This window comes from Asterias rubens, chromosome 12, assembly GCF_902459465.1.
Source record: "Asterias rubens chromosome 12, eAstRub1.3, whole genome shotgun sequence".
Taxonomy (NCBI): Eukaryota; Metazoa; Echinodermata; class Asteroidea; order Forcipulatida; family Asteriidae; genus Asterias; species Asterias rubens.
In genome coordinates, this window is record NC_047073.1 from 8804539 (window position 1) to 8855384 (window position 50846).

A 50846-nucleotide genomic window follows, 5' to 3' on the forward strand; every position below is an offset into this window, starting at 1 on the left:
ACTTTGGAAGCAGTGTTCAAGTTGTTGACGCTATTTGTCTTTGGCTAGTCTTACCTCATGTCTATAGATTGAGATTCGTAACCTTTGTGTAATCCCCACTCTCTGTGCTTGTTTTATTTCTCACAAAATTAGTTTTACTTCCTTAGTCAGATAAGTCTTATTGAGTTGGTTGGATTTTGTAACAGTCTTTGATGCAATGTGTAGACCATCGTTATAATGAACTTAGCAAATCACCAAACAATGTATAAGCTTTTCTGTTTATATCTCCACATGCATTCACAACTGCATCTCATGTAACCTCACAACTAAATGTAACATTTATTGAAGATTTAATTATGCCCTGGGCCAATTGTAGCTACATGTAAGAACAACAAAATAATGCTTCTGAGAATAAGGTTACCAGCTTAAAGGCAGTGGACACTATTGGTAATTGTCAAAGACTAGCCTTCACAGTTGGTGTATCTCAACATGTGCATTAAATAACAAACCTGTGAAAATTTGAGCTCAATCGAACTCGTCACCAAGAAAGGTTTTATGCTAATATTTATGTTGAGTAATTACCAATAGTGTCCACTGCCTTTAAGTACCATCTCGCATGTAAAATCTGTGACTGGTGTACTGCTTATTTTTGTTGGCAGAAAGTTGCAAATCACAATTCTCTGCAGCTCTACATAAAGCTGCTTTTAGAAATACTGCTTAAACAGGTTTTCTTTTAAAAATTAAATAGGAAACCAGCCTTATATAAAGTACGTGTGAGATTGTTTTTTGGCTAGTAATCTTATTCTGGTAAGCATAATTTTGTTGTGCTTAGGTACGTTTTGTGCTTAGGCAGCTCCATGAAGTTGAACCCTTGTCTTAGAGACACGTCCGTAGTAAAAATCAAGCAACTTTTATGTCTAAATTCAACTTGCCATCACAGCACAACAATTTAACCAATCAAATTCATAGAGCTGCATAGGCACGCTCAGCACAAAACCAATTATGCTAACTAGAATAAGGGTACATTATTAATCATGGTTTATTCAATTTTAAACTTCAAACTTGTTGCCAGAAATTGCATCGAATTGTACAAAAGTTACATGATTTCAAAATGTACGTGTGTACCATTTACAACTGGTTTTGTTGTTATTTTTGCTTAGCAGAAAATAATAAAGCACCTCATTTACTGCTTAAGCAGCTCTATGACATTAGACTCTAGTAATTTTTGATGATTGGTATCAATTTGAGGTTGATTAACACAATTAAAACTTTTTAATAGTTTGAAAAAGAAAATGGTTACAATCCTATGGTAACAATATCTGAAGACAGTTTTGTAGGATTTCTTATTTGTTTTATTACTAATATTTACTTTGCATTGTATTCAACAATTCCCCTCTCCCCCATGTCTAGTTGCGATAACGTAACCCTCCTGCCGATGGCGTAGCCGGAGGCTCGGGGATCTGGTAAGTTTTTGTCCTTTTTCTTCAAATGATTTCCTCAATGGTGTTTTGAGTGATATTGTAGGATTCATTAGACATTGAGGATCAAGTAAGTGTTCCTAGAATTTGTGTCATGATTTTCAAAAGTGGTAAAAAATGGAGCAAATCTGCTGACTAGCTGTCGAAATTGTACGTTTTTAACCATTTCGCCCTGCACACATTGCTGAAGCTTCGTAACCTTTCGGCTTTGCCGTCGACAGGAGGGTTATGTTATCGCAACTACCCCATGTCTTAATTTACTGTTGCCTACGGTAGTCCTTGATTACCCCTGGTTTACATACAGGGGTGAGAGTCATTGCTGACAAAAAAGTGTGAAACTAGGATAAAATTTTTGCATTTCCACCGGGGATCTTTCCAAGTTTATTGGAGTTTGTCTTTACTTCCACAGGTTCCTCATGTTTCAGGAGGAAAACTTCTCGTTGTAACCTTCGGGTAGTATCTAGTATTCTACCTTTATTACAGTCAACAGTTTCTATGTTGTATATGTAGCGTCATTTTCCCAACCATTAAGGATGTCAAAGAAGCCTTGGGAGGAAACTTTGGAGCAGAGTTTGATTTTCTTTCTTGGCGGTGGTTTTGCTTGTTTCACCGGTTGCTCTGAGATCTGCTCCATCTGATTCTCTTTTGTGTCCTCTGTCTCGACCTCTAACGTTCTGAAACCTAGCCACTTTCTGTCCTGCCGAGTTGAATGTTTCATATCAGGACATGAATATTGCATGGTTAGTTCTTTGTCGAGGGTGGACAGCTCATCATTCCTGGTGTTAACCTTTCCAGCTTCCGGACGATGTCTACTTTGTTGCCTGGCAACCTTTGACCTTTCAACCTTTGACCTTTTCATGTTCTCCTTGGTTACCAGGTCAGCTTGATGGTTGTCCTGGTTACTGCTGCTTGATGCAGCAAGTTGTATAATGGGCAAGTCGTGGACTTTTTTTATTGGTTTAGTAGACTTAAATATGTTTGCCAGTCTCTCCTGTGTTCTTCCATCTGAAACAAAAAAGTTATTGGATTAGAAGGGTTTATCAGTAAAAACCATGAGCATTACACTATAACCTTAAAAGTACTTGTAGCATTTGTGAAACCCAATGAAATTTTCATTGTGGAATTTCTTGTGATTGGGGCCAAATTACGTGTATGGCTCTGTTTACCGTTGAATTATGCACTTGTGATCAGCATTCTTCTCATAAAGAATGGCAAGTTACGTGGTTTAGGCACGTGCACAAGCAAAAATACCCTGCCATAAACCTGTGAAACACAATTGATATTATGCATGGAATTCCCTACTTTGTAAGCGGCAATTCTTTTAATGAAATTGGGCCTGATAAGATGATCTTCACTTTAAGGGAACTGAGCACACTCCCACAGGGTGATATAAAACACCAAGCTGGCCACAGCTAATCTCTATCATACAAACATTGGTTTAACGTCAACGATAATGAATTGCAGAAACCAAGAAATTGTGATTCAGTAACTAGACAACAATATGTATTCTAGTCATTGTGAAATCAGTGGTTAGCTGAGGTATTAGAACCTACAACCTTTTGATTGCAATTCCTGCAGTCAACCACGGTGACTGTAAAAGCAATACTTTTCTGTTCTTGCCAATGATGGCATAAACTGTCCTATTTCAGCTTTCTGAAGCATGAAAAAAGATGTATGAACACATCCGAATAGGTAGCTTGGCTGCGACTTAGGCCAAATCACTGCAAATTCCAATTCTTCACTGAATCTGCAGCCAATAGCCAAAGCTGTAGCTGTCGCTTCCTTCGGACACGACCTAACAGCAATGTTTTCTTACAGAAGCTTGCTGCTTTCGCAGATCCAAAGCTCGCCTTGCTCTTTCCTCTCAGCATACAGTTAGTGCTTGACTCTTTCCACTGCTCAACCAATGGCAAGGCCCATCCAAAGTTCTTGACAGGTTTAAGAAAGGGCTTGGTTGTCGCCGTCGTAGAAATTACATGATTTTCCAGTTTCAACCTTTTCTTTAACTTGTTAATGCCCTCCGACTGGATACAAAAATCAAAACAAGTTTGAGAATTAGTTAATACTCTTAAAGGAAGCTTTATTTATAAAGGTTCAAGAAGAAAACAACCTTACTTAATAATAAAGGCTCGTGTATACCGCAATTCCAAAGAACTATCATTGCACTTCGAAAAATGAAAACGGGTGTGAGAATTAGTTAATATTCTTTAAGGGAAGTTTTATTTATAAAGGTTCAAGAAGAAAACAACCTTACTTATTATTTAAGTGATATACACCCCAGGACACCGTGGCTTACGGTCTACAAAACACAAACTCCTCCAGGAAAAAAGACTAAACATGTATGGGGGGAGAGAAGTTTTCAGAGCGCAGCACCAAAGCTTTGGACACTGTAAAACTCTCCAAATCACTCAACACATTCAAGAACAGTTTAAAAACTCATTTTCATAGAGAAGCTTTTTGTTAAGTTTATTTTCTTATTTTGTTGTTTGCTACTTTCATTGCTTATAGTTGTTCTTTTGTAGAGTAGCGCCATAAGCGCCGCTTGCGGCAGATACCGGCGCTTTATTAAGTGTCCATTATTATTATTAATATACTTAATACTTACTGAAATGTTGCAGCCTGACAAATCAAGTGATGTTAGCGAAGTGAACACAGTGAGGTATTGACCCGCAGACTTGTCACTTATAGATTCATTACCTGAGGGGAAAAAAGTTCTGAATTAGTTATAACAGCTACAGATACTGTCTGCCACGTCCCAATCATAAATTGAACAGTGCAATCATTTGATAGAAATGATAGAAATAGAAGCGTACTCAGATGTCAGACAAATGTGACAAGTTTCTCTAATATAAGGGCACATACAAGTTTTATTAGGGTACCCACTAGTGCCAATTGGCGCAACAGTGAAGCGGTGATCACCGTAAAGTGGTGGAATGTTTGCCCCATGTGGCATGGCCCTAAAGTCCTTTGAAACGACTGCAAGGGTTGAAACACAAGACCATTACTATTTTGCAACAGCTTTTTCAAATTGATTTCTTTTTTTAGTTATAACAAAAAAAATATCAAAACCCAGAATTTCTTGTGGCAGATCTGCCTCCCTTTTACCTGCCAAGTCGAGGCTAAGCAATTTGCGTGGTCCTCTGTCCATCACTCTAAGAGGCGTTGTCAGTCGCCGTATGCCGGCATCGGTCAGGTCATTGCTGGCTAATCCAAGCCGTCTCAAACTGTAAAAAGACGAGAGAACAAAAAGAAGCATTAATTTTTATGTTGATGAGACACCCAGGGAGTGCATACCTTTGGTAATTACTCCAAAAATTAATGACAATAAAAACTTACTTAGTAAGAAGCACAGCAGCTGTTGGTAATGTAAAACATTTTTGAGAACTGATTCCATTCAATGGAATGTGGTTCTATTTAGAGAAAAGGATTCAAAAATAATTGAATCTTAGAAATGTTTCTGCATGAACTGTTTCTCAGACTGTGTAGAAATGAAATTGTCACAGGTTGGTTTTATTGTGTATGGATTAAAGCAACTGAATGATTCCAACATCCAAATGTTCTTCTTGCTCTATTGAAAATGTACAGACGACTATTACCTTAACAACTTCTTGTACAAAATACACAGCATACATGTATACAAGACTACTATTAATGAAGCATGCATGCAAAGGATCAACACTTCAACCGATGACTCACCAGATCAAATTGGCAACAATTGGAAGAATCTCACTGTCATCACCAATGTTACATCCTCCGACGTCCAGCTCGGACAACCCCGAGAAGAGTGCATTACAATTAAGCAGCTCGCCAACAGCCAAGCGATGCTCTGTTAGGTTGACGCTATGTAGGATGTTGTCCCCATAAGCATCGCAGAAAAGCTCCAGTGCCCGTGGGCAGAGTTTGTGGAGGAGATGAGCAGCATCAAACAGCTGGCGACCCACGACCTCTGGAAACCCAGCAAGTGAATCTACAAGAGTGATGTTGGCCGCCACAAAGTCTAATGATATGTCAAAGAGTTTACGTGGGGTTCTTGTGGTGGAATTGTCGACTGTGGTGTTTTTTAGACTGAAGGCGGGTTGGTGTAGCTGGAGAATCCCTTGGGGTGGACCGGCTCTGATCAGACCTAAACCAGGTGGGGAGCGGAGTCTGCCACTCTCTCGGACGTAGAATGGGCCGGGGTCATTGAACTGAAGAACAGCATCAGCGGGAAATGCTTCAAAGGTCATGATTTGTTGACTGATCATGTGTTTCCTCAAGTTTAAGTCTGAGTGGTCATGGTCTTGGTTGCGTTGATGTCTCAACAACTGTCATGGATTCTCAATCAATCAATCTGGCCAGTGTTTGTGCCAGTGACAGGTGTCAGCAGGTGCTGTTTGCAAATATTATGCAAAGCAATACAAATTAATATTTATATTTAACTCATTAATTTTACCAAAAAGGAATCATGATCATGATGGATTCACAAATTAGTTACACTAAAATTAAAACAGGATAAATAATTCACATGTCACCTGTCAGTGACTATAGACCCAGAACTGGGGCTCCAGACTTAGCCCACCTTGTTGAGCTGTTAATGGCTCCGCTTTTAACATCGGTCTCATCACTGTCACATTGATGAGACCGATGTTAAAAGCGGAGCCATTAACAGCTCAACAAGGTGGGCTACTCCAGACTGTACTCGTCTCAAGTTCAAAACAATTGGGCATTTGCATCTTCGTTAAACTTAAGCCCTAAATTTAAACAAAGTATTTTTTAGTACGTAGCTGATTAGGCCAACACATTGAAGGGAAAAGTTTCCGTATGGCGCCACCACTTTTTCATTCTAATTTACCTCAATGAGATATCCCTTTTTGTAAAAATGAGTGAAAAAGTGGTGGCGCCATACGGAAAGTTATCCCATTGAAGCCCAATAAATACAAAGGTCCATGTGTACAAGGAGACGTATTTACAAACAGTTGGCCCAAATAGTACTCCTCGATGACACGAAAGTCACACTCATATTAAGTCAGTCACACTCACAGTGTCTGTCTGTCTAGTCAAGTCTGCCGCTGCACAGTGACAGTAATTCATTGAAAAAGTAAAGTAGTCTCACTCACAACATTCACCATTAAGACCCAGTCTTAACCGGTCAGTTCAACATTCGTCAAGTACATAAAATATGAAAGTTGCTGTGAACAAAATATGAAAGAAACCTGACAAAATACTTACGAATTTCAACATTCGCGCGAAAGTTCTACCAACCGAGCCTCTACTACTATACTACTGTTGATTTGTTATAGCGCCCTCTCTAGTTCTGTGTCCCCCTTCTTGCCCGAATTATTTTTGTTAAACTACCCCCTCTACCATTTGCAAAAAGTGGGCGAAAAGAAGGGCGTGTTTTTTGTCTAATAAACTTCAAAGAAAGTTTTATGAAGAATTGAAATACTTAATAACTTTATTTTCGAGTTTGGGTCTTGGTACTTGTGCGTTCGTATAACCAAAACAGTGAGTGTTGGCATTTCACGGTGAACTGCTGCCTGGCTGACAGTTTGTTGTAAGCAACCCTGTTTGCACAGTTCAGAAAAATAATTTAATTCACTCCCCCCCCCCCTTATTTGAGACTGTGCCAAGTAGATGTAGGGTTTTATATTAAACAGAGAAGTCTTGCTCATCAGATGCGAGTTCGAAGAAATCAAAAGAAATTTAACGGAATGATCGTAAGGAAAGGGGATGAATAAACATAGAACAGAGAGTCTGAACAAATTATTCAACTTCCTATATACTGTCTGGAGATGCACGCAAAGTGGTTATTTTCATCCCATGGGTTTCGTCCAAAAGTTGATGTCTTCATGCATTAATTGAGAAACTGTGTGAATTTGTGAATCAATTAATCCCAACCTTGACCGGCCACGGTCGCTAGCTAGCCCGAAGCTTCATTATGCCGGGTGACAAAAACGGTTCCAGACCTCAGGCTTTGCACCGGACAACGGTCCGCTGAACTCGGAAATTAAAATAATAGGCCGTTTCAAGAAATCAAAACAACTTGGTATAATATACAGGGGTAAAGGGTCAACTCCGCTAAATTGCTATTGACTATGGGAGCATTGTACTAACTGTTTCCGCTCGGTACCACAACAATAATTGATTTAAATAATAGAGTTTTTATGCACCCCTAGACTTGATTCAAGTCCCTTGATCGTGTGAGGTCCGAAACACAACGCGCCAGCAGGCAGTCAAGTCAAGTGCGCCCCCATCGCAAGCAGAACAGGTTGGGGCCCGGAAAACAATTAGTTTCTGTGACGCTGGCACGGGATTGGGACTTGAGTCAAGTCTACCCCACCCCCACCCCTTGACCCTCAAACGACCATTGAACTTGACGAAACAAGTCATTTCTCATTGTTATGGTTTTCATTACTTTGGCTTGAATAATTAAACCCGGATATTTACTTAAGTTAATAATTTTTTTATCTATAAATTAATCGTTCACTGATCCTATTATTCCACGGAGGATACAACAAAAAAATGCTGGGAAAGACCAGTCAGTATCCTCACTTTGTGTAGGTCTACCCCCTATTTTTATAAAATTAAAAAAAATTATTTAAAACAAAAGTCCACTTTAGGCTCAGGGAAGGCCTAATCGACTCGTTGCTAGAAAATAATGAAGGGGAAAACCCCGTTTTTGTTGCCTGTGTTTTCAGATGCCTTGAAAGGCTGGTAAACCTGAAGCCAATATCGACATCTTTCTTCTAAAACTTTAGATGTGGCATAAATACTTCAAAGGGTGCACTTCGTTATTCTAGCAATGTTTTATATCAACAGCTCTGCTTGTTCAACGAGTATCCGTTCGTTAGTTTGTGCATGTGGAGTATGCCCCTATCAATGGGAGGTATTTACAAGTAATGTAAATATAGGGACAAAACTCCATTTTGAGTTTTTAAAAATATATCCTAAGCATAAAATTCAAATCTAAAAGATTTAATTTTAAATAAAAAATGGATTGGTCCCTTTAATTAAAATCCTTTGGATTAACTTTAAATCCCTTCCATACGTGTACATTGCACTGTATCACTGTATAAGCCGCTAGCTGTGGTTAAAAAAATAACAAATAAAAAAAGCTTTATTTATTAAATTGATTTTTGAGTGGGCAACATTTTAAAATAATAACCTACGTCATTTTGATGAATATATTAAATTTAGACGTGTTCGGAATACACGCGTCAGGTGCCAGCAAATTGCCATCTGTCGATTTTGCATCAATAATCATCAACAGAAAATCCCGGTTATTGATACAAAACTTAAACAACCTTTCATTATTTTGTTTTTGGAGTTTAAATTATGAGAAGCTAACTCATGGAGTTATTAAGCGGGGGTTTCTTAAAAAATTAAGTGCTATAGACACCAGAGGGATTTGGTATCTCCTAAAATGTAATCAACCATTTTAAAATCTTTTTTACTCATGTCGAGATCAAGCATTGAAAGAAGGCATAATGATGAAAGAAGTCAGTGGGGGTTGTGGCAAAAAAACTTCTCGAAACAAAGTTTCGACCAGACTTCCTGCTTCTCACCCACTTGGTGGTTTTCCAGTTTAACTTACTGTATAACCACCAAATGTTCTTAACTGTAGGGCAGTGAATGACACCATTGGTAATTACTCAAAATGATTAGTTGCAAAAACACCTACTTGGCAACGAGCAATGGAAAGCTGTTGGTATTATAAAAGAAACGGCTCTCTCTAAAATAATTTCTCACTGAAAATATTAAATAAAAAACTCGAGGCCTGCCTTTCATAACGGGCGTCTGAAGGCACACACACACACCGTAATTTTTTTTTGTGATTCAATGTTTGTTTCTTCGAGTCATTATTATCTTGTGACTTCGGATGACCAATAATTGAGCCAAAAGTGTCACAGATTTTTTTAATTTTATGCATGTGTTTTTATTACATGCTGGGATGCACCAAGTGAGAATGATTGGTCTTTGACGAAATTACCAAAGGTGTCCATGCCTTTTAGCCAATAATTAAATTATAGTCATAACCCCACCTAGTTTTAGATGACCCTGTTAGGCCCCTACACCCAACTCCGCCCAATCTGTCCTCTAACCCCCCCCCCCACCCCACCACCCTATAACGTAGTCAATGTGCATGAAAGTGGAACGGAGAATGGAAAGTTCAAGGTTTTGCATGTTATTGCAATCCATAAGCCCCACGGTGTGTGTGTAAAGACAGACTCGCCTATACAAAACTGAACATGACACAGAAATCTTCCGAGATCACCATAATTTTTTTGATACTGGAAATTAAATTACCTCGTCGTACCCGAGAACTGGTTTAACAGGTGTTGTTAGTGAGTTTCGGACAGATAGGCCTATACAGGCAGCAAAAAATAAGTAAGCACTACAGTCTTGTTTTTTGCGAAATTATGCCTATTTTGTCTAGAAGTATAAAGGCGTGAAGATTCAATAGTTAATATCCTGAAACTGCTCTTTTGTTCGCAAGACAATGTTTAAATACTGGCAAATCACGATAATTTGAAATTAAACAATGACAAACAAATCAAAGTGGACGCGTGACGAGGAGCCTCCAAATTATATTTTTGCAGCATCTGACATCGCTGAAATTATTTTTCATAGCTGAAAGTCAATGTTTGTTCGTTTATCATTATAATCATCTTTAAAATAATGATTTAAACCAAACCCCATCATTTGCCCTTATTGTAACCTCAGCCCCCCCCCCCCAAAAAAAAAATTCCAAGTACATCGAATCCAATTAGGAGTAATTCAGTATCACTCACAGAAAGTGATGCCCGCCTCTATTCGATTCACCGTCAACGTCATCTAAAGTGGCCTGATTTAAAGTTTGATTTTTTTTAAATAGTTTTTTTTTTACGAACTGGTGTATTTTATATTATTGTTTGTCTTATAAAAGCCGATTTTTGGGTACAATGAACTACGGTTGAACGTGCATTGCCCAAGGTCGCCGGCAGGGTGCTTTAATATGAGGACCTCGGCCTTGTGAGCAAAATTCTATACGGGCCCGGTCGCCGCGCCCCGTTCCCCCACTCCAGGGTTCCCACAAGGACGTCCACTAAACACAATGAATTAGTTTCGATTCACGAACTCACCTCACGAATTCACTCAACAATTTCTACTCACAGCTTGATGAAAATTAGGCATTGTAAAAATTAGGCTTATGTCTGGCAGAAATTGCCGCTATGGTTGTTTCTGCGGATGCCATTTTGGGGGACGGCCCTCCCCCACCCTCCTCAAAGTTTCAGAATTACCCTGTATCGGTGAACACTTCTGTTTGTTTTTGTCGTGTAGCCAAAAATCGTTTTCTGGTTTAGAAAAACCAGCATTGTTGTAACATTTTGAAATTAAACTGTTTGCTATTTTGGGTGATTTTACCCCACCGTTTTTATAAACCCACATTCAGTGGTCACAATGTTTGGGTTTACTTTGTTAATGTTTACATGGTTTTGTATTCAATAGCTCATGTTGTTTGACCTCACATACCAGACTGTCACTGGTATACTATTATCCTCTTAATGTTATGCGATTAATAATTTAACTGATACACAGAGAGAAAATTACATGCCTAATAGCTATACCAACACTTTGATTAACCCTTAAAAATAACCACATGTGCGGGGATTATTTAAGATGCTGGTCAGACAACAAGCACAAGTTGTCTTTGATTATCATGTTTGCGACCCTCACGTTCTCGGCCAATAAACTTTTACAACGGAAGTCCGGAAGTGCCAAACTTACCACCAGCATTCAGCTTTGAATAAAGACTACGAGCACATTGGCGGGAAATAAAGTGATTCATTGAGCCCGTCTGTTGTCATGGGAGCGAGAACAAAAGTCTTGGGGGTGTGTCGGAGGTAAGGTTGTCTGCTCGCTCTTGTATGGGTGCGATTATTGTGCAGCCGTATTCTTATTCAAATTAGTGTAGCCAAACCGAGGTGGCTGATGGGAAATACAGTATGTTTTTTAAAATAATTTTTATAATAAAATGTTTCGAAAACTTTTGGGTGTTTTTGTAACACATTTGGGCCGGAAAATCGCTATTTGCACTGGTTGAGATCGTGTGTACACGTGACTCAACAACAGTTGTTAATTTCGTGTGTTACAGTTGAATAAACACTTGAACAAAATTAGTTTTAAAACAATGTTTTCTGCAAATAAAACGTGGTGATGGGGGTAGGTTGGGGAGCCGCGTGTGCCTAATTGTGTTTGGGGTGGTGTGGGGGGGGGGGGGGGGGTCGGGTGTCTATTATACGATCTATTTGACAGGTTTGAGTTTACCTGAGTGTAGTGTCTGCACTTTTTATAGCTCTTTCTAGGTCTGCACCACCTGAGTTCCATTATTGTTGGAAGACACCGGTGTGTTGACCAAGTGTGATAACTAATTATTAGGAAGTGGTTGGGAGATAAAATTGTCTGGGCGTTGTTTATTTTCTATGATGTTTATCTGAAAATACAATTAAATTAAGCCCTTAGGCCTTTATACACAACTTGAGTAAACATTTACCAGATAACAAACGGTAGCAAGCCCCAATGGGCTTACTGATGTCAAATAAAACATCGCACATCCAGTGCCTTCTCTATTGATATAAACATGATGTGGAGTGAAAATGGGTTAATTTGTATGTCTCAAAAGTTATTGGACGAATATCGATCGAGTCTGAAATCAAAGATGGCTGCCAGATGGCTGCCAAGCAAAGGCCCTGATGAGACATTAACTTTTGAAACCAAATTTCGTTTATAACTAGACCATAAGGTTTACAACAAAGCAAGTGGAGGAGAAAAAAAGAAGGTATTATTGGGGCAGCGTAGAAACCATCCAACCGGTTGCTTGCACATTCGTCGTCCATTCTCAACCAAACAAGTCACTTGCAAAAGGAATTTTTTCCGGCCTCCACACTCATTAATTACCACCCCGGCCCCACAACCTCATTTCGGTCATTTATTTACTTCAGATTAACTCTTGTTAATTTTTCACATACCAAAAGGTATTTTTTTGGGTCTCCCCATTATTTTTGTTGTTTTCCTCAACCATAATCCGGCGTGTTATGTACTTCAGAGTGAACTTTGTAGTATTTGTCTAAGTAAAAAGTAGGCCTCATTTACATTGCTTGTAGCTAGGCCTATTTGTAAAATAAGTTATAAGCTCGTGACTTTGAAAAGTTTCGAAAGAAAAATGCTGCTGACGGAGTCTTTTAATGATTTGTGGACGGGAGGCCCTTGTGGTTGGAGATGAAGAGGCAGAAGGTAATTCTATGTTCAAAGTTTGACTGACTCACTTATGTTGACATTGCCGATGGGGGCGCTGTCGATGTAAACAAAGTGACGTCACAAATCCATAAGCACCACAACCTCGGTGTAGCACGCAAACCTCGAGACTGGCTTCCCTGTGGTGCATGCTAACGAGATAACTGTCCCTCAATATATTAAATTTAAATTTAAAACAGTAATAATAACGACCATTAATAAAATGTCATTGACATAAATTAAAAGGTGAACAGAGTAATTTTTGAGAACGCTATGCAGCGAAGCCCGCACACATGCGCGCAGTGTAAGCTGGCAGCTGCCGAACGCGCACGCGCAAGTTAATGTGCCAGTTATTTTCCATCATGTGAAGGTGGGAGCATCGATACTAGTTTAGGTAATTTGGTAAAACAAAACTTACTTTTTATTACCCTTTTTTAACAAGGATACATTATTTTTTAGCTTTAAAATGATTTCCCAATACTACAAATACATTGTCTAGTAAAATTTGTAACAATAACGGCTATACAAATACATATTTGAAACGTCTACTGGATTATGAGTACCCACTGTACAATGGTATCGTCCACAATTTTGTTGGAAAGAGGCCAACAAATAATTTTCGCCGGGTCCTACGTCACCGGTTTGCTCATGAATATGAAATCGTTGTATACAACTCACGGCTCGGCCGCATGGTTTGTGTAGATTCGGATAACACAGGCAAACCATAAATTTTGATCGACCACACACAAAATCTAAACCAAGGCACATTCACAGAATTCCTTGATAACGGAGCAGGTTTTTACCTCAAAATGTCACCATCAGAAAAAGAGAAGTCGCTGCAGACTGTAAGTATCAAATCCACTATTTTCCAGTGAAAAATCAAGACTAGATTATGTTTGTTTATTTGACGATCGTTTTCGTCAATGAGCCTTGGCTACAACTCGCGCCATTTATTTCGCGCGGGTAGTATCATCACATCAGCAACTTAACAAATTCATGAATGAATTTTAGGGTGTGTGAAGTATGGATGTTGATTGCACTGCAGGAAAACGATAGGGAGGCTTGGTTTAAGGTCGAATAAAAACCCTTTAAAATCGTGTATTGTGAACAATGAAATATTGTTATCATCCTTCAAGTCATGCAAATTGTTAATTGTGTTGTTAAGTAACCAAAATTAGATGCAAAAGATCTGTAATCTGAGCAAAAAACACATGCTACGCACACAACGTGCATTCTTTTGTGCTTCGCCACGTGGCAACTGAAATTCTCTCACTATTTTGACCAACAATGATTTTGCAGAAACTGTTAAACCTTGTTACGTTTGCTTGTATCTATTGTGGATAAGTTGTTCTTTTTTCATGTTTGTTCATGAATCAATCTGGTCATTGTAGTGTCTTTTAAACCTTCCTTGGTTTTAGAAAAGAATAAAAAGATGTCGCCATTTTCCAGCTGGATAGTTTAGGTTGGGCACGCCCGGCATCTTACGCTCAGCTACGTACGGTCGGTTTCCGGCCACAGTTTGCGGTGAACCCTGGGCAGTCTGGCACACAAAGAAACCCAAATAATTGTTTTTAAGCTACATGGTTAATAATGGAAAGATCGATTGTTCATCATGTTTATTAGTATATTGGAAACAAGTAGAGAAATTTCAATTAGATAAACTTCAAAGGCAGTCTAATAAATTGTTGATGGATAAACCATGGAGGTAGAATTAAACAGAGTCTGGCAAGAATTCTTATTTTAAACCAGTTTGTTGTGAAAAGCGAACGTTATCCGTAAAGCCTTAACTTTGATTTGTAATAATAATCTTTTTGTGTATATAAAAACATTGCTGAGTCTGACAGTGACAGTTGGCATTCATGCTGGTGAAATTTGCTATCAAAGTTTATTAAAAATGATGTTACAATTGTTTCAATTTTTATTGGAAGATAAGATTAAGAATTAGATTATAATTCCTTAGTCTAAAAGGCAGTGGACACTATTGGTATTTACTCAAAATATTTATTAGCATAAAACCTTTTTTGGGTGACGAGAAATGGGGAGAGGTTGATGGTATAAAACATTGTGAGAAACGGCTCCCTCTGAAGTGCCATAGTTTTCGAGAAAGAAGTAATTTTCCACGAATTTAATTTCGAGACCTCAGATTTAGAACTTGAGGTCTCGAAATCAACCATCTAAATGCACACAACTTCGTGTGACACAGGTTATTTTTCTTTCACTATTGTCTCGGAACTTCGATCACCGATTGAGCTCAAAATTTTCACAGGTTTGTTATTTTATGCATATGTTGAGATACACCAACTGTGAAGGCTAGTCTTTGACAATATTACCAATAGTGTCCACTGGCTTTAAAGGGGGTTGGTTGTAAAATGGGTTAGCCAGAGCCTAAATAAACTCTATCAAAAGAAAACAATGATTGTACTTTTGATTTTTCCCTTCAACGTTTGTGATGATAAGGAACTAGCAAAAAACATCAATTTCCTTGTTGATACTGAGAAAAAGAAACGCTAAACAAGTCAAATATAATTGATAATCCAATGAGCAAGGAATGAATGGCATGGTTGAAGTATGCTTAACCATAGAGGAACTTTGTGAATGGGAATGAATGAGCATAAAATATGTGCTATAGAAATCTCTCTAGTGTTCAAATAGCATTTAGAAGGTAATGGCCTGTTGGAGGTCAACTTGTACTACAAAAGCTATGCACTGCACTGGCCATAAAGGTGTTATATGCCAAACCTTGAGGCTTGAAGCATGGTCTACCATTGGTGGTCAACTCAGTTCAAGGCTATTTACCCATGCCAAACCTCCCCCAACCCCAATTTAAGTGACAAGACATCTGTTGGAAACGTGATTTGTTTTAAATTATTTTAAACACCAGAAATTCTTAACTAAGACTAAGAGCAGGCATTAAAGTGTCACCATTGCTTTAAAAAACACCATCAAAGTTTTTTTTTCATCGACTGGTGTGTACTGGGTTTGGAGATCCAGCTCTGCAAAACCAAAACAGTCATGCTTTGACTTGACCACAGAAGAAACGTTACTTGGTGACAGAAATTGGGCTGTAAACTTCTACAACAGAAAATTTAACAACTAAAGCAACAGAGACACAAAGACTTTCTGCCAGTCATAGTTTTGAAACTGAGTAGAAAGACAAACATTGGAGACAGTTGGAACATGACATACATAATTTCTTTTTCAAAAAAAAGAATGTCATTTTATTCTTTGGGATGGAAATGGAACTTCTTCAAGGCTGTTGTGTTCTTTGTGCTGAGAGTGAGAGGCACTTGTTTAAACACATCGAGTACAATAGATTAACTGTTTGCTTTTGGGTGGTGGCACTTTTACTGAAAGATGACGTACACAGCCTCAGGTCAATGCATGGATTACAGCAACATTAACCAAACAACCAGTGAAAACTTTTTTCTCTACTTGTACTGAATTTCATTCTAATTTCATCCTATAAAATGGTCACATTTTGAATGTAGCTTTTTATAATAAGTACACATTTCTTCTCAGTGGTGTGCCATCATTGAGGTTGAACCTACAGACTTTTTAAGTGGTAAACGTTAATTTAATTTTGTTTCCCCAGGTGTGACGAACTTATATAACAAAAGCATCAAAGCAGTTAGTTCTTTTCATAGTCGAGCATGACTGATCATTTTGAGAAATTTGGAAAAAAGCGTTTGCGGTTTGAAACTTTGAAAAGGAAAGATTTTAATGGTTAACTTGATTCGCATCACAAAATATGAAATGATCCATATTTTAGTTGAAACCCTGATGACCTATTTATTCATACACTTTTCCTCCCCCACTTTCCTTTGTTGTAAATTTTTCTCGCTTTAACAAGATGAACAAATCTTTTCAACTGTTCCCAGGTTTTGCCAAAAGGTGCTGCAGAGCCAAGCCAAAACATACAGCGCTTGAATTTCAAAAAGATTTCCGCTTAACTGCGTCTTGTAACAAAGTAGACTTCCACTAGACCAAAACTTTTTTTTCCCCCATCATAAAAAAAAGTGCATGTTTTTGTTGTAACTTTTAGTCACTTGTTAAGCTTTCAGAATATCTAAATCGTCAAAGCCCAACAAAAACTGAAACACGTCATGTTTTGTTTTCTATTTAACCAGTCTAATTTTTTTCCTTCCCATGCGTAAAGGGTGGCACTCTAACACCATTTGAGATGACATTTTGTCGACTTGCCACAAAATATGATCCCCTACCAAGCATAGACATGAATGCAAAGGCTTGGATTGTTCGTAGGTTACATACCTAACATGCCTTCCCGGCCTACATTAAAGTTGATCAGTTATGGTAGCACATGTAACCACACTCACTCTGCCCATCAAGAAGGTTTTTTATTTATGAGTATTCCGATTTTCCAAGTGATCAAATCGCAGGGGGTTAACCAGTGCACTGGTGACTCTACCCACTAAATCAAGATGTTGTCAGCTTGCTGTTGAAATTATTTGCCCCCCCCCCTGCCAAGACGCTTATAAATACTGTATTTTCATACAAAGACGTTTTGTCACCATGGGTGTTCAAATCAAAGTATTATAATTCCCTGTTCAAACTATTTGTTTGGATCGGATCCAACTAAAATCCTAAAGTGTGACGTCACTGAAAGTGTTTGAAATTAAAACTTACCGTCATAGGTCGATAGAGGTTCACATGATGCATGACTAAATGGTTCACACGGAGACACATTTTGGTGTTAATTTATGGAGAATAAAAGTGTAGGGTGAACATTGAAGCGTGTAAGTGCAAGTGGACGACATTTAAAAGAGTTCGGGTGTTACAAAAAAACATCTTCAGATTGAATATCACAGGCATGTTACTCGGGTGGGATTCGAACCCACGACCCTTGCAATTCTAGAGCAGTGTCTTACCAACTAGACTACCGAGGTTGCCCGGCAGCTAGAGGCAGTTCGAATCCTATGTTTTGGCAGCGGGTACCGCAACGATATAATAGATGTTAAATTTGCATCGGGGATAAAGAATATTAATTTTGGTTTTTACCCATACACCGATGTGTGTTAGCACTGTATACTCAGTACTTTCCCGAGTCCTGTGAAAAAATATCACAGGCATGTTACTCGGGTGGGATTCGAACCCACGACCCTTGCAATTCTAGAGCAGTGTCTTACCAACTAGACTACCGAGGTTGCCCGGCAGCTAGAGGCCGATGCAAATTTAACATCTATTATATCGTTGCGGTACCCGCTGCCAAAACATAGGATTCGAACTGCCTCTAGCTGCCGGGCAACCTCGGTAGTCTAGTTGGTAAGACACTGCTCTAGAATTGCAAGGGTCGTGGGTTCGAATCCCACCCGAGTAACATGCCTGTGATATTTTTTCACAGGACTCGGGAAAGTACTGAGTATACAGTGCTAACACACATCGGTGTATGGGTAAAAACCAAAATTAATATTCTTTATCCCCGATGCAAATTTAACATCTATTATATCTTCAGATTGGCTCAACCCCCATTCAGTATTTTGCTTCTTTCATTGAGGGTAATAAGGAGAAGACAAATAATTGCCAAATTTGGTTGTGTTGGAATGTGGCTTGTAAGTTAACACAAGTGAAGTTGATCCTAGTGCAGACAGCTGTAAGGTTTGGGCACTGAAATGCGTGCCGCCTGGCTGTGATTTACCATGGCCAGTTTCCAAGGATAAGTGAACCCAGATCAAATCTCTGAAACCATTCTTGAAATCCATGGCCAAATAGAAAGGACACAATGTTTCTTGTACCTGTTCCAATATAGTTTAGGAATTGAGAGGATGTGACTTAAATGTATGTTGGATTTAATCGCATACATGTGTCGTTGTTGGAAATACAAACATAAGGTTACCAACCCTCACATACTAGCATCGTAAATAGTGACACACCTTCTTTTTTAAGCCAATCAGAACGTTGCATCGTACTGAGTAACAAAAACTGTAATATACACTGCACAGTCTGAGCGAGGATGTGCCGGTATGATTATATGCAGGTTTTCGTAGGCATGTCTGCTAGACAGTTAGTTGATAAAATACAGCAAATTAAATTGGCCTTATACATTTGTGTCAATGGCTTGAATGATGGGGGAAGGGGCAGTGGGATTGGTTGAAATGATCCAAATGATCATTACTTAATGTATTGTTCTGTGTATGTCAATAACATTGCAGTGATCATATTTTGGTTAAGATTCACGATTTTGCAGGCATGATGTTCTAATTGTTATCCTACTCTAGGTGTCCGATTTGTTTGCCCTTGGAACAGTTGTGATTATATCCTTAAAGTGTAATTGAAAGCCTGCACCGTGTGTACGTGCAGACCTTCATGTATGTCAGCCATGAAACTCCATAAAATATTCCCTTTTTATTTTTCAAGGACCAAATATCATGCCTGCTTTTAGCTATGCTTGTTTTGTCTGAGTAAAGAGGGATTTCTGAGGTTGTTGTCCTCAATGGGACTCCCTTTTCTTCTAAAAATTAAATGCCTTGTCATTACTGTACTTGCGGACAAGGAATACAATCAAAATGACAGCTGCACGGAATACTTCTACCAGGACTAGCAAACTCACATTTAATCACCAATTAAAAAAGCTTTCTGGTTCTGTGTTTGGGCTGTCGGATTGTCAACAAGTTAAAATACAATGGTATGTTTATTGTGGATGAAAAACAACAGTCGAGAAGTAGTTGTGTTTTCTTCAAGATACAAACTATCACTTTAGAGTGAAGTTATTCAGTTCAGTTCCTAGTAGTAGTAGACAAGAAGAGATGAATAATAAGGTTGATAGCGAATCTCAAAGGTTGAGCTGTGGAAAAAAAAGAGTCAAGAAGTAGTTATGTTTTCTTCAAGATACAAACGAACACTTAAAAGTGAAGATGAAAGTTTTTTCAGTTGAGTTACTAGACAAGAAGAGATGAAAGATCGGATTGACCTGTTCCAGGGCTGAAGGTAACGCCGCACATCCTGCCAATATCCCATGCAAAAGATAGTTTCCCGTTCTTCTACAGGTACACAATAGATCAACCTTGTTTGATGTAATTTGAGACATAACATCCTGTTTGTAAAGGCTATGGAAACTTGGCCAATAGAAGAAAAAAAACTTCTCTGTGGTTGGAGCGCTTAAATACATGCAGGCGTTGGATTTTGATTATTAAGCGGGTTCTAGGCCCTAGCGGGTTCATAAACTTTTGAATTTCTGACTGGAATTGAAGACTAGTGTTACTGGTACCATGTTATTATTTAAAAATTCTTTTTTCGCTAAAAAGTCTTGCAAAAAGGGTGGTCTCGACTTATCTAGGGACTTCAAAAACAATTTGTCAGATGTCTCAAAAATTGTAAGTTGACAGGCAGGTCACAAATCTGAGAGAGTAGACAGTTAACTGCAAGTGTACCCGTGGGAAAAACATTGGGCAATTGAAACAAAAATTGAGTCACCATGACTTAGCCCCCAGGACTAGTTATACTAGTAATAGTAAATGTCTTATGCCGTCAATGCCAAAAGGAAAACTGTCAGTTAATCAAAAAACTAAATTCATAACAATTATTTGGTTTCATTGTTTACACTTTTGCTTTTTTTATTTTAAACCTGAAAAGGAAGTCACTCGCACTGCTGTCTAATAAGCTAATTTAATCCTGAGTCCAACGTCCTACGTGCGAGGCTAACTGTGTATAGAAAGAAAAAAAATACCTGCTGGGCCGTGGCCAGGCCAGGCAGGGTTTTGCATACTCAGACAACAGAGGTCAGTAAACCAGACTGTAACAGGCATTATATACATAACCTTTTGTGTATGTATGCCAGTGCGTGTATGCTGCGCAATGGAAAATTCCACTCCATATTGTGTATGAGCTTAGGTTCACACGCACAGCAGGTTTCCCTCTGCTCTGCCAGAAGCTATGTTAATTTTATCACAACCAGAACGTGCCCATATTTTACTCTAATTGCCATGGCCAAAAAAGGGAAGTTTTTTTTTTGTCTTTGCACTTTTCTTGCTCCAGTCCTAGATATTTCTAATTGTCTCTGAGGTGTAAATTGGGTTTGTAGTTTACTCTGTCCTCAAATTGACCCCCCCCCCTATGTAAACAGGGTGTGTTTAGGGTATCTGTGGGTGGGATGGGGTGGTGGAGAGGTCATGCTAACGAGTAAATTGGGTGGAAAAAGGAATTTACAATATCTTTGGTTTTATTAAATCGAACACTCTGGTTTCGGAACCTGATGACAGATTAGGATGTGCCGATTTATTTTTCCCTTTCAACAAGCAATTCAAGGTGTCGGTATTGCTTTTTATTCTTCGTATGTTATACATATAAATAAATTATCAATATCGCCTTGGTTACGGTCAAAATCCTCTGCTTTAACCCCAGCAGATGTTCATTAAAATACAGTTTTGAAAAAATACTGTGGTTGATAATATTTTCATGGAACAGATGCTGTTTGTTATTTCTCTGAAGAGACAAAAAATAGAGATATCATTGTTTTATTTGTTGTAATCAGCTCCAGATAAAATCTCATTTATTTCCTAACTCCCAGTGGAGGGAAAACACCTACACTTTACCCAGCCACAAATAACAAATATCTGACAAACTCACAAATTGGTCACTTGTTATAATTCTATGATAATCTACGCTCTATGCATTTCATGAATAAATGGGGGCGAATGTTTGATTTTATTTTTCGATCAAAGGAAAGAATTTGTCCGCAAACAATTCTGTTGACACAATTGCACTGGGTTTTCTTTACTCGCGGGGTCAGCAGTGTTGGTTTTTCGTCAAGTCATTTTTATTTAGTTAGTTACTTTGCATAAAAGGGTATCCAGGGTGCATTGACTTCTGAGAAACTATTTCATAAAGCGGATAGGCTCTTGTAGTGAAATGTTTGCTTCAAGTAAAACTTAATTTGCATTTTCCCTTCTCCTGGTCATACATTTATGTACATTTTGTGTTGAGGAGAATTAGCTGAAGGATCTATGGTATAAATCAAGCTTAGTATAAATCAAATAAAGTAGTTACTCACCTGATGTTTCAACCCTAGCAGATTCTTCCTTGAAGCCTTCGAGAAACACTTTGCTTGGGTTGGTGAACAATAGAAATGATTAGAAGCAATTTTGTTTTATGGATTGATTTTTTTCCTGATTACATACTGCTTTTTGGTAGAGTCAACTCAAAAAAGGAAGGTATGCAATTGGTTGTCAATCTTAAAATTAATGGCAATAAAAACCAGTGGTTAATAGTCTGCAGGAGCTTTTGACAGTATACAACATTTGGAGAAATATTTCACTTCACGTAGTATTAAAGTGGTTTAGGTAAAAGATGTAAGTTTTTATGCCCCAAAATTTGATCATGAGAAGCGTTATTGCAGTAGGAACGATTTAAAAACCCAAAAGGCATACTTAGTTTTTAAAACCCACAATCTGTGTTATCATGTAACCCAATTTGCACAAGTCATTAATGCTGATAACATTATTGATTGCAAATGATTTACACAAGTTCTTTCCCAGATGACGGATTTAACCACGTTTTAAAAATCCATAAAGGCTACAGATGGTTCTATGCAAAAGCAATCATGTGCTTCCTTATGAATGTACCTCATTTACAGACCATGAGTATTTCATAGTAAGAAGGACGAACCATGCAGTTGAGACCCCAATTAAACATTTTAATCATGGGGATCTAAATGTTTCTGACATGCTGTCCCATTCAGTTACAGATCATTTTTGGTGCAAAGTGTTCTGAAAAAGTGGTGACATAAATTACTGTATTATTATGATTTGTATAAAGTATAGTTAGACACTAGTTCCACTTCAGTAAATGAAAATACTTCTCCACTCAACCAAAAAGGTTTGAAGTCTTATACAAAACCTAACAGAGCTCCTTGGTGGGCTATACTGCTGGACTCTGGACAGCTGTCCAGTGAATATTTCGGTCATTGGAGAAACATTTGACGATTGCTTTCAAGTGTTTTTTAGTAGTTGGGGGAGCCACAGGTGAGATTGCCAATCACAATCTCTTTTATTATGTTGAACAGAAGTTTCTTCTCTGCCAAACAATGGATGGAATTCCAGCTATGCCATACCCATGCTTTGCTTTCATTCTTTCTTTCATTTTTGCTTTCATTCTCATTTGGAATTCTTGCAAGGGCGTTGATGTTAATATACTTTTTTTCTCTGAGGTTTTTTTTTTTGCTTGGTAGTGTGCCAAAAATAATCTGGATTGCTTCCCACTCGGTGACAGGGAAATCCTATCCTGGTATTTGAAGCACTCAAAACATTGTACAAAATGTTTTGTTTTAAAGGCGTACAGTTTGGGAAGTTCAGAGAAATATAGGATCAAAGATTTGTTAAATGAAATGATTCAGGCCTTGGTGCCCCTTCAAAAGTTGTCCACATTTTTTTAGGTTTTCCAGTAGCCTTGCCCTCTTGAAATACAAGGCCTGATGACTTGTATGGATCATTACCTTGTTTTCATCTGAATTCCTGTAATTTGCCAAATTTGCGCTTAGCCCTCGCATTTGCGCTGCCTGGAAATGCGCTAAAATTCCCACGTGACACGTCGAGTGTTGTCTCAATGCGTTTACTGCTGGTTCGCGCAGATTTTACCAATAGAGGGCGTTTAATCTCACGCTATTGCATTGTTCCAAAACGACCTCTAGCATTCAATGTTTCTTGTATTTTATTGTCGCGCGCAAAGTAACAACGACTACAGGCGTGAAATCTGCTTTTGTGTTATAAATAAAATACAACATAATGATCGAGGAGCGCTGTCGATCGCGCACGTGAAGACAGTCCCAGGAGCGCGATCGCGCTCCTCAAAAACGAAGGTCTGGAAATGAATATACAGTAGGATTCCAAAAATAAATCTTGAGCTGTTCCTTAAAGGCATAGACCATGCTTTCATTATGCGAAACTACAGACTTTATGCTAACAGAATTTGTGATCAATGGTCTACATGGATGTCTATCTTTACTGACCTCCTTCTTACCTCTTGATGCTGATGGAATGAAAAACATTCAACAATATTTTCTCGTTGCTTATTCCACTGCCAATAAGATTGGCACAAATGTGGTGGGCTAAAGTGTAGCCAGGCTGAGTGGTGCTTTTATAGTATTTCCTCAAACAAATGTAAAATATTAAAAGAGTTACAGAGCCAAGGACTAAGAAAACAAATGGACTGTGAAATGATTGTTGACATTGTTTAAAACATGCAAAAAAAAAAAGTAATTATTATAAAATAAGGGAATGAGAAATTTCAAACTTCATCTGAATTCAGAATGTTTTGTTGTTGTTGTCTGGCTTGCTAAAAACAGATCTAGTTCTTTCTAGTGCTGAGGATACTGTTCCTGATCGTTCCTTGAATTCTGTAGCTCCCGGGTCACCGAAAGGTGAAAATACCTCTAGATCCAAGTTTCAGATCTTTTTGTCACCTGTGACTCTCATCCTTTGTAAGTCATTAAGGTGACCATACAGTTCAAATAAAACTAACCCATTTTGATTATTTCTCCGGGAAAAATACCGGCCTAAAAATATATATATTGACATAAGAATTGACGTTGGGATTTTTGTTCGTGTGGGTCGGTGTCTATGTTTGGTATTTGAGAAAATATTCAATGGAAATTGGTCGTGATCACTAGAAGTGTCGTCTGACTGACTTGTTAATAATTAACCTTTAGGAGGATGTGTATTTATATTGTGTTGAGGTTTTGTACACTTGCGTCACTGAGTCTGAACTCTGCTTGACTGGTACCACTCTGTTTATTCTTCGTAAGTGTAGACGCACCAACTATTTACGTAGAACAACCAGCAGATGTCTGTGTTCGACCGTCATGTGCTTAGTTATTGATTGACCAATCACGTCAAGAATTGGACTTCGACCTCATTTGCATGTGAAAAGGGCAACCTTTTGATTGGTTCTGGTTCCCTTTCATTGATCGGGCTTATTTGCGTGTGTTTGTAAATACAGCATGTTGGGTCCCATGCTTTTTAGTATACTTAAGTTCAGTGTGGTTATAGTACGGATATTTTTGATCAATCTTCCAACACATCATCACCTAGAATTACTGTTTCAGTTACTTGTGGAATATTCTCTGAAAAGCGAACAGTGAGTATAACATTTGTAAAACAGATCATTGTAAGATGCACTCAATTGTTGTTAGTCCTTTTCTTGGTGTACATTTTTCCGGTTGTAACAAATAACTGTTTTGGTTGATAATTGGCCAATGACCGAATGTGGTTTTGACGGCAAAAACGCACTCCTGGTCAAGGTGGGCCTTCATTACTTAATATCCAAATGCATTTATCCAGTTTTGATATATTTTGAAACGCTTAAAAGTACAGTACGTGAGTAAGTTAAAAGCAATTTTTCACCATATTTTTAATTTCTTACAAAAGGCATAATTGATCATGTACTTTGATTCTGTTTTTCCTTTCCACTTAATGTCCATCTGAACTCTTCCAAGTGAAACAAAATGACCATTTTCTAAACCAGTAAAATGTTTTGGAAATTACCGAGGGATACTGAAGAATGACTCATTGAGAGATTCATCTATGCCCATATAAGGCAAACTCAGAATCAACCAATGGCTGGGATGATTTTTGCAAGCTGATGCGATGATTGGTTGATGCTGTTGAACACCTGATGTGGACAAGGGACAGGAAAAGTTGTGATTCAATCTAGGTCACAGGCGACATTTTACGAATACTAATTCCAGATGGTTCGTCCACATCTGCGCTCGCATGCCCGCAAACCAAACCCATGGCAAAATGACTGGAAATGGTACAGAGTGATCCGGATCTTGTAAGAAAATAAGAAAATAATTATGCCAGACATGTGTTGGTAACAGAGCTACTAACTCTCCATGATTCTGCAGATAGTTCCCTGAAAACAACCAATCTTTCTATTTTCTAAACAAATGTATTTCCCTGATTGTGGTTACTCCCTGACTGTTGTACACAGCCTTCCTGAATGCAAGATTCAATTTTTGGCAGCTTTGAATTCATTGAACCACACATAGTAGTTACACTCCCGAGTTCATTAGTATGAAAAGAAAACTGAGGTACAACTATTTCAATGCACAAAACAGCAATCCATGTTGTTTTTATCACAAAGGGAAACATGCATTGTGCCCACTTTCCTGCCCGATAAAATGATTCTCTGAAGCGAAAGGAGAAAGCAACCCCTGTACATTCTGTAAGTGTAAGAAATGCTTCACAACCAAATTTGTTGTGAGTGTAAGATCTTTTCAGGGTACTCATCGATGCGTTGTTGGAAACTATGGGGAATATCTTGTTGGTTGTGATTTTGGATGTATGTAGACATAACCCTTTCCACAAATAGTATGTCTTTTGTTCCTCCTTAATCACCCAAGATCAAAGACTGAGGAACAAACATACTGTTTTCATTCATGGATGGTGCAGATCACAGGTGCCTTGAATTTTCTGTGTAGGTTCAGGGGGGTCTGGATGTTATAGTCCTGTTGGTGATTCAGTGAATTCCCAGAGCAGCGTTCGTCTTAATAGACAGGAAGTTTGCCGTGGGTTCGCTGAATGGGATCGGCTGGTCCTCACTGTGACCGATCCTTGCCCTTGACAATGTCAGACACTTTTTTTATACATCCCTTTGTTTCTAGCTTAAGGTGACAGTGGTGTTCATCTGGCTTAATTTGTAACAAAACCAAGATGTCGCTGATCTGTAATTAACTTAAAATGCGGTTACCCACTTGGGAAACGTGGTTGGGGGTTGGTTGTGGGATTAGTCTCCAGGTGAGATTCGGCTCATTTAGGGAAGCGGATGACCAGTAAGTGGGGATTATTATTTGTTTCCCCATGAGATCCTTTAGGAAATGGCTTGATCATAAGCTGTCAGGGTTATTCAGGGGACATTGAAAACTGGTAAAACAAGCTTGAAATTGGGGGGGGGGGAGGAGAAGAGTGGTCATCTTCAAGAATATTATTTTAAATCGCGTGAATTTTTTTTGAGTATTTGAATTGATAATTGGCCTCTGAAATTGAGCAAATGGAGGATTTTATATAGTTTTTTTTGTTGGTTTAGCTGGCTTCCATAGTCCAACAGACCTTTCTGATCAAAATCTTTAAAAACTTCCTAGGTTTAAAAACAAACTAAAAAGACCTGAATCCTGTAAACTTGCATCTTCAAACTCTACTTACTATAACTGTTTGTTTTGAAATGTTATCAAATGCCTTTGTTCATTTGGCAAATTACCAACAAAACCTCCATATGGCAGAAATGAAAGCTGAAATATTTCACCGGTTTCCAAATGGAATGATCCCGTGTAGGTCACCTGTATTGGATAGAACCTGAATATGCAAAGTCAGCAGGCGTCCACCAGTGAAACTAATCTATTTGCCAGAATTGTTGATAGTCCCACAATAATATGACAACAAATAAAAAATTAAAAATGTATAGGATTATGACAAATTGGAACCGAATTGGGAGAACTAAATTTTGATTTTGCATGAGTAAGTAGAAATAATATATGGGATAAACTCAAAAGTGAAATTCCAATATAATAAATTTACTTATTTGCAGTATTTTTTTAATAACTATTTATTGTGAAACTTTGAACCTTGGACTTCAGGAATCGAATTCCTGAAACAAAGAACAGATTGACAAAATATATCTAGGACAGTTCACAGTCAAAAGTTTGTCTGGATGATACCACCACGAATCTTTCTTAGTCATCTTGGGTGCCTTGCTCAATGAACTTCAGTGTGTGAGAAAGGTTATGTATGGTCCTTTGGGATGCTAGAGTTCACGACCCAAGCTGATCCATCGAGTGCTTACAGAAGCATTATAAAGTTTTTAACTCTGAAAACGAAGAAATATAGCCTGGTTTATGAAAGCAAATGTTTCTCTGCTTGAGTTAGGCTAAGAGGAAGTGAGGTAATGGTAAAAAGGCTACAAAAGTCAGTCCAAATCCCAAGGTGGACCGGCTGGATGGTGACCGGAGTTTTACCTGTGCTAGCTGCCTGACCATATGGGACACACTGGGTCTTGTCTGCTTTTTAGAAAGAGACAAAAACCAAATCAACCCACTTCCGTAACTTTCTTTCTTCCTGTTGTTAGTGCCTGTGTGTGCGTATACTTCACCCTGTTTCGCTTGAACACTTTTTATTTCCACTAGGAAAGCAACGATATGGACAACCGTTTTGTCGACGACGGGACAACCAACAACGGCACGACCAAAGCTGCACTGGCGGTAATGGCACCCGCATGAAATCTTGCCCGTTTATTTTGCTGTTTTATTTTGCCCTTTCTCTTTTCCCATTTTAATTGAGGGTTCTGACTGATTGTGATCAAACTATCTATGTTCGATTGTCAAGCCACAACAACAAGCCATCCCCTCAATTTGTCGTTGTTTTATTTTGTGGTTTATGTTCTTTTCTTTTAAAAAACGCTGCATGAAATATGTGTTGGTAGTTTTTTGTTTTACTGCGTAGCCAGATGTAGCGGACGTACATGTACCAGGCGAAGCCAACCATATGTTTGTCTAGTCTAGATTTGTGCATAAAATTATCTTTGGTAGTTTTAATTACCTTTGGTAGTTTTAATTACCTTTGGTAGTTTTGATTATCCTGTGATGCATGCTGTACAGTTTTCCTCCAAAGTAGAAATGTATTATGTCTGTAGGTTAATACAAAGTTTTTGTTTGTACACGGACTATGTGTAAATATATGTTCAACTTTTGCATGAATAGTGAGCTGTAGGTGTTGGGTTGTTGCTTTTTTTGTAAACCCCTTCATTTGTTCACTTTTTCTCCCCAGAAAAAAAAAAAAGCAGCATTTAAAAAATTTCAGTATTTTTGTTTCCTTTAGTCTTCTTTGATTGTAGTACGAATCATATTGGATTGCATGCACGCTGCAGCCAATATCTCTTAATTAAAATGAGTTGAGAGGTTTACTATCTCTCTTGCCCTTATACCAGTCCCTAAATACTGTTTGAAAGCTTGTGTCAAAACTTGTCTTGTCCCCCTGTGCTCTTTCTGACCCCTCCCTAAAACCCATGTGTGGGCAGCATTCGTATCACTTGTTGCAACTGGCGCTTTGTAGAACTTGCCGTGGAAGCATGTTGGGGCGGGGGTCTGAAGGGATTGGTGAGATCCTTAAAATGCTATCAGAATGTTTTTGTTTGATTATAATTTTTATTTTTATTTTTTTAAAAGAAGGCTGCATTTACAAAATGTTGCATCTGTTATACTTTGCATAATTTTGTTGTGCTGTGCAACTCATCAATGAAATTGGGCCCCAATGCACAATATGTAGGTTGCCTGGCTAAGCAATGGGAGATTTTTGGACGTTCCTTTTGACTGTTCTTGTCAGTAATGTGCGTGCTTAGACCTACGCGCACAATATAGAGAGTGCAGGCACGCTCAGAGCCACAAAAAAAGAACCATTATGTCTGCTGCCGCCAGCGTCTCAAAAATCTCATATGCAAAACTGTGTCTGCCCATTTCTTGTTTTTCTTCCGCACCTAAAGTTGACCCTTTCCCCCTCCCGATTTGCCTCCATAGAACCACGTTGCATTAGTCAACGATGACAGCCCACACAAGACTAAGGTGGATTCTTCCAACATGGACGAGAACCAGGAACGTGGCAACTGGTCCAACCATCTCGACTTCATGCTCTCCTGTGTCAGTTATGCGGTTGGTCTCGGCAACGTCTGGAGATTTCCGTACCTTTGCTTTAGCAATGGAGGAGGTGAGTCGAACATTTTTTGTTTTTTTGTTTCCCTGTATGTTTTTGTTGTCTCAGAATTTTATTTAAATGCCCCAAATTTGTGTTTTCCCTTCAGCTGCCTGGGCTCAATTTTCATAAAGCCTGAAAGCAGAAAAACTTGCTAAGCACAGAAAGGTAAATTGCTTAACAGAAGCAGGTAACCAGACAAAGATTTACTAAGTTCACATTATTGTGACTGGTCCCCACTCAGTTTTGTTAAGCAGAGAAAATTGCTGAGCAGTAATTTCTGTTTAAAACAGCTTTATAAAATTGAACCCAGTGGTATTTTGGCTCAGAACAAGAGCTTTCCATATCCAGTAGAAATTTTCAGCACTGCAGGTTACCAGCCTGTTAAATCATCTACATGTATTTTGTTGTTAGTGACAGGTGCCCTGCACTCCTCAGTAAGGGGTAAATTAAAAATCTTTTCTGTGTATGTACCTCCTTCATAAAATAGATCACTTGTAAGAAAGTACAAATGAAATAGCTCCTTATTTGTTTGTGATAAACCCAAGCCTTGATCCACTTTGAGTTTTTGGAGGATCAAGGGTAACAATTTTCTCCACTAATTTGATTAGACATCTAGTTTGGCAGACTTCCTTGAAGTTAAAAGAAAAATAGCAAGCAAAGTAAATATCAAGTGGTTTTCTTAGCCTTAAAATCAAGGTGAAATAATTAACAAATTAACATTTACTTGAACTTTAAATTCAAGTTTGTAGACCAAGGTTTTCAATTTTACTTGAACTATATCTGGTTTTAGACCAAGGTTTTCTAAATATTAGAAGGGTTTTTAACCATCCACTTCTGGGTTCAAAACAGCATGCATTCTGGCATTTTCCATCCAAATGCGATATTTTCCTCCATTAATCATGTTTTCATAAAGTTCACCGAAACAGCCTTGATTTACAAAAAAACAAAACACAAGATTCCTTTGGCTAGTGTGACCTTTACGTAGGGGTCACGGACATTCATTTAGAAAACCAGCTGTTGGTCTCCAGTCCCATATCCTCTATGGTTACATACAGGTGCCAGGTTGGCTACTTTACCCTCTGTAGATGTTCATGGTGGTCAACTTTGAAGGCAGCTTTCTGCCAATTTGTATCAACTCTAATTTTAAGAAAAACACAGAAATATCACAAATTTTTAAACGAATAATAAATAAGGCATTTTTGCCAGCATGCGGCTTAAATTCTCACATCATCTTCTCCTGTGTCACTCCTCATAAAAAAAACCCAGACTCTACCAGTGGAAAGCCCGACACTGTTATAAGCAGTTGTTATTTCAACCTACCTGCCCAAGTCCTTCTGAATCATTCATTTTTGGATTTGGGACCAGTACAAGTTTTGTGTGGGAAAAAAAAAAAAAAAAAGTTTGAAGGGAGCTCTAAGTAGTAAAAAATTAGGTTGGTTGAAAGAAAAAAAAACATTGAGAGAATAAAGAGAAAAACAGATGAAAGTCGCTTAACCAAACCAAAGTTCTTTTGCCTCGCTGAAGGAAAAAATAACCCTAAATACCCTTCTATTTAATTTGTTTTTTGTTTTTCTTTTATTTTTTTAATCAGTGCTCAAAACACTTTTGAAACATCATGGTCGTTGTCCATTTGTCAAAGCAGTGTTTTGTGGTGATAGTTTGTATTGATACTTTAGGTACATCCATGAAAAAAGGGTCGTTAAACTTTATTTTCTTATCCCAAGAAATCAGGCTTCCTGAGTCTTTCATCCAGAACGGAAACCATTATCTGTATTTCCCGCTATCTGGATCTCCCATGTCTGCATTCATAAACGTTTGGATTCTGGAGCTGCCTCTGCATCTTTTTCCCAGATTAGGGTTAATCCAGCAGACAGGAATTTGAGATCCCTATTATGCAAGTTGAGTGATCCCTGCCTTGGGGGGGGGGGGAACCAAAAACTCCAACTGAAATGCGGACTGACTGAAACATCAATTTGTCAACCTGTGGCCTAATTTGTTTTCATCAGGGATTGAGACAGACTCTTGACAAATGGTGTCCAAATTTGCTGTTAACTGATACTTAGCATTAGTGCATGGATGCAATGAGAGATTAACAGTGCGTCCAATTTCAAAATACTGCTGGAAAGAAACCCAGATATGATTGCTGATTGTTAAATGAGCCTTTGTGAAAACATGGCTTTGGCGGCTGCTTAGTTGCACTGTCATTGTGTTAACGCACACTTTCGCATGGAGTTTAAAACAGCCGGATAGAACTTTGATGGTTTTGAAAAGGAGCTACAAGTAGGTCAAATGTTTGCACTGGCTTTGAATTTCGGTCTGGAAGAGGCAAGGCTATTTTCCTCACAGGGGCACTTCTATGAGGAAATTGTAAATTTGTATTAGAACTTTGCAAGGAGCACCTCAGCAAAAGCATCCGGGTTAATTCTCAAGGCCAAAATTCATTTCTCAGTCTTTGAGAAATATTTGAGAAATAGTTTTTAAGTCTCTCTTATGAGTTCAGTGTTTGTCCAGCAATGATCTAAAGTGTAATGTTTTTTTGAAGAGAGAGAGAGAAAGTTACATTGTTTCGACAACTTATTCTTAGCAAACAGTTGAAATTATTCCTTCTGGTAACCTTAGCCACTATGTGGGACAAGCACTGTCATCAATACTGGGGGCCAGTATCGAATGTTGATTTTCTGTCTCTATTCTTCAGAGAGTATCAAGCCTTGGTTTATTATGATCAACCCCTTTGATGAGATTGTCTCAGACAGACAGACAGACAAAAAAAAGAGAGTAATATTCCTAAGGAATAGAGTTGTCTTTGGAGACCCCTGGAGCAACGTGTGTCCTTTTGACCTCTTCATTGCACCTGTGCGGAAGGTCCCGATGAAATGATTGAACCGACATCCTGTCAAGTTGGTATCCAGAGGGTCCTGTATCCGAGCTACAGATTCCCTCCCCATCTAAGAGAAATATATCCTGAAACAAAAAACTCTCTGGCATTCTTGTATTTTCAGAGATGGTTTCGTCCAGCAATTTTGCATGATAGCAATTTTTTTAAGACGTCTTATTTTGTGCTTGCTGATTCTACTGAGTATCAACTGCTGACTTTTGAGTAGCAACCAGTGCATTTCCCAAGGCATTTTGCATTTTGCTTGTATACAATTACCTTGTGTATGTGGATTTCTTTTAGGCAGTAGTTTGGGTTAGAAACAAACATAGTATGACAATCACATACTTGGGGCAATTGGCTATTCCCTACAGATGTGGGTGCTGAACATCTTTTCAGTAACTTCTGAGAGATTTGGGAATTGGGTTAATAAGAAAAACCATAACAAACCAGCAACTTCCGATCAGAAGAAAAGGTCATTACAAAACTTCTGTGGAGTTGTGTTTTCAGAAGGTAATGTGTGCTTTGGGAAAAGGTCTATTGAACCTCAGAGGGCGAGCAAATTTTAATTGACTCGGAGACAGATATCCTGGAAAACTTTCTGGAATTCATTTCTGGTCAATGTCGGATATTGTGTAAGTTTCCTTGGCAAAACATTTGCAGGCAATTCTGAGGAACATTAAATTATTCACCTTAAGTTTTTATTTTTGGACACGCATTGTTAATGTTGGCTAACTGATGATTGGATGATTGTTCATTCAAAACATTAATTAGTTTTAGGATAATTTGTCCGTAATTGATTTTGAGCATCTTCATTATGTGTGCACCAACAGGGTATCATTTTTTTTTTAGTTCATGAACTCCAGAAATGGTAGAAAAATATACAGAATAAATGTAATATCGCGCTTGTTTTGTATTATCAGAATGTTGATATAATTGGAGCTGATGTTTGGAGTAAAAGTTGGCAATGATTACCGCTGCCCTGGCTTTGGATACCTCAATGGGCCCCTAAATGATTGCTCACTATGTCAGCCAAGTAGACGGCAAGCAAATTAAACACAAGCTACTGTCCACTCTGTACGCAGGCCGAGGCGTGTTGGATTTCATCTCTCCCCCCCCCCCCCCCCAACTGGCACGTGGTCTTACTTTAGGGCCAGGGACACTCTTACAGTGTAAGACAAGCCAGTAGTTTGTTTTGTATTTTTCTATGCCGTGGCTTCGTAGTCGTAGGCGATTTGGTGTTAGGTATGGTAATGTGGCAGAGTTCACTTGTCGGTGAGGCCTGATGTCTGCATCCATGTAAGGATGAACTCACCTTTATACTCATTGCATATTTTTCTGCCGCGGTGGTATGCAAGCCACAAGACGTCTCAAGTCTCGAAACCTGCTCTTCACACACAATGTGTGCCAGTTAATAGGTCATGAGTAACTATTTGAAATTCCTCAGCACCGTTGAAATGTTCTGGATGTGTACAGAGAAAAAAATCTGCTTCATGTAAAAAAGATTCTCAAAGCTCGATAGTCAAAACTCAACAAAAGAAATTATCGGAAAAAATCTTTTTTAAAAGAAATTTGGGGGGAAAAAATAAAAGAAATGCAAACATCAAGTATTTTGTAATTTTTCATTTTTAAAAAAAAAAACTTCACACGAGATGGAAATATTCCTGCATATTATGTGAGACTTTTTAATAAGATGATGGATTTTGTTGATAATCATTGTGGGAGTGAATGAAGTCACAAGTATGCAACGTAAGGGTTCTTAGCCTGCGGAGGTTCTTCCCAGTCTTAGCAATTTGCTGAATAACCAATCTCCACCTACGGCGATCAGGGAATTCTTGTTTGACGGAACAGGAGAATAATTTTTGTTAGCTCTGCTTTTCAGAACCGGGGGAAAAAAAGAAGAAGGGGAAAATTCCACATTGTCCGAAGATGATTATTGGATGATGACATTGTTACACTTTAAGGTAGGGTCGTAGATTGGTTTTTGTCAACACAATACTGTTTTTTGGCAAACCTATAAAGAAAAATACAATAAAAAGTCACCAATGTGAACGTTTCAACTTAATACATTGTACTTGCTGAAAAAAAAAGAAAAAATGTCCAAATTTTTTTGGCAAGCTCGTCAAATCCATCCATATTTAGCATGGTGACAGCGGGTACCAACCACATCTCTGACCGACTCATACGCGGATGGATACCAGCCCCCAGAAATCTGAGAAATTATTCTTTAATGAATCATTTTTTCAGATTCACACGTTTTGGGGTGAACAATTGTTCAAACCATATTGATTACTTCCAAGGGAATCCTTTTACAAAATAGTTTATAAATACTATCAACAGCTGCAGTGCTTCTCACCATGTAAGTTTTAATGGTGATTAATTTTTGTGGAATTTAGCAATCTATAACCCTAAATTTTGGACGCATATTTTTTGAAATCTTGGGTTTAGATTTCTATTTTTTTCTATTGCCACTTGAATCTTTTTTTTTAATTTTTTTTTTTAAATATGTCATTCATGTATTTTGCTCATGCAGCCATATTTCACAGTTTCAGATCGATTCAAAATCTTACTCGCCCCATGACACATTATGGCAGATGATTCATGTCAAATTACGACAACTTGTACAATTTTTTCCTCTCCGAATGCACCCCCCCCCCAAAAAAAAAATTGAAAATCTGGAATGAATTAAGTTACAACAGGCACAGGATGGTTCCAGAGTTTTTTTCTTAGTCCTAAAGGAAGTATTTGGTTGGGATTTGTGCCGTAGGATGTACACCATGGTACACACAGTCATTTACAGGGATATCTTTCGCCCAGAATGTTGCTAAAAAAGGAATTATTTTATGATTCCCAAAACTGCAGTCAACTACAGTGATACGTTTGACCCCGAATGTTGCCAAAAATGGATTTGTTTGATGATTCCCCAAACTGCCAATACATAAAACATCATTACTCGTGATCGTCTCGTGACATAGCAAAATGTCCTCTGTCGAATGGAGGATTCACTGGGGAGTCGCTGAAGAGCAAACATGAAGACAGACTAAATCTCTCAAGCGTCCGGCCACACAGACAAATAACTCACTCTGGGATTTGACTTGTCTGTTGCATTCACAAGAATTTCTTGTGGGTGTACAATAAGAAAAGGGCTTATTGACAATAAGCGGGGCATTAGTACATGTTGCCTCCCTGTTTTTTCTAAGAACATCTTGAATTCAGGGTTCTCTACCTAGATCGAAAGGGGGAGGCAGGGATGATTGAGGGGGCCAAAGGCTTGAGGGGGCCAAAGGCTTGAGGGGGCAGGTACATTGAAGGTGACCCTGGTGTTGTGAAGTTATTTTCCTTGTCTTGCCTTGAGGAATCTAATGGGCAATATTGATGCAAATAAAAAAGGCAGCAGGAAATTTTGATGATAAGGTATTTTTGGTCAAGTCAATTTGTGTACCAATTTTGCGGTTCAAGAATTTAACTTTTTTTTTTTATCCCATCATTTTTCTGTTAGTGTAAAATTTTACATGAATGAAGCAATCCTTGAGAATTTATTATTTTTATGATCTACTTTCATTTTTCATGGTCAGGAATGTGAACCTGCTCTGTGTATGGGGGAAAACAAGAACCAAATAAATAAACATTGATGCTCAAGGTTTTGGCGAGAGGCCAAGCATTAAGGGTGATTATTGATTGATTGAAAAGATACATTGTGAACTGACAAAAGGAACAAAGGACATTGCATCCAGCCTTTCACAGTATGCTAAAAAACAGTATGGGTTACATTAAAGGAACACTTTGCCTTGGATCGGACGAGTTGGTCTATGAAAAGCGATTTGGTCTATGAAAAGCGTTTGAAACCGTTTGTTATGAAATGCATATGGTTAGAAAGATGTTTTAAAAGTAGAATATAATGATCCACACAAGTATCACTCAAAGTTGTACGGTTTTCATTTTACGTCGCGAACTAACACGGTCGGCCATTTATGGGAGTCAAAGTTTTGACTCCCATAAATGGTCGTTTGCCGACGAGGTAAAACGAAAACCACGCAATTTCGAGGCATATTTGTGTAGATCATTGTATTCTACTTTTGCAACATCTTTCTAACCACATCGATTTTATAACAAATGGTTACAGGACGCTTTTCAAAGACCAACTCGACCGATCCACGGCAATGTGTTCCTCTAATGGTCTGTAAAAAATACCACAGACCTTGTTCCAATTTCATAGAAGCTTTGCTGAGCATAAACATCTTGCCAATAATTTGTTCAAGTTCATTAATTTTCCGCGTAACCTGAAGTAGTTTAATCCCTAAAGAAAATCCATCGTTTTGGAAGAGTGCATTTTAGATGTTTAGTGCCTCCTTCATATTATTTGTCTCCCATCAATCACACAGTTTCAGTAAACACAAATTCATCAACACCATTGTAAACCTCTGTTGTGGTTACATCGCTTCGTTTGGTACACCTGCTTAAAAGTTTGCCAACTTTGTTGCTTGTTTGGACATTGTTGCTTAAAAAAAAAAAAAAAAAAAGTTACGGCAGCAAGGTTTGGCAGTGTTATCCCTAAATTCCAGTTGGGACCAGTCAAAATGCTCTCTGAGTGGTTCTGGACGGCTAGTGAAGTGTAAAAAAGCAAACCTATTTCAATGAAGTTATGGACCAGAGAAAAAACTGGTGTACATCTGAAATGACAAGTTGGTAGGTTTTTGCTCCAATTAAAGATGCATATAATTAGAAAAGAACCAGTGAAGCCTAAACGTGATACTTATTATATTATGCACGTTTTTAATATTATTTGTTAATATTTGTACTGCATCCAGAATTTTGAATTGTATGCTTTAGGCCTATAGCTCTAATCAAGGAGGTTCAATTGCTTTAAGGTTGTGCTTAACCAGCAGAATTGAATTAGTATTTAACCTGTGATGTAATATGTTTACAAAGAGCCCCCAAGCTAGGACTTCCTGCTGGCAGAATTTGTACACTGGTAGTTTTCTTCCATGCAGGAATGTCAACACCATATATTTTGTATAGCATTTCATTGTGAAGAAACTCCACCCTCAAAACTTCTTCATTTTAAATTATTCCAATTCATGATTTATGGTAATGAGGATTCAAACAGTGCAACATTTCTCTCTGTGCCAACTTTCAGAACATTCTGCTTAGCAAATTTCTTTGCTGAGCAAGAAATTAAGAAATATGTTATTGTGGCTGGTAGCTATTATTGCTAAGCAAGAGTTTTCAGTACTTTTCTTTCCGCTGACATTCTTTATTAAATTGGGCCAAGTGTAGTATCTTGCCTGCCAGAAAAAGTCTATGGAAAACTCTTCTTCAGTCCTTATGCAAAGAATTAAGGATCGGGTGGCCACCAAGTACATTGGCTTCTGATTTATTAAAGAAGCTTAATGTCCCTTTCCCAGTTGGTAGAAGTTAAGCATCCATTATGTAAAGGAGTGAATAACTGTCCCTAATGATGCCTGTTGTGAAGTATTGATTTTTATGCAGAATGAAAGGCTTTTTACTAGGACAGCTTGTATAGAAAAGACATGGGGATGCTGCATCTATACTAGCTGTATCTACTTTCACTCTGAACCTTTTCCACATTCTATGAATCCCTATCTAAAGTGCCTCTAGCAGTACAAGAAGGGGCCCATTGGTAGGTCAGTCAATAGGATTAACTAAAGACAAGACCAGGGCTGATAAGAAGGGGAAGTGTTTGGTAACAAAAGCAGACCCCTAATACTGTTGCCATCTGGTTGCATAACCTCTGCGGCCAGCGACCCACCAAAGCATGCAAAGAGACCCACCAAAAGATGGAATGCGCTGTTGTCAGGAGGCCATTTCTGAAGGGGGGATTTTTTGGCAAGAGGCCCAGGTTTTTCTATCTGTGGTGGGTTTTGGCGGGAGTGGGTGGCCTCTGGATTAGTTCTGCATCAGCAACCCTGATCCTTCTGTTGTGTGTTTTCCTGGTTTTTTTTTAATCATACAGTTATTTTGTGCTTTCACCTGTTCAAATCTGTCTGACCTTTCTACATCGTCCATTATAAAATGACTCTATTCGAGCGTGATACAAGACATACGCAAATTGTTGTGATTGCGATAGGCAAATTTGCGTTGGCAACTCTGCAATTTCTAGGGGCACCAAGGCATTGACTTTGGGCATGGGAGCAATTACCCAGGCTACCAAGTGATGTATTGACTTTGTTTGTTTGTGGATCTATCTCTACTGTACAGTATAGTAGTACATTACTGCATGTTAAGCCTATAACTTTGGGCAACGTGGAGGGCTCTGGGTTTGCCATTATGGAAGAAAGACATCAGAGAGACTTATTGGGAGTGTCTTATTCTTGACAATCCCTACACAATAGAACAATCTCCCGATGTGTGAGTGCTGGATCACTCTTTTGATTGGCTGGTTATTTCAGATACTAATGAGAGTGCAAATCTCCTCTTTTGTCTGCGGAGACGGGCTTAGAACCAAGTTGGCAACTTCTTTTATCTCTATTTGTCAAGGATCGGAATCGTTAAGTACACAATACCATAGCCATCTCAATGGAATGCATGCCAAAGTGTTCAGAAACATTTTGTCAAGAAAAGCAAGACTCATATGGGAAATACTTCCAGTAAAACAAGTTTGTGAAGCATTCCCTTCATTTGTTTTCTTTCGTAAAATGATCTGAACGCCTAAAGGAGTGGAAGACAGCAAAACTTTTCCGGAGTCTGCCTGGTGAAAAAGCTGTTGTTCTCTTCAGAAATTAAAAATAAACTGTTCTCCTTGATCCGCTGCTCTGGTGTTTCTGCTACCAATACTAGTAGCGCCTTGAAAATGTTATGTTGTTCGACCCCAAATCATCCTTTTGTACAAATATTTTCCTAAAACAATGATATCATAGTTTCAGACCTTTTTTTTGCAGTAAGGAATCTAACTTATGAACCCCTATCCCCCCCCCACCCATCTTAGTGATCCTTAGAATGGCAACTCTCATGAAAATCAGGCCAGCTTAGAAACCTCTGCGTTACTATGGAAACATTTCCAGACACGTGTCCAAATTGCAAATTAAGTCTTGAGTTGAGGCGGATCGTAGGTGCCTGTACAAATATCAAAACCTGATTGTAGATGCATGGGTTGTGAACATGTAAACAAAAATATATATACAGTTGTTTGTACAGGGGCCCATTGGCACACACAAATTGCTAGAGAAAGGTTTTGGGGTTGGGTTGGGTGGGGGATGACCCTGGCTCCCCACCCTTCCTACTTTGAAACAAAATGTGCAACGATTCATTACGATTTGATAAATTGTACCATTACTTGTACGCGAGTGCTGCGAAGTTATAAATAGGCAAGAAAGGAGCTTGGGAAAGATTTTGTTTCAAAGAAGAAGGGAGATTAAAAGATTGACTGCTCCTTTTAGTTTTCAGTTTCTCAAGAAGACCTACATGTTTTTGTTTATGTGACAAAGGACAGTTACTGCTACTACTACTTAAAGCCAGCCTCTAAAGACAGGTCATGGAGATGGCTTGGACAGTTGAAGCACCCTTGCAAAAGTCTTTATCTAAACTTTTCTATTTTTTTTTCTCTTTTCAGGAGCGTTTCTCATTCCTTACATCATCATGCTGGTATTCGCCGGTATGCCGCTGTTTTTCCTGGAGTTGAGTTTTGGGCAGTATGGCAGCAGTGGACCTATCAGCTGCTGGCGTTCGGTGCCGCTCTTCCGAGGTAAGTAATTTAATTTTAAATTTCCTAAGTTCTTAACTCAGCCCATGTGTGGTCGTAGTTCAGTCAACTGCTGTTCCTACAAAAATGTTGTTATTAATTTACATGTGGAAATGTATTGCAAGCTTAAATTAAATGGATTAGCAGGGCAGTTGTTTTCAGAACTAATAAGTAGTCTCCCAAATTCCGAAATATACTCGACTACAGTAGAATAAATGGCAAGAAAAAAAGTTAAACCAACAAATCTACACATCTAAAGTAGACATTTGAACATGTGTTACCCCAAACTCATTGTCATTTTAAATTCTCCTTGAAGGTGTGGGCTACGGTATGGTCATCGTATCAGCTCTGGTGGCAGTCTACTACAACGTCATCATCTGCTACACCATCTTCTACATCATTAAGTCCATGACGACGGGACTGCTCCCGTGGGTCGGCTGTAACCACGACTGGAACTCCCCGTTCTGCAGCACGTTGGTCCAGGACTGTCTGGACAGCGACGGCATCGTGACCCAGGAGAACGAGTGCATCCCAATCGTCAACATGACCAGCGCCGAGATGATGCAGTACAACATCACGGCTGACGGCAATATTACAAACTACAAGGACCCTCTGATGCATCTTAGAGTCAGACCCAGTGAGGAATACTACAGGTAAACGGATGTGATGACTCCCTCCATGTTAAACCTTTCTGGAGTTGAAGTTGCATTGGAAAACAAAATGGATCAACCTTAACTGTCTTTTGGGGCAAACTCGACAACAAAGAGTCAAGGGTTGAGCCAGGATTATATAAAAGGGTGTCAAAATTTGCTTGAAATTGCTTGATCAATTTTATTAAAAAGCAGCATGGTGTCCAAAATACACTCAGACACCCCTCTGGATGGCAAAAGTTACATTTTGCTTGTGCAAACATAGTCAGTTTAAGTACATGTTCCCAGTAAGTTACAAGTGACAATTATTACAGTTATTTATATAAATAAAAAGAATTAATACTTCAGTTATAACTTCAGATGAAATGATATATCAAATAGTTCGTATAAGTTTTGATATGTGTGAATAGATTCATTTTAGTGCAACAGACTGCAGTTCTCTCATGTAATCATACACTGGGATCTATAAATCTTGTGATTTTTTTCCCGTTTCAGAATTTGTCTAGACCCCCCCAAAGTTACTAATTTTTACGCTTCCATCTGTTTTGTCCAGGCAAGGGGTCTTGCATGACTCTGGAGACATCTTCAGCTCTGGATACGTGATCTGGCAGTTGGCTCTTTGTCTTCTCCTGGCCTGGTTACTGGTGTTCATCTGCTTGGCAAAGGGTGTCAAGTCATCTGGCAAGGTGGGTACCAGACCAGATGCAAATAAAAAAGTATCTGCGCTCTTATTTCACTCGTGCCAAAAAGAAAATATTGGCAAGTTCCTTGCATAGGCAAACTGCCAAATAGGCCTACTGCCAACTATCGTTCCATGTTCCAGTGATAAAATTTGAAAAGTTCCCTGTTTTTTGAATTTTGCTTTCAGATTTTGTTGAATTAAGTTCTAAATATGAGGATGAAATATCTGAATGCAAGGTGCAAATGTTAGCAGCTCTGCATAGGTATTGTGTTCAATGATAATTTTACAAAGCCGTCTTCAATAAATATCTGAATTTTTTGTACAAGCTGTTTCTGCATAGATGACACTCTTGAGGAGAGCCCATGCTAACAGTGGTGTTAAGAGAACAGTAAAATAATATGGTTTTTGTTGTCTGAAGAAACAGTCTAAATATTGAATTAGCTATACAATGTTTTTTCTATGTCCATAGGTTGTATATTTTACGGCCATTTTCCCATACGTCGTCCTCTTCATTCTGTTGATTCGTGGCGTTACTCTAGACGGTTACATGGATGGTGTCAAATTCTTTATCACTCCACAGTGGGAACTACTCAAACACCCCAAGGTATGCTGTAAAAATCCACTTCCAATCCACGTTTAAGGATTGTTTGTTATCACTTTGGTTGGTTTTCTCCCTGTTCTCTGCCGATGAACGGGCAAGGACAATTTGGTACAAAGCGGAAGTATAACTTAGGCCTTTGATTGATCAGGAAGCTTTTTTCATGCAGCTTTCACAGTTTATCGAAAGACTCAAACTGGGCATCAACAGAAGACGGAAACATACATCTCCTATCCTAGTTTGCAAATCTCTAATGTATATTTGTATTGAGAGACCAAATTTAAAAAAATGTCATTTTCATCTTAATAGTTTCCAAATCTTTAAATTACATTTCTATTGATAGACTATTTTTCAGGATTTCTCGTACTCATTTTTCCACTAACCTACAATTTGTAAATTTTTATGCCGTTATTTTTGTTGCTCCACCCTAATGGAATTGTCAAATTGTTGTTTCTTCAGGTATGGAAAGACGCAGCAGTCCAGATTTTCTACTCACTTAGTGCATCTTGGGGAGGTCTCATCACTTTATCATCTTACAACAAGTTCCACAACAATTGCTTCAGGTGAGCACGTCAAACTTTTAAGCCTTGTGAGCCCTATTCAGTCTGTAGTCCATCACTACATTGTGTTTCCGTCTTTGATTTCAGTCATTGGTGGAAAATGCTTCACTCGCGAATGAGATGACAAAATGTCAGAATTTATTTGAATTTCCCCTTCCATCCTCTCCAAAAGCAAAGAAGGAGAAACTGTGAATTGGTCCACCTGGTCATCTTTAATTAATATAATTGTCGCCGTCAGTGCAGAAACATCGCATCACGATTTTTGCAACATGAACATGGTCTGTGCAAAAATTGATTCTGGTTTGGGTGTCGTACATCAATGGGAAATAACGTTTTGTCAGTATTGAAACATCTTGCGAAACTTAAGTGCTATTTTAGGAGACCCAACGTTTTTGCACCAACACACTGTAATCTTACTTATCTTCTTAGTAAGAATTATCATTTCTATTTTTTAAAATATCAAAACTTTGTTCATGGAATTTGCAGGGATGCAATGATTGTTCCCGTCATCAACTGCGCAACGAGTATCTTCGCCGGCTTTGTCATCTTTTCAATCATGGGCAACATGGCCTACGAGCTCAAAGTTCCCGTTAGCGAAGTCGTCGACGAAGGTACGTAAATGAACCGCCCTCCTTGGTTCCCTTCTCTCTCACTAACAGTAAAAAAAAACCAGCGCACAGTGTGTTAAGATTATTCGGTAGACCTCATGAATCGGAGATATTAATCCACTGTCGCCCATTTCATTTTACATTTTACAGAATTCGGCCTGGCCTTCATCGCATACCCAGAGGCTGTTGCACGCCTACCAATTTCCCCGCTCTGGTCCTTGTTGTTCTTTTTTATGCTCCTCACTCTGGGGCTTGGAAGTCAGGTAAATGAACGGAGAGAGAGAGTGGTCCGATCCTTTTTCCTCCCCTCGGGCCATTTGCTAACCCGGTTCTACAGTCAGGGGACCAAACTGTTCATGGCATAATCCCAAATAAAGTCACGAAAATACACAAATTGTGAAATTTTTGGAAAGAATCTGCTCACAACTTTTCCAAAACTTGCAACGGAAATTTTAAGTCCGACAGATAAGTGTCAGAGTGGGAAAAATCCATGAACGGTTTTATCCCAAAATTGTAGACTGTTCCCCCCCAAGCAGGATGGCAGGGACATGATGATGAGACTGTTGGACATTGGACTCGAGACAGAGCTGCAGTTTAGGGTAGGGTTGTTCCGTAAGTATACCAGAAATCAGTTTTCTGGAGGGTAAGATCATATAAATGTTTGCGTTCACTTCTTTTAATAACAACACTTGATGATTTTTCCTGCTTGGTTCTTCATAATTGACAGTCAAGGCTTTTGGTCTTGTTGTAAACTTTAATGTGACTAGATATCAATATAAACCTTGACTGTCAAGGTATTGATATTTACTGAACAAGATTTCAAACTTCTGTAAAGTCTGGTTCATACTTCCTGCGAATGCGAATGCGATCTGCGAATATCGCTGCGAAAGGAGGGTTGTGATGTCACATTCACGTCAAATTCGCTTCGCATTCGCAGGAAGTATGAACCGGGCTTAAGTGTTTGATAATAAGCATTGTGACTGTTCTTTTCAGAACTGAGTAGTCTCCTGTATTCCAAAATCTACTCTGTGGCAGTAGACTTAATAGCAAGACAAGTTCTCAAAGAACAAATCTATACAGCAAAGTAGATAAACACATGGTGTTACCGCAAAATGATTATACATTTATACCTCACAATGCAATGCCTCAAATCCCATAAATAAAATGATATTTTCACTGTTGAAAGAATTGCTTGATGACAAATTGCACTAAATTACATTCGAAGACAAATCAAGATAATGTTACATTCCTTCATTTTTACAAACTGAAACTTTGAAGATGTATAAAAACATTTCCTGCGTTTGAATCACAAGTTTGATGACAAATTTTTGCTCTTCATTTTCCCGAAGAGGTAACCATTGCCAATTGACGATTGACTAATGTCTTTTTTTCATTTTCTTATACCCAGTTGTGCATCGTTGAGACAGTCGTTACATCAATCGTCGATGAGTTCCCCCGATATTTAAGATCAAGAAAAGTTTGGGTTCTAGGAGTGTACGCAACACTGGGTTTCTTGCTAGGATTGAACTGTGTAACACAAGTAAGTTGAACTTAATAACTTGATCCTGTCATAACTACATCAAAATGGACTGTAAAGGGAGGTAACCCTGTTTCAGCCCCTGGAAAATACTTGAGTTGTAGCCCACACCTTGAAGTGACCTTCAGGCCTTGTGTGTTTGGCCACTTCTGTACAAAAACAAAATTCAGTTCATAATTTTGCTGTAAACTCTTTTCTCTCCATGCACCCCTTTTTTCATTCTAATTGATGCTAGGGTTTTATATAAAAAACCTGTCAAGGAGCTTGCAGAAATAACTACAAGCGTGTTTGAGTTTGCTGCGGCAACAGTGTTATCGGGAACAGTGCCGTTCTGTATTTTATTGATTTACTAAACACACTTCCCAAACGCATACAGCTTTTTATGTAGTGCTTCTTGTTTCGCTTTGTTACTGATGTTCAAATGATTTCTATTTTTTATTTGAAAGATATTGTCTTTTTGTTGTGTCTTGTGTAATGTAAACTGGTTTGATTCAAGTAATTTAAAATGTTATCCTCTTCATTTATCTCTTGTGCACATTTACTGCGTGTTATGTTTTTGTCCATTTTATATGACTATTGCACATTTACTGCTTTTTCAATTTGTCTATTCTTATGATTAGCTTTCCTGTTATTGTTTTGACTTGATGCCCCTGACTTTCATGTATTATTTGAAACAATTTAATCAACCGTGAATGAATGGGTGTGTTCGTTCAGCTTCCCTGGTTCGACCCCGGTCTGCCCCGGTACGTTCGAACAGCTTTGACGGGGCTCACCTTGGTCAGCCCCCAGTGTGGAGTTGGCACTTGGGGGTGACCTGAGGTGCATGCCGTCCCGTCACCACGAGAAGGCGAGTGTGATCGTTCGAATAGCTCTTTTCGGGGGCTCACCCGAGTGAGCACTGCGGGGTTGACCCAGGGAAGCTTATCGAACGCACCCAGTGAATCCCAGCTTGCTGCTATCTAACAGTGATAATCAAGTACAATGCATACTTTTCCCCACTTTCTTCTCTATTAATGTTTGGATCTATTTTGTTTTCTAAACCCCTAGGCTGGTAATTATTGGGTTATCTTAATGGACAAGTATGCTGCTGACTTTGCTTTGTTGATCTTCGGTCTGTGTGAGTGCATCGGAATGGGCTGGTTTTATGGAGTCAGGAGATTCTTCAATGACATCCGCACCATGATCTCGGACAGACTCGTCGACAACGTTTTCTTCAAGTGGTGGGGGGTTCTGTGGTGTGCCCTCACCCCTGCCATCCTATCGGTAAGTGTTCAATCGTTAACTTTTATCAGGGATGTTATTTCTAAGTTTTTACCTGGAAAGCTGTTCTTTTTTTAATTTTTTTATATTTTTTATTATTTATTATATTTATTATAATAACCCCAATGTTCCCCCAAAAAGAAAAAGAAAGAAAACAGTTTTTTATTTTGTTTGGGTGATATTTTATAATTTAGATCAATTCATTAGAAAATGAAGATATAACCATATGGAACCCTCATGAGATTGCTGAGTAGGATTGTCAAAACCAAAGATAAAGCTTTCACTCTTATGTTTTTTTTCAACAGCCTATCACTTCCCTGCTTTATAGAGAACATGGTCCAATTTCGTATTGCTGATGAGCAGAAATACTGTTTAGCAAATGTTTATGCTAAGCAAAAATGTATTTTGGCTGGAAACCAGTTTCTTCAAAGCATTGTTTGTCTAGGTGCTTCTTCGAAATAAGTATCATTGTTTTTCAAAAGATGAAACTAATACATTCATGTGTCCTCGTTTTCTGTTTTTCAATAATATTCATTAGATAATATACCATGTAATATTTCAGATTGAGATTCGTTGATTTAGTTTCCTTCTGGAAGTAAGATTTTCAGGGTGGGGACCGAGGACAAACTTCTACCACAATTTTGTATCTTATTTATTTATTTATTCATTTTGTTTTGGTCAACAGTTTGTATTGCTTTTCAACTGGATTGACTGGGAGGTGCCAATGGCCGGTGAAAATAAACCATTCCCCCCTGGTGCTCACGTCATTGGCTGGATCATGATCATGTCGAGTATATCCGCCATCCCAGCCTGTATGATCTATGAACTTATCAAAGCAGACGGAAGCCTAAGAGATGTAAGTATTTCCAACCTTTCTTTCAGGGTTCTGAGCAGGAATTTGTTTTTTTCCCTTCCGCAGATGTCCCCCTGTTTTCAGACACTCATGAATAACCATTAAGGGATGACAGACATTGACTTTTTGAAGCATCTTCCGTTAACAGTAGTCCGCCGGCCAATGGCCACTTAGGGAGTGCTCATCGTTGGCGCATAAGAATGTTCCTGCGGGCACACTCCCTCAATCCATTTTGCTGAAGTACAGGGCCCATATACATAAGGGCTGCTAAGCACAAAAATTTGCTAAGCATGAAATGTTTGCCTTGATAAAAACAGAATTACCAACCAAATTTCCTCGTGATTTTCAGGATAAGCAAACAACAGCTGAGTACTAGTAACAAGCAATATGAAACAAATTTCATGCTACGCAAGTTTTTGTGCTTAGCTGCTCTGTGAACTTGGGGCCCAGGACAAATCCTTCTGGATCCAATATGCCCGCTAGTAGTTGAACATTCAAATGGAACAATTTGGTGGTCTAATGGCACGGTCCTTGAATACTTAGTTATCCAATCCAATCAGATGGTTCCAACTTTTGGAAATGTGTCTCACAGGTTGAGTCAAAGTCCGACTAAATGTACACTCGAATAAGTGTCCCAAGAAGTCGTTCTAGTAAGCTGATCGAGGTAATTTCAAATTAATGAAAACAGGCTTTTCTGTTTGTTATCCACAGCGCTTCAGGCAAGCCACCACATCACATCCCTCATGGGGCCCTGCGTTGAAAACCCACCGCCTGGAGGCGATGAACGTGCATAAATCACATGGAACGGAAATGGGTGGAGTCTTGGAACCAGACTCGGATAAATATGCCGATAACGACGTGAAATACTCCCCTGCTAACGCTGACGAGTCTATGGTCTAACCGCTTTATAAAATATAAAAAAAGCTATTGTGGAGGACCTTCTCGGAGAAAACAAATATGAAGGAGTCTCCGTCGAGAACAATGGCGTCCTTGATTTCTGACTGAGAAATATGAGTGAGTCAGGGTCAGGAGCCAGAAACAAATTGAACAACCCCTGAACAATACTGCCATTTTTTGTCAAGGATACTTTTGTGGCACCATTCTGAGCGATATTTCACTCAACCTCCATTTGAGTAGGCGTATGCTGGTGTCTCCTGTTTTAGATCTGATGCTGAAGATTTACCTCTGGGAAGGTGCCTGAGGAATTCGGCGAAACTACACTTTGCTGCTCAAAGAAAAACTTGGGAACAAGATCAGTTCTGCCCAATCACTGTAGTTACAGTTTGATCCGGTTTCATCAGGGTTAGCTCAATGGTAATCAAAACCTAGTATATCTTCCAAAACAGGTTAACGTCATTTTTCTTTTTTTTTTTTAGAGATTTATCTTTGGAATACTGTTATTAAATTTGTGTGTGTTGCTGTTAAAGGCATTGTTGGGGATTATTAAAAACAAAATATTTATGTGATGGTAGAGGATGAAGGATGTGCACACCATTGGTTTGCTAAGGAGCTATCACCCAATAACGGACGTACTCTGATGTTTTAAAACTTTGGGTTTTTAGAAAATGTATATTAGTAAACTTTAGTCACTACGTTTCAAACAATATACCCTGCCTGAGAGAGCTTAGGGTTTTAGTCCTGCTGCAAGTAAGATTGTTATTATCAGTTGGGTTTTTTTGTTGAAAAAAAAAAATGAATCCGGTATTTGATTTCAACCAGAAAAACAATGTTTGGAGATTGCTAGGCAAGTAAAAAAAGAAGAAGCTGCATTTCAATGTATTTTACAGGCAAGCAAGGTTCCTACATACCTCACAATACTATATTATAGCTTGCTGGAAGTTGAGACTGTTAGCACAGAATCCTGTGGTAAGCAGAGACATGATATTGACCCCTGAAAATTGAAGTAAATACATTACGTAAGAATAAGTCTGGGTGTGTGTCTCCTTCATGAACTTCGCAACAATGTCTTTAACTGCAGTTACAGGCCCTTTTCGAAACCACGGCTTTGACTTTTGATTTAGCTCAGGCTAGCTTGGCCCTGCGGTTGTTTTGAGGGCTTCAGACGAGAGGACAGAGCCTGAAGCCGAATCCAGAAGACGAAGCCATTATTTTGAAAAGAGCCATAACACACAGTGTGTAGTTTTGTTATGATTGTTTTCCTCTTGGATTATGTGCTGAACCAACCAACTGGAATTGATCTCGGTAGTAATGAAGGAACAAGATCATTGAGCCAGTTAAATTAGAAAACGGGTAGAAGTTAGGACAGAGCTTCTAAAAACCAATGTGGTATATACGAAATATGTTAATATTTTTGTGCGTAGTCGAATACGATACTCATGTAAATTTTATTTTAGCTTTTAGTTTTTTTGTTTGTTTTATTTTGCTTTTATGATTTACTTTGAAGAACACTTCTTGAATCTGGATTTTTTTTTTTTTCGGGCAAGGTGAGCCCAATGAAATATTAATATCTTATGTAAATAGACGTCAGGGTTATGTTATGGTACAAATTTATCTTAAATATTTCCCTTTAAAGCTGGTGGCATTACTGTAAAATACAAAATACCTCACCTTTTTGGGAATGCCAAAAAAATGAATAAAACAATGTTGGTCATTTTGGCCTAAACATTCAGTAAAAAAAAAATTAAAACCAAGATAAAAAATTTAAAAAGGATTTTTACATTCTACTCTAAACTCTCCTCGCAGTTTTTAAATAATTACTTTTGTTTCCCCAGCTCATTAAAGCCACTGGACACTATTGGTAATTGTCAAAGACCAGTCTTCTCACTTGCTGTATCTCAACACGTACATAAAATAACAAACCTGTCAAAATTTGAGCTTGATCGGTCCTCGGAGTTGTGAGATAACTATGTAAGAAAAAAACACTCTTGTAACACGAAGTTGTGTACTTTCAAATGCTTGATTTCGAGACCTCAAGTTCTAAACTTGAGGTCTCAAAATCAAGTTCGTTGAAAATTACTTCTTTCCTCGAAAACTACTCCACTTCAGAGGGAGCCGTTTCTCACAAGGTTTTGTACTACCAAGTAAGGTTTTATGCTAATAATTCATTTGAGTAATTACCAATAGTGTCCACTGCCTTTAACTGATGGTAAATATCAAAATGATTGTATCTGGGGCAATATCAATGTTAGTGTGTTTGTCTCTATAGACATTTCATACATGTTTTAAAAAACTTCTTAAAGGCATAAAGCTAAGTTGAAAATCAATGCAACATAACTTGCTTTTTAAGTATAAAGGTTGTATTCTACAAACAGTTGTATTCTACAAACCTGTAAAATGAACTTAGCAAGTGTAAAGGAGAAACAGGGTAATAAATTGTGTTCAAGTCTTACTGAGTTTTCTTTTTGGTTCTCACGGTCGAATTATTTATCGAAAGTTTATTTTCCTAGACGGAAGTACATGTACGTAATAGTGTGTATTGGCCTAATTCTCCCGATGTCATCAAAATTATCTCAGTTGTGCTATTTTGGGAGACAGTGTCCCTGTGCGACTATAGTGTTGTGCGTATTTAAGGTGATCGAAACGTTTAAAATTATGGGCAATAGCATCAGAAGTGTCATTTCATTTTAGGGAAAAGGGAGTCGTATAAAGAACAAAACATATCTGCAGAAGATAATTTTGTAAGTTAGATTTGACTGAATTTTAATGGTTAGCTGTTCTTGAAACAACACCTGTGTGAGCACTGTTAAGACATCCAACTTAATGGCCACACTGGCTGTTTTCATCTATACTGTCAATGGAAAATTGCTCAAAGTAATGCAAAAAGAATGAAGGGCACCAGTCTATTCAGTACAAATGCTTCATGGAAAAAGTAGGGTTTATTGGATTTTGAGATTATTCTTGGTCTTTTAACCCAATGTCTATGTTTGAAGCTGTGTTATCCATACTTGTTAGATAATTTTTTTTAAAAGGTGTTATAAAGAAAGATCCCTGGTTGTGTACAGTTCATAGACATTTGTACAGGTTATGGTGATAATATTTGATGCATGCTGACGACATTACTTAATCAAGTGATTTCATTGAAATGTTCATATTGTATGATTTTTCTTTTTGGGTTAAATCCTGTGTATTCCGTTTTTGGTTCCCCACTAAAAAACTTCTTGTTTAGAAA

At 38.4% G+C, this 50846-nt stretch overlaps 2 protein-coding genes across 3 annotated transcripts; one reads left to right on the forward strand and one right to left on the reverse strand.

The window, feature by feature from the left end:
* Positions 1 to 1565: 1565 nt before the first annotated feature.
* On the reverse strand, positions 1566 to 6705 carry LOC117297328 (leucine-rich repeat-containing protein 42-like). Its single transcript, XM_033780302.1, has 6 exons — positions 6666 to 6705; positions 5154 to 5826; positions 4563 to 4681; positions 4063 to 4154; positions 3274 to 3481; positions 1566 to 2462 (listed from the first exon to the last, which is right to left on the reverse strand). The coding sequence occupies exons 2-6, from the start codon at positions 5699 to 5701 to the stop codon at positions 1951 to 1953; spliced, it is 1479 nt and encodes a 492-aa protein (XP_033636193.1). The 5' UTR covers positions 5702 to 5826; positions 6666 to 6705; the 3' UTR covers positions 1566 to 1950.
* Positions 6706 to 13378: 6673 nt separating this feature from the next.
* LOC117297478 (sodium- and chloride-dependent glycine transporter 1-like) lies at positions 13379 to 49358 on the forward strand. Of its 2 annotated transcripts, XM_033780537.1 has the most exons (14): positions 13379 to 13555; positions 27838 to 27912; positions 29224 to 29410; positions 39841 to 39972; positions 40286 to 40622; positions 41173 to 41305; positions 41771 to 41905; positions 42359 to 42462; positions 42946 to 43070; positions 43218 to 43330; positions 44476 to 44607; positions 45652 to 45867; positions 46550 to 46720; positions 47429 to 49358. In XM_033780537.1, the coding sequence occupies exons 1-14, from the start codon at positions 13520 to 13522 to the stop codon at positions 47615 to 47617; spliced, it is 2085 nt and encodes a 694-aa protein (XP_033636428.1). In that variant the 5' UTR covers positions 13379 to 13519; the 3' UTR covers positions 47618 to 49358. The 2 variants fall into 2 exon arrangements, with proteins under 2 accessions (XP_033636428.1, XP_033636429.1); XM_033780538.1 differs by lacking the exon at positions 27838 to 27912.
* The last annotated feature ends 1488 nt before the right edge of the window (positions 49359 to 50846 follow it).

Coding starts and splice junctions, on each gene's coding strand:
- LOC117297328 (XM_033780302.1), bottom strand. CDS start 5,701: ATGATCAGTCAACAAATCATGACCTTTGAAGCATTTCCCGCTGATGCT. Junction 4,682..5,153: donor ATTGTTGCCAATTTGATCTG/GTGAGTCATCGG, acceptor GTCTTTTTACAG/TTTGAGACGGCTTGGATTAG. Junction 3,482..4,062: donor TGTCAGGCTGCAACATTTCA/GTAAGTATTAAG, acceptor TTTTGTATCCAG/TCGGAGGGCATTAACAAGTT.
- LOC117297478 (XM_033780537.1), top strand. CDS start 13,520: ATGTCACCATCAGAAAAAGAGAAGTCGCTGCAGACT. Junction 13,556..27,837: donor AAGAGAAGTCGCTGCAGACT/GTAAGTATCAAA, acceptor TATTTCCACTAG/GAAAGCAACGATATGGACAA. Junction 39,973..40,285: donor TTCGGTGCCGCTCTTCCGAG/GTAAGTAATTTA, acceptor TTCTCCTTGAAG/GTGTGGGCTACGGTATGGTC.